General features: G+C 32.6%; 2 protein-coding genes across 2 annotated transcripts; both read left to right on the forward strand.

Moving 5' to 3' along the window:
• Nucleotides 1-2,774: 2,774 nt before the first annotated feature.
• On the forward strand, nucleotides 2,775-47,576 carry LOC133196418 (COMM domain-containing protein 5-like). Its single transcript, XM_061332311.1, has 7 exons — nucleotides 2,775-3,056; nucleotides 5,435-5,595; nucleotides 8,900-8,928; nucleotides 12,501-12,551; nucleotides 30,992-31,087; nucleotides 33,061-33,136; nucleotides 47,360-47,576. The coding sequence occupies exons 1-7, from the start codon at nucleotides 2,909-2,911 to the stop codon at nucleotides 47,459-47,461; spliced, it is 663 nt and encodes a 220-aa protein (XP_061188295.1). The 5' UTR covers nucleotides 2,775-2,908; the 3' UTR covers nucleotides 47,462-47,576.
• Nucleotides 47,577-54,143: 6,567 nt separating this feature from the next.
• Nucleotides 54,144-61,522, forward strand: LOC133197380 (LON peptidase N-terminal domain and RING finger protein 1-like). The gene is made up of 11 exons (XM_061333383.1): nucleotides 54,144-54,833; nucleotides 56,762-56,880; nucleotides 57,219-57,341; nucleotides 57,545-57,784; nucleotides 58,241-58,313; nucleotides 58,425-58,598; nucleotides 58,746-58,939; nucleotides 59,050-59,171; nucleotides 59,362-59,532; nucleotides 59,643-59,833; nucleotides 60,013-61,522. The coding sequence occupies exons 1-11, from the start codon at nucleotides 54,248-54,250 to the stop codon at nucleotides 60,297-60,299; spliced, it is 2,280 nt and encodes a 759-aa protein (XP_061189367.1). The 5' UTR covers nucleotides 54,144-54,247; the 3' UTR covers nucleotides 60,300-61,522.
• The last annotated feature ends 10,567 nt before the right edge of the window (nucleotides 61,523-72,089 follow it).

Consider the following 72,089-nt stretch of genomic DNA (forward strand, 5'->3'; position numbering starts at 1 on the left):
TTCAAATGAAAATTATGTATTCTGACAGTAATATAAAAACAAATTACTTTTAAATATATCTTGTGGATAGGTATTAAGAACACAAATGAAAGGGATTGGGGAGGGGGTGGGTGGGCAAACTTACGCCAGAGTTCGTTTATACCAAAAGCGGAGACGCAGAGAACTGTGGGTAGTATGGGTGGGCGGGTGAGGGCTCCTTTGACTGCATCGGTCATTAACAATGGACGATCGATGCGCATATAAATAAAACACAGTAATTTTATTGTAATTTCTATCATATACTTTGTATTTTAAATATTAATATATCCTCCTCTAAAAAAAAAACGTGGAACTCAAGGTAAATTGTATATTATCTTGAGAATATTCATGCTCCAAAAAAGTTTTTTTTTTTTTTTTTAAAAATAATTCTCTTTTGGAATTTTAAAATGAAAAAGTAAAACACAAGCGACAAGAATTTTAATGTCTCCATAAAAATCCGGAAAACTCCATTAGCTAAGTATAGCAAACATTGAAGAGATTTTTTAAGGACATTTTTATCACTACCTCTTTCCTAATTTCATCACAAACGACAAGGCAAATAAGATCGTTCAAACATTCATCAGTCAGTCACTGAATGTAATCACAAATAATCCCCCAGTGCAATAGCTTGATCAAACAACAGTCAATTTATACACCAACACCTAGTTTAGGCAGAGTTAATGCGTAGAAATGCAGAAATGTGTGGAAATTTAAGGTGAAAAATTCGAAATTGAATTTGTTTGCACTTTTGCGTCGAGACGTAAAGGTACGTTCCAGTGCAAGGGAAAAAATCACGGAAATTAAAACATTATTTAGAAAAGCTAACAAAACGCATCATTTGATGATGACAGCTAAGACAGGTTTGGGTACTAGTCATTCAAAAACCACTTCACAAACGCGCTCGTGTATATTAAAGGGTAAAATGTCATTGGTAAACACCCATTTCTTTGTTATGAGAATCACATCTACGACCAAACTGACTAGAAACAAGCATTCTGAGAGTATTGCATTAGCAATACTAGTCCCCTACCGGCAAGTGTAATCTGGTTCCCGTTAAATAATTCCGTCAAAAATCAATGAAGCGGGTCGAAATGCAAACTTGATCTATAACTAATCAAGGTAAAGCCACATACCAAAAATCAGCTCAATATCTGAAAGCGTTTAGAAGAAAATTGCGGAAAACCCCTAGAAATTGAAAAAGGCCGTAATTCCGTCAAAAATCAATGAAGCGGAACGAAATGCAAACTTGATCTGTAACTCATCAAGATACACTTACATACCAAAAATCAGCTCAATATCTGCAAGCGTTTAGAAGAAAAGTGCGGAAAACCAAGTGGGACAGACTGACAGACAGACAGAGGGACAGACGGACAGACAGACAGACAGACGGACGGACAGACTCAGAGGAAACCTATAGTCCCCTCCGGTTTCACCGGTAGGGGACTAATAACTCCATCCAGAGTTGTCGTTCCGCTACGTTCCCAACACGCCCAAGTTTAAATGGTGTATTTAAAGTTCAATTTGTAATAAATCAATCAATAAATATGATATTTTAGAATGATCTAGATGTGAACGGACGTCTGGAAACAAAATAGGTGCATGGGATCAGGTGCTTAAAAGGAGTAAGCATCCCCTATCGAACGGTCACACCCCGCCTGAGCCCTATGAACAGGTGCCACAGCATTTTTTTTCATCAGTTTCCATTTTTTAATGGAAGGAGCAACTATCTATGAAGTCGATTGATTGCATGATTGTATGTTGCTCAACATCCCATTCGAGAATTTTTTCACTCTTATAGCGAAGTCACCTGCTTAAGTTTTTGACCTCTGCATGGCGCTGACGACCGTTGCAGTGAGAGATCTTTGTAGTGCCATCGTGACACACTAAGGTTTTATCCGAATTTTACTTTTAGTGTCGGGCGTTTGGCGAAGGAACAGTCACTACCTATACATGCTTAATCTATACGTTCAAAGAGATGTCTTAAAGATTCGTGAAATAAATTTCTTAATTGTGTAGCTCTCCTCCTTAATTTAACGAAAACATAATCATCTACAAGATTTTATAGATGATTGTTTGGGGATAAAAAGATTTTTATTTAACGCGTTGTTGTTTACACTCTTTTTTATTTTTTTTATTTTTTTTTTTTTTTACATTAGGCCTACATGTATTTTACATTGAACATTATGCAAAAATGAGAAGAATTTTGTTAAAAATAATTCGACTGAGGCCAACTTTAAAATAATGTGTGTTTGCCCTCTCCCGAATCAGGATAAAAAAAATTGGGTCAGTAGGTAGGTAACCAAAAAACAAAAAAAAATCTTCTCAGAAAATTTCAACATCAATGTTCAATTTTCAAAATCTATTTTCCGGAATTTTTTCGCGGAATGCATAAAAAATAATTACTTTCTGGAGGTTAAAAAAAGTTCTGAGTCTGGTCGTTTTTAGTCAGTCGGTCGGGATATTTTTTTTTAAAAAGATGTTTGCAACACAACAACAGCAGCAACAACAACAACAAAATAAGAAGAAATCCTGGATCCTCCCCTGTGATTGTGTATTATTTTTCAAGTTTTTATTTTGTATTTCTCATTTGCATTTTAACTAGGCGATAAACTTTATCTTTCTTTTGAAAAATGATTGATATGACAATGATGGAGACTTTTTCTTACTTTAGTTTTACTTTTAAAAAATGCGGATGGAAATTACATTGTACGATTTAGCCACTATCGTTTCACCCATATTTACTTCCGACAAATAGACAAGCACCTGACCGAATTCAAAGATCTGGTGACAGCTATCTAGTTTAACCATTTTATTATTTTTTTTTAGGAGAAAATAACCAAGCTAAATGTTAAATATGGTAGACTGATTTAGAACAGCTCTCTAACTGAAGATGTCTATAATACAAGTCACTGGTTCAGGGGGGAGTGTCCAATCCGATAGGACCCCGTTTTATGGAGGCCGTGTGCCGCCAGAAATTAGCCTCCTCATCAAACCGCTGGGAAAATGTGAAAAGCAAACAGTTGGGAAAATTCTGCAATGCAAGTATTTGTCTTAAAGAACATTTAACCATATAGATCTGATGATCACTGCTTAGATCAGAGAGACGTTACGCACGATGTTGGTGACGTTTAACGTTACACTTTGGTGGCGCTACGGAAGTATTGACGTAGAGCTTCTAATAGTGCTACTAGCATGACAGATGTCCTGTTGCTATCTCTTTGTACTTGAAATATGAGTAAAAAATCATTAACTACTTGTAATTAAACAAATGAACAAAGAGGGCACTTTCCATATGTGTATGATAATCATCAAGATTGTTTTACTCAAACCACTCTTAAACGCATTACGTTGAAGCAAATAGAATTATGTGTCAAGAACATCTACTTGATAAGTTGATAAATATGTTGAACCTCTAAAATGTTGCGAAATATATTTATTAATTAATTGAGTTAATTCATCAATTTGACATTCATTCTGACCATTTGGATTAGCACATTAAGAACATATAATTAATTTTGTAATCGATAAAAAAAAAATAGAATTAAACCCCTCGAAAAAAAAAAGACTGAATCTTATTTTTGCACGTCATTTTAGACTCTGGATATTTTTGTTGAACTTTTGTAACTCCTTTATTCTCTACAAAGCATGCAGTTTGATATCAACCTTAATTTAAAAAATAATTCAAATCTATAAGAAAAGCACATATTTTCATATAATTTGTTTTTATCTAAAGTTTCCTGTAATTAAGTAAATTTAATTTATATTCATATGCACTTTTTAATTATTTGCGTTATGGATTCCTTTTCTGTAAAAACTATCGCTTTCTTTTTCTTGCCACCATTGAATGCAAAATTGTTAACCACGCACATCACAAACAACATGGATTGTTCTTGTTTAGTGAGAAAAATAAGAACTGTAGATTCATTTTTGAACACTCTATGCAAGTAAAATGTGCGATCCTTGATTGAAAATGTAATGCGTTACACGCTTAAAATATCTTTGATTTGTGCTGTAAAATTTTATATTTTGCATGAAATCTATTTAAATGTTATTTTCTGACTGGAATCTGGTAGTTCTATTCAAAACCTATTGATTCATACCAAAACCACCTATACTGTGAGTATCGTTTTGAAATCGCGGCTAGGATAAGGCTGTCCGAAGAATGTCACAGTGTACCAGCCGCAGTAACTTCTCTGAACTACCTAGATACGACGTCATAATGGCATATGACGTCAAGTCACTGCATTTTTGAGCAGGCATAACGGGGAAAGTGTCATAACTTTTACATTTCTTTCACATCACACGTAGAATTTTTTATGTTGATGTTTAATTCATGTGTCTGGATTGTTGTTTTAAGGCTGTCTTGATGGTGAATATTTGCAGTATAATATCGTTATTCCTTTTTCTTGTCTAACATGTACGTATTCCAACAATTACAAAAAAAATGTGAAACGCTCCCCCTTACACGTCTGTAGACAGAGTGAGAATTTATAAATCGTGGATCGTAGACTGGCACAAGTGAATAATAAGGATTAATAATTGAAGATATTCCGTGCGAATCTACTAGAAAAATATGTCCTCTAACTGAATTTTGCTGGGGGATTGTATTTGATTTATCCCATTTTGTATAAATTGCGATGAAGAGTGGAAAATGACCCCTTGTATGTGGGTAAGTTGAATTTCTCGTGAAATATTTTCTTAAGAAATAAAATTCAGACTTGCCCCCAGCACTTTATATATACTCAAGAATACGTTTAATTGATTTATGTAACAAGCCGTTCACAATTATTTTGTTTTTCACTTGTGCCGATGCGATTTTTGTGCGACATTTAAGAAAATTTATAAGTGTCCATCACGTGATCCAACACAGTCATGTGACATCACAGAAATGCTTTTTTATAATACCTTATTCAACTCTCTTTACAAATAAATGGTGTATGTATACAAAGAGTACAAATTGAAATCAAAACATAGCTCGAAATAAAATAGTATATATCTAATGCATATTAAGCCTTCGGACAGCCTTAACATAGCTGCGATCATTGATTTGAAATCATTAATAGGTCTGGAACTAAAATTGTGAAATGGCACCAACATTGCACATAACGTCATAGTATAAAAAAATCATATGCATTTTCATATTAAAATAAGCACATGTGAAAAGTTGATCCTTTGAAACTGGGAAAGTAATATCCCAGTGATAAAAGTGATTGTCAAAAGCAGATGGAATGGAGAAGCAAAACCAAGGGAGTGAGGCTTTCCCTCTCTTAAGTCATTTCTTGATAGTTGAAATTCTTAGAGTGCAGAATGCAAAAGGTCAGGTCAGGAAAGTTGACTTTTCAGCTTTGTGTAAACCTGAAAATTCGATCATTTTATAAGTAAGCATTCAAGTAATTTTATCCATCTTAATTTTCAGTGATTGTGTCTTCAATGGAAGGCAAACCAGTGAACCATGAACAATTTAAAGAACTCTCAAATGAAACTTTAACTGAAGAAATCCTTAGCATTATATACTCTGGACTGTATTCCTTGCTGAAGCGTGCAATACGCCTACCTCTCACATCACTGAAACCAGAGGTAAGACAATCAAAAAGAATCAGGCATGTATGGCTATCTAACATAACCTTGGAAATGTCAGTAATACACAATGATATAAAAATTTTGTTTTATTAGGTCACCTGAGTCACTCAGGTGACCTATTGCTATCTCTTTTCGTCCGTCGTCGTCCGTCATTCGTCGGTCGTAAACTTTTGAACATTTTCAGCTTCTTCTCTGGAACCAGTGAACCAATTTCAACCAATTTTGGCATATAGCATCTATGGGTGAAGGGGAACAAAAATTGTGAAATTCGTGGCCCCTGCCCCCCTGGGGCCTGAGGGGTGGGGCCAAAAACCATCAAAATTAATGCAATCTTTAAAAATCTTCTTCTTTACTCCTGGACATCAAGCAGTCAAACTGTTGGCATGATTGTAATAAGCATTGAGCCCTCTACCAAAATTGTGAAATTCATGGCCCCAGGGTCAGGGGTTCTGGTGCTAGGGCGGGGCTATATAGATCATATAGTGAAAGTGCATTATTTCTTTGAAAATCTTCTTCTCTACTCCTGGGTATTATTGAAACAAATTGAATACATAGTTATGATAAGCAAGAGTGACTCTACCAAAATTGTGAAATTCATGGCCCCAGGGTCAGGGGTTCTGGTGTTAGGGCGGGGCTATATAGAACATATAGTGAAAGTGCATTATTTCTTTGAAAATCTTCTTCTCTACTCCTGCTTATTATTGAAACAAATTGAATACATAGTTATGATAAGCAAGAGTGACTCTACCAAAATTGTGAAATTCATAGCCCCAGGGTCAGGGGTTCTGGTGTTAGGGCGGGGCTATATAGAACATATAGTGAAAGTGCATTATTTCTTTGAAAATCTTCTTCTCTACTCCTGGGTATTATTGAAACAAATTAAATACATAGTTATGATAAGCAAGAGTGACTCTACCAAAATTGTGAAATTCATGGCCCCAGGGTCAGGGGTTCCGGTGCTAGGACGGGGCTCTATGTTTTATATAGTGAAAATACATTAATTCTTTAAAAATCTTTTTTTCTGCTCCTTTGTATTATTTAAACAAACTAAGTACAATGTATATAGTTATGATAAGCAAGGATGCCTCTTCCAAAATTGTGAAATTCAAGGCCCCAGGGACAGGGATTCTGGTGCTAAGGCGGGGCTATATAGATCCTATAGTAAAGGTGAATTATTTCTTTGAAAATCTATTTCTCTGCCCCTGGGTATTTTTTAAACAAACTATGTACATTGTTATGACATGCAAGGATACCTCTTCCAAAATTGTGAATTTCATGGCCCCAGGGTCAAGGGTTCTGGTGAAAAGAAGGGGGGGGGGCTCTATTGATTATATAGTGAAAAAGCAAATTTCATTTAAAATATTCTTTTCTGCTTCTGGTTAAAAAGCAAAGAAGCTAAATGTATAGTTATGCTGAACAAGAGTGCTTTTCCAGAGTAGTGAATTGCATGACCCCTGGGTTAGATGTGCTGGTTTAAGGGTGGGGCTCTTGACAATATAGTGAAAATGCATTAATTCTATTAAATAATCCTGTCTGCTCCTTAGTGTTAAGCAGATAAACAAAGTGATTACTTATGATGAGCAAACTTCTGGTCCCAGGGTCAGAGGCTCTGGTGTTTCTTGGGGGGGGGGGGGGGGGCTCTATTGATAATATAGTGAATCTGTAGTAAAAATGCATTATTTCTTTAAACATCTTCTCTGCACCTGGGCATATCAGAGGCAAAAAGAGTAAAAGTTTTAATAAGGAAGGGTATTTTTACCAGATTTTTGAACATCTGGACTATTTGGTCAAGTGTTCTGGTCCTTGCCTGGGCTCTATTAATATGTATTCTACTGAGAGGAGTTATTCCCCTTTGCCACTTACTTTTGATGATTAATAACTGTAAATAAAGTAGTTGAAAGGTTAATAGAATAAGTGAATTATGCAAGAATTTTTATTGTATTATACAAAAAGTACTTTCATAGTTCTAATGATCAGGTAGACTTTTAATAAATAGATAAATAAAAATGAGACAAAAATAACTTGTTTTATGAAATGTTCATTAAAGACCAAGAAAGGCCAATGTAAGAGATTACAACAAGGAATTAAAATAGTACAGAAGCACTGATAGTTTGTTAACCTAATTTATGAACTGCTTATGAATACTAGACTAATTATTTTGTTGATCCTGATCACCCTATTTATCTTGCTTTTGGGCAACAAAGCTTCACCTTTCAGTTCATTTTATACTCTAGGGATCCTCTAAATTGTTGTATTATACTCAGGTGACCGTTAAGGCCCTTGGGCCTCTTGTTTTATTATATACCCAACTGTTTGTCACTCAGTTTTACAGTTGAATTTATGCAATCACATGACGGTGTGATCCGACGTTCCGGATCACCACACTGTGGTTTTCTGAATCCATATCACCCCTCTCTGAAACTGAAGACATAGTACACAGATAAATGACGTTTTTATTCTCGTGTATCAAAAAGTTCCTTAACAAAATGGATTGTTTAATGGATAAAAGTTATGTAATTGATCCAAAAAGTTTTCTTTTATTATATTTTGCTAGTTGTAAAGGGGTATATAATAAATATTAATATCATTATAACAGTAACTTGATCCGAGGAGCCGTATCACGTCTCGTTGACAGGCGCGGATCATCAGATGAAACTCGGTGCTTCGCGTCTCGTTTGATCTGATGACCAGCGCCTGTCAACTTGACATGATATGGCTCTTCAGATCAAATTACTGTTATAATAATATATTTATATCAAATTGCAGGTGTTTGAATAAAACTGAAGAATCATTGTTTATGTGTGTTTTTAAGATTATTATGTGTTAATAAAGTTTGTGCAAGTACATGTAAACCTAAGCATACTGATCTATTAAATCCAATTACACTAAAGGGTAGGGGGTAAATTGATGAATAAATGGCAATGACTGGTTGTTAAAAATTGTCAATTAATTATCCTGCATGTAATGTGAAATGAATGTTTCTAATGCAAAACGTGAATGTTTCTAATGCAAAACGAGCAGTTGAGCATGATGCTTTGTCACCCAAGTTTGTATCAAGAATTGTTATCAACAAAAATGGATTCACTTCATAGTGTGAAAGCAATGATAGAGATTCATTCATTTTAAGAATTTGTGTACATGTATCACTATGATAAAATATGTTTATTAGATGAAGTAACTTAATTACTGATAATCACATTCTCTTATATTGAAAAAAAAGAAATAAATTTTTATTGTTTCTCTTTAACAATTATTACTCAACTTATTTTAATTAATATTCAATTTCCCCTTTTTTTGGCAGATGTTCAAGGAGGATATGTGTGAACTTCAGTAAGTCATATACTTCTCATTGGCCAATTGGCAATTAAGGTTCCAAGATAAAATCAAGTAAAATCACATATCACTGGGCCAGAAAAGCTGAAACTAACATGGAAGCATCCTGGGGTAGTGTAGATTCTAAATTGTTCAAATCATGACCCCTGGGGGTAGGGTAGGGCCACAATGGGGAATCAAAGTTTTACATTGAAATATGTAGGAAAAAATCTTTAAAAATCTTCTTCTCAAGAACCACTGGGCCAGAAAAGCTGAAACTTACATGGAAGCATCCTGGGGTAGTGTAGATTCTAAATTGTTCAAATCATGACCCCTGGGGGTAGGGTGGGGCCACAATGGGGAATCAAAGTTTTACATTGAAATACATAGGAAAAATCTTTAAAAATCTTCTTCTCAAGAACCACTGGGTCATAAAAGCTTAAACTTACAAGGAAGTATCCTTGGGTAGTGTAGATTTTAAATTGTTCAAATCATGACCCCCGGGGATAGGGTAGGGCCACAATAAGTATTACAAAGGGAAAATCTGGTGAAGAAAAGCAGGGCCAAAGTTACTCAGGTGAACATTGTGACCCATGGGCCTCTTGTTAGTTCACCTGATCCAAAGGCTCAAGTGAGCTTCTCTTATCAAAATTTGTTGTTGTTGTTGTCATTATCTTTTCACATTTTCATCTTCTGCAGATCCACTGGACCACACCTCTTTCAAGGGGAGATAATTTAGAATTGGTGAAAATTAAATGGCATCTTCTCTCAAAAACTACTGAGCCAGAAAAGTTGAAGCTTCTTTAAAAGCTTCATTACATAGTGTAGATTAGGGGTGCAACGATACACTAACCTCACGATACGATACGTATCACGGTATTCAGTTCACGATACGATACGTATCACGATACATGACAACGGTGTCGGGTGGTTACGTTCCGATTCCGTGTTCGACCCGCGTGGTTACGACCCAAGTGGTTTCGACCTACTCTTATATATATCCCTACATGTCAATACCTGAGTACAGGGGTATACACTGTGCAGTAAACAAATGGATATCCGGTAACTGTATATTGTATGGCTTCAGTGATGTGCGTGTCAAAAGGTACATGTAGTTGTTTCCGTATGTGTAGTCAACATGCAGGTTTCCTAACATTTTTTTCTACTATCGCGGAACATGAATGTTGATAAATTTGAATTATATTTGAACAGTTTTCCATAAAAATTAATCAAATACTTCTTCAAATGTACCGTGATCACATATGCACTGTCTGAACAATGTACGTTTCTCCAAATTTAATTACATACGATAATTAACACAAATATACGTGGTCAATATAAAAAAAAATTGTAGAGAAAAAATAAAATGTAAAACTTTTGAAAGTTTTAATTAATTTCGTTCCGAAGCAATTAATTGTTAATTAATTGCTTTGGAACGAAACCACTCGGGTCGAACATGGATTTGTGTCAAAACCACGCGGGTCGAACAAGTCATCGGAACGTAACCACCTGCATTCATGACAACTGAGGTTAAATCGTCTTTCAAGTTTGTCATCACATTTTTTTAAACTTGACAGGGTTATACAAAATGTTCATATTTTTTAATAATAATTAAAATAACATTTTGTTAACTTGAATTGGATTGTTAGGTAGATCTTTAAGTTGTGACAACATTCTAAACCAATGATGAACATTTACAGGGAACTACGGGGACCTTTCCTAATAATCTTCCTTTTAAATTGGAATGAAAAAGGAAGACATTCATTCTTTTATTCCTTTTATTTACGTAGAAAACCAGTTGTCATATTTCTTGTGTTAATACGTTTTAGTCAACAAGACAGCGAATTTTCATCAAAATACACACATAATGGAATATCGTGTATTACCAAAGAATACGTTTACAGATCTAAAGGGTTTATCATTTGTCTTAACATCTATAACTTATAATCACATTAAGTCCTTCTCCATGTTAAATCTGAGGTCTGTAAGATGCTAGAGATGAGTTTAACTGCCATAAATGTGTTATCGGCGACCTCACGTTTTGCGCGGAAGCCATTTCGAAATAGTAAAGAAGGAAATAAAACGGACAAAACGGATAATTCTGGACTGATTGAACCGAACCGCGATATCAGTTTAGCGTATCGTGAATTGAACCGTAGAAAAATAGGGTGAATTCACCATGCATCGGACACCCTCGCACTTCAACAAGTTCTAGCGATATAGCTACAGACCGAATATTATCAAAATGGAACTTAACATGTAGTACGTGGTTAAAATATAATTTTTTGACATAATCGTGCCCTATTTATTGAAAAAATATCATTAAAAACCAATTTTTTCAAAATAAGTCAGAATTCACCATGGATCGGACAATATTCACCATGCATCGGACATACGATATTTAAACCAGAAAAATATCATACCTTGATCTCGGTGCTTTAAATTTAGTGATATCGAAACATTTCCATCTTTTATTTAAAAATTAATCTTCTAATTAAAATTGAATGACTATTTCGATCCACAAATGTGAAGAGATTTTAGTTGCATCACATCGCCTTAGAAAGGCTTTACAATGCTAGTTATATGGCAACTCGCGCCTTTGTCGTGTGGGTTATCATCATCTAATTAAAGAAATAAATTGAGGTCACTTCTAGTCGTCATATATCGATAATTTGTATTTTCACTTAAAATTAAGAGTTTCTATCTTCCATTTCTGTAAAAAACAGCTGTCATTTGGGTTTTATATGAAAATGGAAGTGATTACCCATGCATCGGAAAGTGTCCGATGCATGGTTAATTTGTGTCCGATGTACGGTGAAATAAACATGCTAGTTAAAAACAACTCTAAAAAATATTATACAAACATTGAAGTAAAATTTTTGAAAAATTTCTTTAAAATTATCAATCTTTGATAAATTTTACCTAGGTCCGACCCGTTCCGTTGACGTCTATTTAAAAGAACGACAACTCTAAAAAATGCAAAATTGTAAAATTCTGGTTACTCCCCTTTGATGATGCAAAATATGACGTAATTTCAAGGCCATTCTTGTGGTATTTTTATCACAACATGAAAATAAAAATTGGCATCATTAAAAAGTTTAAATCTTCACCTTTAAGACCAAAACAAGTAAAAACACGGGGAGACTCGGGTTCAATGAAAGTTAATTTGCTTAAAGTTGTCCGAAGCAAGGTATGTGTCCGATGCATGGTTAACTCACCCTATACAGCGATATACCGTCAAACGGTTTATCGTTGCACCCTTAGTGTAGATTCAGATTCAAGTTTATTTAAACCAGGACCCCCGTTGGTAGGATGGGGCCACAGTAGGGGATCAATGTTATAGGAACATAAAGGAAATATGTTTAAAAATATTCTCAAGAACAACAAGGCCATGATTAGTCATATTAATATGGAAACAAGTTTGTTCATATCATCCATTAAGTTAGGGTGGGACCAATTAATATATATTTAAACTTTTTAATATCGAACTGGTTATTGCTTATCTCTAACCAAACTGCTTAGTTAAGCAACATGTTTCATGGGCCTTTTGTTTTTTACTGGAATGATAATGTAAATAATCTTTGTTTCAGAATCCCTTCTGAATTCCAAGAAGATATATCCAGTGTTGTTTTTGGATCAAGGTAAGAAAATCAGCTTGTTTAAGGAGTTTGCAATGCCTACTCCTAGACTGTAGACATTTAAACTAGGATTTGCAAAGCCTACTCCTTTTCTTAATGTATGTAGTTTGAAGTAAGCCATGGAAGAGAGAGGCAAGGCATATTGGAGCAATTTGGTATTGATTTCTTGTTTTACAACCCAAATTTGTATTATGTAATACTGATTTATTTAAATAATATAGGCCTGAAAGATGTTTCAATCCTGTTAATTGTTTTAAAACTGATGGTAGTTTTGTAAGTTTATAGTGGAGACTCTGTTTTAGCACATAGATGTGTGAATATTGTACAGTCAAACCTTGTTATCTCGAACTATGTGGGACCAAAAATAACTTTTAGAGATATCCGAGAGTTCGAGATATTGATGGAAAATACTTAAGATATACATGGCTAGGACTTCTCAATCATTTCGACATATCCATGGTATTCAAGATATCCATGTTCGAGATACCAAAGTTCAACTGTATTTAATTTGTCCCTCTTCTGTGTTTCTACACATCTTCAAGTTTATTCTCCAGCTTTAAGCTTGCTCAGATCTTTTAAAATGATCAACATGGAGATTTCTTATTTTGTATTGTGGTGCCTTATATTGTCTTAATTGAATAAATGTCATTTGAAAAGGTTCTTGGTACCAGAATTAAAAATGTGGATTCCACAACTTTGTAAGAAGCTCATACTTACCACAGCAATAGCAAGGTATTGTTCGGTATCAGTCTATGGCTTTTTGTCTGTCTACGACTCAACCTTGCCCATAACTTTACAGGTGAACAGCATAGGGATTTCATTTTTGATCAATTTTAGCTTTTAACACGAGGGTGTGTTTTGACCTTTAAACAACATCTTTTGAATAAGGTAAATATTGCAGGAATTGGAAATTTTCTGGTCTGGTTTTGCAATGAATGAACATTAGATGACTTAGCACAAAGGTAGTTCATTTAATACCAGAAACCAGAGGGTGTGTCTTGACCCAAATCCAAGGTCATTTCATTTTGGCTATTGGATTTCAATTGGTCATTACTAGGGATGTCAAAATATTTATTTTCCTTAGTCGATCATTCGATTGCATTATTCGAACGATAGTCGAATATTCGGAACATTTTCTGAAAATAAAATTTTATTTCAAACTTCACTGGTACATACTCAAAACCCTTTTTACTTTAATCTATTTAAAATGTAACATCAAAATTAATGCAACGTAAGCGTGGATAGCATGATTTTATTAAATAAATTTAGAAACCTAATTCTCCAAAATTTATTATTTCCCTCAATAGAATTCATAAATCGGCCTGTACATGCAGTCATTTTTTATTTAGTAAGCATTGAAAAATTGCCAGCCGATATTTTTTAAAGCTTATTATGAAATCAAGTGGAGGGGGGAGGGGCTATCAAAATGTCCTCAAACAGTTTAAAATGTAAGCGCATTGTTTTAATAATTATCAAAGTATCAAAACAGGTTTATATCTGCATTTGAGCAAACTAAAATAACAAAAGATACATGGTATAAGATCAAGTCCAATTAATAATTTTACAAACAAAGCCCATTATATTGGTTGGTAATTTATTACAAAAACAACACAGGCAAATCTCGCAGTATTGAAGCACTTATAATTGTTGTACTTTCTATACGTACATGGAAAATGTACCTTTTTTTGTTGTTGTTGTTGTTGTGGAAAATTATCGGCTGTCTATGAGGAAAGACTGTTTCTCAATTTTTTTAATGAGAATTCCATTTCACCTATCACTCATTTATTGCATTTATTTAGTTAAAACAATATTCGAATATCGTTTCATTATTCGATCGTCGGTCCATTCGACTGATAGTCGAATAGTCGACTATTCGTTGACATCCCTAGTCATTACTATTTTAGAGGGAGGCATTTTGTGTGAGAAACATTAAAAAATCATGTTTGGGTTAAAAAAAAAAATTGATTAGTGATAGTATATATGATATGACCCTGCACTTAGATAATTTTAACAAATTCAGGATTTGAAATCTTATAATTAAATTTGAATATGAAAACCTTGTTAAAAGTATTTGGTATGAAGATGACAAGTTTAGTAATATTTTTCCACTTTGCAACTGGGACACCAATCTATTTGAAATTAGATGTTTCGTCTGCATGGTCTCAGTTTTTGTCAGGACACATATAAAAAACATAAAATTATAGATTTTATAGATTTTATTTTTTATTAACTCAGAGATCCCCAGGGCATATGTGTTTCACATTGTCAAGAATATTTCAAAAAAGTACCTGGTAATCCAGAAATGTATTTTTACATTACATTCTGAAGTTTTTGACCTTCAAACAAGAGAAAACTTGCATAAATCCAAAGAATCAATTAAGTTTTCATTCATTTTCCTCAGACTTATATATTTTAAAAATGATTTGATAATCTCATTTCAAGTCTAAGCACTGATTATCTCATTCAAATGTACAACACTTCTGTATTCTTACATTGTGATGTCACATGTCTACTGAAGCAGTCTGAACTGCCACAAGGATTACAAAACAAAGGAAAACAATCCACTGAATTTATGGACTTTATTAATCATAAAATACAATTATTTCATTTACTTACTCAAGTCATAAAAAGCTTCAGAGACAGTGTAAATTGACTATATCTTGTATAAAACACTTGTTGAAGCAGATCCTCAAATGTACCAAACCTTCTGGATTTTATTTTGTTAATAGTGCTATTAATGATGCCATCGACATTTTTAACTTTAACTTTTTAACTTCACTAGATAATTTTACATGCTTGATTGTTCTGATGATGACCGTTTCTGGTTGAAAGCAGTCAACAAAATAAATTTACTGCTGCATTCTCACAAAGTGTTGGTGATCTGTTTTATGTCTTTAAGTTATCTCATCAAGTGTTAAAGAGGTATGCTCCTGAAAGTATTGTCATGTCATTTTTTCATGAGGTATATTTCAAATATCTACTATGATAAAGAATTACATGTAAAATAGTAAAGAGAAACAAGGGTGACAAATACCTTGTTTTGTCGTGAAAGTCAGTTAAATATGACCTTTTTGCACTTAGAAATAACTTCAAAGTACTTAAACTGGCAATATGTTGCACAAAAACACTGCATTGACAGGGTTCAAAATTAACTTTTGTAAGCACTAGTCCGTACGAACTAGTGACTTCCAATTTTCACTAGTCCGTAAAGCATTTGACTAGTCCACCTTCTGTCTTATGATAATGATAACATACCGATACTCCTACTTTGTGACTTTAACACACCCCCCCCCCCCCCCATAGCTAAAGAAAAATTAAATTCGCAAGGTATCAAAAATATCTTCTTTTTTTTTTATTAAATCATAATAAAGAAAAAATACTTAAACTTAGCAGTGATATACATTTTAGACCCCCCCCCCCCCTCCGAAATGTTTATATTTAGAGTTACATAAATTGTCAAAAAAACAAAACAAAGAATGCATATTTTTATAATTGTATCATTGAGAGAGAGAGAGAACAAAAAATGGAAAAAAGGTTGATTGACATTTTATTGTGCATTGCTGGTGTTAGTCTCACCCCTAACCTAATTATGTCCGTAACAAAGCTCTGTGATCAGTGTCTTATTAAGTAATTTTTTTTTAATAATGTTTATTGTATTTGTAACATTATAAATCATCTATGCTCATTTACAAGTAGATGTGTTGCAACACTAAATTTGTATTGTCTTAATTAAGATACGATATTCCCATGTTGATTTCTCTGACGATTTTGAGAAAGTCTACTGTTGCAGGCTGTAAAAACAGCTTTAACACAGAGGAAATTTTCAATATATTTACTTTTAAATAAATCAAAAATGATTTTGTGAAAGTCAATAAAATAATGCATGGCGACTAAACAATACTACCCCTCCATGACCAATTGCCCACCCTTTCGTGAAAATCTTGCAGTTTTAATTTTTTGTTGTTGTCATAATTGCCCATTGATCTTTGAAAGGCTTATACTCGCAAAGTTCACTAGTTATTGTTTACACATTGTTTTAATGACTAAAATGCAGACTTTTGTGCTTATAAACAGGTGTTCATTTGAGAGAAAACAATGGAGAAAAAATACTAAGACTGAATTTTCACTAGTCCGTACGGACTAGTGCTACATGGATTTTACTTTTATAGTATGACACAATTTTCACTAGTCTCAAACTTATGGACATGAGCTAATTTCGAACCCTGCATTGATTTATTGTAAAGTTAACGCCTGAATAGGGATTGGAGCTCTGCAACTTTATTTCAAACTCTCCATTGAAAAATCCATATTAATCAGTTTATGGCTTTGAAATGGGACAAGTATTTGTCACTTACATGCTGACACGATAAACACACAAATGATAGTTGTCTCTTTATCCAGCTGTTAGCAACCTAAAAACATTGATTCATTTAATTCAGTATATGATATGAATATTACATTGCACTGCTATTTACAACATATACGGTGTTATATACCTTAAGTATTAAGATTGACAGATTAAAAAATAAATCTCTTGTTGGGGTGATATTCTATTATAAATAGGGATGGCAACGAATATTCGAATATTCATTCGATGAGTTGATATTCGAATATGAATTTAAGATTCGAATATTCGTTTTTTCAGATTTCATAAAAAGAAGTACTGTGATTGATAAATTTTGATTTAGAACAGTGCTTGGATTATCCTTGTTTAATTTACTAGCGATCAATTTCGATCGCCTGATTTCTTTCACTACTTTCTTATCTTATAAATTTACTAAATTACATGTATTTTGTTTTGAATAGGTGTTAAAGAATTGCACAATAATGCTTTATGTTTAATACAAAACGTACTTTGAAATTCATAGTTTTTTTAGTTAGATATGATTGGATCTAGAATCGAGGACAACAAAATGAAATCTTAGAATGTCTTAAAAGGCGTGAAGGGTATAAATTAATTGATCATTGAATGGATGTCCGATAGAATTAGTCTGTAATTAATATTGTAAAGGGCTTAATTTCAGAATAAATGTGTAAATTACTTGATTATCTCGGGTTGTACATAATCCTGAATTTTATATTCATTATCGGGAAATTAGTTAATTATCTAGGAAAATTGTCTATGGAAATATTTGCTTACATTGTATCAAAGATTATAATCATATCTCTTATTAGGCAGATAATTGTAATTCATTGCACGTATTGAAATCTGAACAGTATACCGTTGCCTTTAGTAAACGACTGGTTTCTCAGATACAGTGTAGAGCTACTATAAATACACATGTTTCATTTGTTAAAATTATACTTTTCTACATTTAAATCAATTATTTATTTCAAACATTGACAAATGTCAAATGAAATTTCTTATTGTACACCTACAAAAGTCTTCATACAATTTTACTTCCAATATAAGTATATATACCTACACTTAACCTTTCATGATGCATATTTAAAATAGAACAGATTTTATTTATTTTATCGAATATTCGAATATATTCGAATACTTTCATTGAATATTCGAATATGAATTATTGACTAAATTGACATCCCTAATTATAAATGAGGTGTGGTTAGACAAAGCCTGAATTCTATCAGTACTCCTCCTATATTCAGTCTTAACCAGATACTCAGACTGATCTTTTCGTGCAGTTTGTATTGAATTTATTTTTTCATCTTGTTATGATATGTTTATTGCTCCTTTACAGTGATTTTTATTTGGCTAAGAAAGAGATATGATAATTACAGAACTGTAACCTGATATTTAATGTATATTTTAGTAAACTGTGTAATAATATGCAGGGATCCCCAAACCCTGCCCTAATTCATTAAGAGTTTCTACATATTTATTGCAAAAGCTTCCCATGGCATACCACTTTGAGATTAAGTACATAGAGGATATATAATGTTTTGTAGTTTGATATGGAATTTATTTCATGAGGGGGACAGGATTTTTTTTTAATTTTCAGGAGTGGGAAGCAAGAGTGAAAATATAAAAAAAAAAAAAAACATGTCTCACAGGTGAAATAAATTCCACATCTACCAACAAAATATTGAATTTTCTGTTTACTAGCTCTTCTGAGCCAAAGGCTCAAAGAGCTAATGCTATGGCCATTTGTGCCGTGTGCTTCAACTTCTTGGAATATGGGCCATATCTCAAGAAACCCTTGGTCAATTTTTGTCAAATTTGTCACAGAGTATCCTTGCCTGCTCTTATTTATACTAAAAAAGGGATGTAACCATTAAACAAGGGGTGTTAAGGGTAAATAATAACAAAAGTAGTGGTTGCTAAAAAATCTTCTTCTCAAGAACCACTGGGCAGATTATCACCAAACTTATGCATTAGGATGAGGATATGTTGCAGATTAAAAATTGTTCAAAGCATCACCCTGGGGCTAAAGGCATGGTCTCAAGGTCACCTAAAATTATGTTTTGTTCAAACTTTAATATTTTGCCTGATATAAGGCCTAGGATCATCAAATCTTGTCAGTTGATGCATTTTAGGACCTCATATCATGTTGACTCCAAAGTAGGTCAGTGAATTTTGAATTTTGCAGGTGTTCATTTTCAGTTTGATTTTGATGCATATCTTTGACATTTTGAAGTGTATGATCATCAAAACTTGTCAGTTTATGCATCATTGGTCCTTCAGGTGTGTCAACTTACAAGTAGGTTACCATGACCTACTTTTCCGAATTTTATGGCTAAATTTTTTTCAAAATATTTAAGGTCACTGAGAGATTTAGAATCATTAAACCTTTTAAGCTGATGCATCTTGGGGCATTAAAACATATTTATCAAAAAGTAGGTCACAGTGACTGAGAGGTTTAGAATCGTCAAACTTTGTCAGTTGATGCATCTTAGGTTCTCAGAGTGCATTAACAGAAAAGTAGGTCACATTGACCTACTTTAGGAATTTCAGGGCTTTATCTAAATATATAGTATACTAAGACCTTAGAATAGAAATAATAGGTTGTATAATTTATCAGAAGAATGATTCTAGGCCCTTGGGCTTCTTGTTACATTTTCTTTGATTTTACCTTTGCCTCCGTCTTTTCTTAATATAGTGTCATAGGCTGTGACATTATAGTTTAACGGTTGAGACATCATAGCTTAGCAATTATGAGATTGAAAACGTTATTACCATGAATTTCAACAACATATCTGGATAAACTTTGGCAGATTTAGTCTCAATTATGAAGGTTTATTTACTCTGTCTATTTTATAACAGCTTGGCCAAGGAGTATTTGTTATAACATTTGTTACAACATTCTTCATGAAGGGAAGGAAAAGTTTTGCCTCACTTCTGATATTATGTCACACTGTGACAGAATATAACACTGATATCCTTTCACACTGTGACAGAATATCACTTTTATTCAATAAATAAATAGAGGATATTCAATGTTTTGTAGATGAATATGGAATTTATTTCATGAGTGGGACAAGATTTTTTTTTTATATTTTCACGAGTACGAAGCACGAGTGAAAAAATAAAAAATCCTGTCTCATGAGTGAAATAAATTCCATATCATATTCATCTACAAAACATTGAATTTTCTGTTTATTACATTTTCTCTAATTTTCCCTCTGCCTCTGTCTTTTCTTAACACAGTGTCATAGGCTGTGATGTCATAGTTTAGTGGTTAGAGACATCATAGCTAAGTGATTGAGAGATTAAAAATCGTTGTAAACATTGATTTTTAACAACATATTTGGAGAAACTTTGGCAGTTTTAGTTTCTGTCAGGATGGTTCATCGAGAAGGGAAGGAAAATCGAGAGTTTTGCTGCACTTTTGATATTCTCTCACACTGTGAGAATACCATTTTGATATCCATTCACACTGTGTCAGAATATCACTTTTACTCAATAAATAAATTACAGTATTTCACTGTTGTAAATGTAATAAATTACAATATTTCACTCACAAAAATATATTAAAGATGGGTGAATGGAAACAATTTTATTTTGTAACATGATGATTATAACATTACAAGTACATTATAATGACTCAAAAAAGATAGCATATCATGGGTATCACATAATAAAGATAAAATAAGGTAATTATTGACATTTAGTTAATATTTACTGACCTTGGTATTTATATAAGTATTTTAATATATAATATGTATTTTGATTTGTCATTTAATTAAATTATGAAAAATGTCAGACATCTTTTTATTCCAAGAAAATGGAATTTCCTCATTAAAGGTATTGGGCTTACTTGTAAACCATCACATTTGAATGGAATTTCCTCATTAAAGGTGTTGGGCTTACTTGTAAACCATCACATGCATGTTAGTAACAGCTCTTTGTTAGTTATGTTTTTTTTATGAATGTTGATGCATCTGGTTATTTATTGTGTACTGACTACTGACATTATCCTATGGAAGCCCATTTAAAAGACCTATCAAAAAATTATTTTGAATTTGATATAATGAATTGTCTGATTTGTCTCAACAAATTAAATTTGTTATATCAATTTTTTGAATTTGTTATAATGAATTTAATCTGTTATAATATAATATTATAAATACAACAGTGAAGCAGGAGTGCTACAGGATTCACATGTCTGTCTGTTTGTATCTCTGCATGTCTGTCCATTTGTTGTGGTCTGATAATTCACACAGTTTTCAGTATATCATTTTCAAATTTTATACAAAAATACTTTACAATAAAAAAAAGACTTCTCTAAACTTTGAGGTCATAATGCTAATTTATGTGTCTGTAGGTAATACTGTGAAATAACTAATTTTCGTGGGGTGTAATTCTTGCTGTTTTCAAGGTAGGAAGAGACCCTCAAATTCTTGTCCCCCACAAAATGTAAAATGTCATATGCATAAGTACTCAATAATCCTTCATCCATGAAATCAAATTCAGACCCACAAACCAATAGTTTTTTTTTCTCAAACTTCAAAAATTTGACCCCACAAAAATGTGTGATTTTACAGTAACTATTGTGAACTATATGTATATCTCATTCAGTTTTATTAGGGGGGCCGTGTAACAATTTCATATCTTATACAGAAAGAGTTGACCATGAGAGAAAGATGCCAATTAATTATTTTTAGGTCACCTGAGTCACTCAGGTGACCTATTGCTATCCGTTCTCGTCCGTCGGCGTGCGTCATGCGTTAACATTTGAACATTTTTAGCTTCTTCTCTGAAACCGCTTAACCAATTTCAACCAAATTTGGCATATAGCATCTATGGGTGAAGGGGAACAAAAGTTATGAATTTCATGGTCCCTGCCCCCCTGGGGCCTGAGGGGTGGGGCTAAAACCACCAAAAATAATGCAATCTTTAAAAATCTTCTTCTTTACTCCTGGACATCAAGCAGTCAAACTGTTGGCATCATTGTAATAAGCATTGAGCCCTCTACCAAAATTGTGAAATTCATGGCCCCAGGGTCAGGGGTTCTGGCCCCAGGGTGGGGCTTATATAGATCATATAGTGAAAGTGCATTATTTCTTTGAAAATCTTCTTCTCTGCTCCTGGGTATTAAATAAGGTAATTAAGTACATAGTTATGAAGAGCAAGAGTGCCTCTTCCAAAATTGTGAAATTCATGGCCCCAGGGTCAGGGGTTCTGGTGTAAGGGCGGGGCTCTATTGATTATATAGTGAAAATGCATTTATTCTTTGAAAATCTTCTTCTCTGCTCCTGGGTATTAAATAAAGTAACTAAGTACATAGTTATGATGAGCAAGAGTGCCTCTTTCAAAATTGTGAAATTCATGGCCCCAGGGTCAGGGGTTCTGGCCCCAGGGTGGGGCTATATAGATCATATAGTGAAAGTGCATTATTTCTTTGAAAATCTTCTTCTCTGCTCCTGGGTATTAAATAAGGTAACTAAGTACATAGTTATGATGAGCAAGAGTGCCTCTTCCAAAATTATGAAATTCATGGCCCCAGGGTCAGGGGTTCTGGTGTAAGGGCGGGACTCTATTGATTATATAGTGAAAATGCATTATTTCTTTGAAAATCTTCTTCTCTGCTCCTGGGTATTAAATAAAGTAACTAAGTACATAGTTATGATGAGCAAGAGTGCCTCTTTCAAAATTGTGAAATTCATGGCCCCAGGGTCAGGGGTTCTGGCCCCAGGGTGGGGCTATATAGATCATATAGTGAAAGTGCATTATTTCTTTGAAAATCTTCTTCTCTGCTCCTGGGTATTAAATAAGGTAACTAAGTACATAGTTATGATGAGCAAGAGTGCCTCTTCCAAAATTGTGAAATTCATGGCCCTGGGGTTAGGGGTTCTGGTGTAAGGGCGGGACTCTATTGATTATATAGTGAAAATGCATTAATCCTTTGAAAATCTTCTTCTCTGCTCCTGGGTATTAAATAAAGTAACTAAGTACATAGTTATGATGAACAAGAGAGCCTCTTCCCACATTGTGAATTTCATCGCCCCAGGGTCAGGGGTTCTGGTGTTAGGGCGGGGCTCTATCGACTATATAGTGAAAATGCATTAATTCTTTGAAAATCTTCTCCTCTGCTCCTGGGCATTAAGGTGATAAACTAAGTACATAGTTATGATGAGGATGTGGGCCCCTTCCAGAATTGTGAAAGCCATGACCCTTGGGTCAGGGGTTCTGGTGTTAGGGCAGGGCTGTATTGATTATATAGTGAAAATGCATTAATTCTTTGAAAATCTTCTTCTCTGCTCCTGGGTATTATTTAAACAAACTAAGTGCATGGTTATGATGCATAAGGATGCCTTTTCAAAAATTGTGAATTTCATGGCCCCAGGGTCAGGGGTTCTGGTGTTAGGGTGGGGCTCTATTGATTATATAGTGAAAATGCATTGATTCTTTGAAAATCTTCTTCTCTGCTACTGGAGATTATTTAAACAAACTAAGTGCATGGTTATGATGAATAAGGATGCCTTTTTAAAAATTGTGAATTTCATGGCCCCAGGGTCAGGGGTTCTGGTGTTAGGGCGGGGCTCTATTGATTATATAGTGAAAATGCATTGATTCTATGAAAATCTTCTTCTTTGCTACTGGAGATTATTTAAACAAACTAAGTGCATGATTATGATAGGCAAGGATGCCTCTTCCAAAATTTTTAAATACATGGCCTCAGTTTTTGGGGTTCTTGAGGAGGGGGGGGGGGGGCTCTATTGATTATATAGTGAAAATGCATTAATTCTATTAATTAATCATTAACTAATCCTGTCTGCTCCTTAGTGTTGAGCTGATAAATAAATTGCTTAGCTATGATGAAGATGGGAGCTTCGAACAGAATTTTTAAATCTTGTGGTCCTAGGGTCAGGGGTTCTGGCATAACGAGGAGGGGGGGGGGGGGCTTTTGATAATATAGTGGAAAAGTGTTAATTCTTTGAAGTCCATAGTTATGATGATGAGGGTAACTCTTCCAAATTTGTAAATTTCTTGACCTTTGGTCTTGGGTTCTGGTGTTAGTGTAAGGCTTTGTTGAATCTGTAGTGAAAATGCATTGTACCTGTGAAATTCTTCTCTGCTTCTGGGCATATCGAAAGCAAACTGAGTAAAAGTTTAAATGATATAAGTAAGTGTATTTCTACCAGATTTTTGAACATCTGGACAATTTGTCTAAGCATTCTGGTCCTGGACAGGGCTCTATTAATTTGTATTCTACTGAGAGAAGTTATTCCCCTTTTCCATTCACCTTTGATAATTAATCACTGTAAATAATGTATTTGAAAGATTAATAGAATAAGATAATTATGCAAGAATGTTTATCGTAAAATTCAAAAAGTACTTTCTTAGTTTTAATAATCAGGCATACCTGTAAGTAATAGATAAATAAAAATGAGACAAAAATAACTTATTTTATTAAAAGTTCTTCAAAGACCATAAGAGAGGTCAATGCTAGAGGTCTTAATATGGGTTTAAAAATAGTACAGAAGCACTAGTCTGCATGGTGATATTATTAAGTGGGGGACAGATTAGAACTTAAGTTATGAGTTGATACTGAATACTAGACTAATTATTTTGTTGATCCTGATCTTCCTACTTCTCTTGCTTTAGGGCAACAAAGCTTCATCTGTCAGTGTATTTAACTTCTAAATTGTTGTATTACACTCAGGTGACCGTTAAGGACCTTGGGCCTCTTGTTTTTTTTTGGTTGTCTGTCCTTCAAAAGTTTTGTTGTGACACAATAGCTTAACGAGTTTTCATCGTAAAGTTATCCAATTTTGTAGAAAGGAGTCTTGGATTTTGGGGTCATATCACTTCCTCTTTTTAACAGTTTTCATCATATAACACCTTACAATTTTTCTATAAAGATAGTTAATTACAAGAGAGAGACACCAAATTGTTTTGTGCTCAAAGCATTTTGTTTCTTATTTGTTTGTATACATGATACTGTATTCAGTGAAACTTGTCTAATGTTATGTATTCCAAAATCTTGCCTAATGTGATGAAACTTTAAGCCACTTTCAGTAAATTCTATTGTTTAAAATGCTGTTTATTAAATATGGAATGTTGTCTAATCAGGCCAATTTCTTTGGGACCCGTGGTGTCTGAATTAGGCAAGTTTTTATTGAATATATTATATGTCTGTATGTATATACATTTTTAAATATATTAAGTAATTCTTACACTTATATAAGTAATTTTTTTTACATAATAAACTTATGTGCTATATTGTATTCTAGTAAACATTACTGTATCAAGTACAGCTATCACTTTCCTATGACAGCCCTCCATGGGACCCCCTCTGTGTCAGTTTTCTATAGTCTTATTCACTCATTCATTTATTTTAGTCTAAGAAATGAATAATTCCTTTTCAAAGATGAAAACTTCTGAGTTCTTGATATGTGAAATAAACCAAAGAAGTTTTCATTACATTTTCCCAAGGTTTTTCTTTGCACAACATTACGAAATTTCTCATCTAAATGAACAATGATAGCTCTGTAGCAACAGAGGGTTTATGTAGATTTAAATTATTAGCCAGATCAGGAGTATATTATACAGAAAGTCTTCCACTGGGGACGATTTTCTATACTGGGGAAAAAGTCTTCCACTGGGGATGATTTTCTATACTGAGGAAAAAAGTCTTCCACTGTGGGAATGATTTTCTATACACTGTACTGGGGAAAAAGTTTTCTACTGGAAATGATTTTCTGTGTTGGGGAAAAAGTCTTCCACTGGGAATGATTTTTAAAACTAGGGAAAAAGTCTTCCACTTGGGAACAATTTTCTCTGCTTGGAAAAAAGTATTCCACTTGGAATGATTTTATATGCTGGAGGAGTATTTTTTATACGAGATCCATACCCGGCGAATTATTTTTTTTTATTTTGTAAAATTAATACTTCATTGATTTTGATTTACGTTATGGATATAATTTTGCTTGTGAAAAGTAATTCTCGTGGTTTTATAATAATTATCAACCAAGCAGACACTGAATTACAAATAACCTGTACTAAACCAAAAACATCTGAGTAGTAACGGACAGTCTTCTGAACTTGTGATGTTTCTAAAATATGGTGGGGAGATATGTGTCTTTCTCTTCATCCTGCTTCATGTCCGACCCATAATTTTCTAGTGATGATACATGTACAACAGAATATAATACTTGGCAGAAAGTTTGCTTATGACCAGAGGGTTTGCCTTGACTTGAACCAAAGCTATTTGGAAAAAACAAGGTCATTTGCAAACTTTTCCATTCTGTGAAATTTCTGACAAAAGGCATAACTTTAATTATTCAAGGATTTAGAAATGTTTTATTTAAATGTCATATGTATTTACAGAGTTAATGTGTTTGTGAAACACTGATGCCCTCAAATGGCAGCACATGACAAAGGTTAAAGATTCTCAAATGCAAGTCAAACTTCAAGGTCAAGGTCAAGAGATAAAAAATGTTGGTACCCAAAGAAAGGTCTCATCACAAGGAATACACATGAAAACACTAGCACCAACCATTCAAATGTTGAAGTTTTACAAAAGTAGGTTGAACTCCAAGGTCAAAGGGTCAATATTGTTAGTATCCATGGGAAGGTCTTGTCACAAGAAAAACACTTATTAAATATGAAAACCATAGAACAAACCATTCAAAAGTTATGCTCAAGGTTTTAGTTTTTCAAAAGTAGGTCAAACTCCAAGATCAAGGTCAAAGGATCATAATTGTTGGAACGCAAGGGAAGGCCTTGTCACAAGGAATACAGCTGTGAAATATAAAAGCCCTAGCTCCAATTGTTCAAAAGTGGCCAAAGATAAAGTTTTTCAAAAGTGGGTCAAGCTGCAATGTCAAGGCTGAAAGGTAAAAAATTGTTGGTACCCAAGGAAGGTCCTATCACAAAGAATACATGTGTGTAATATATGAAAGTGCTAGCTCCAACCATTCAAATATTATGGCCAAGGTTAAAGTTTTTTTTTTTAAAGTGAGCCAAATGTCAAGGTTTAAAGGTCTAAAATATTTGTACCAAAGGAAAGGTCTTACCACAAAGAATACACATGTAAAGTATGAAAGCCCAATCACCAACTGTTCAAAAGTTATAGCCAAGGTTAAAGTTTGGTAAATTTTGCAAAAGCGGGTCAAACTCCAAGGTCAAAAAGTCAAATATGTTAGTACCCAAAAAAGGAAGAAAGGTCTTGTTACAAGGAAAAGACATGAAATATGTAAGCAATAGCTCCAACCAATCAAAAGTTATGGGCAAGGTTAAAGGTTTTTGCAGACAAACCAACAGACAGACAGATGGACTGGCACACTGATGTACTGAGCAAAAACTAAATGTCCCCAAATCTTTGATTATGGGGACACAAAAATTAAAAGACACTGTTAATATAAAGAGTAAAATCTGCTATGGGTGGGGGTACACCTAGAATTGACATATATTCTGATTTTTATCTGTTAATTACCATCCAGAACAGGGAATTATTTAATCTTAGACTAATTATAAATCCTGGATTTGCAGAAAATTTTGAAATCAGGTGTAGTGCCTGAGGACTAACTTAGGTAATTGCTTGAAATAACAGTTTTCACTGTAGTAGATACTGTCTAAATGGGTAAGTGTGTATATAAGAAGCTAATATAATTGAATTATTGTTTATTTTTATTCATTCATGTTTTTATTGTGCTCTAATTTCATATTTTTATTGTTTTTATTGATCATAATTATCATTTCTAGGTTAAATGCCTTTAATGCAGTGTATCTGGTGTTCTACTGTTGTATCTGTAGAAAATAATGACGCATGCGCAAATAGGGGTTAGTCGATGCCTGGCATCAAAAATCGACTAACCCCCATCTGCGCATGCGTCATTATTTTCCACAGATACAACAGTAGAACACCAGATACACTACATTAAAGGCATTTACCCTAGAAATGATAATTATGACTCAAAATAAAACAATAAAAATATGAAATTGGAACACAATAAAAACATGAATGAATAAAAATAAACAATAATTCAATTATATTAGCTTTTTATATACACACCTGTTTAGACCGCAGTATCTACTACAGTGAAAACTGATATTTCAAGCAAAACTAAGTTAGTCTTCAGGCACTACACTGATTTCAAAATTTTCTGAAAATCCAGGATTTATAATTAGTCTAAGATTAAATAATTCCCTGTTGCAAGTAAGAAATGAAAATATATACATGTATATATATATAAAGTAGCCAACATAACTTTCTGTTATTACAACAGAGTATTTAGCTAGGTCTCTACCATTAAATACAATATGTCATGATAAATCATCATATTCTTAAAAATTAGACTTTAATTGGTACACTAGACCTTGTAAAATATGCCTGTCAAAGGGATATTTATCATATGTCAATAGATGAAAAGAGTTATAGGATGAGTTCCCTCATCAAAAATATAACAAACTTTGTGTTCATTCATCATTATAATATGAGATGATCAAATGACTGTAGAAGTACTTTTTTCCATGTTGTATTAATTTGCACTATGTATGTGGTCACAGATTTTCTGTGAAAATATGTCTCAGTGTACTTAAGTACGTTTAGGGCAGATAGAGGCAATCTAAGAAATCTACATAATTTTCTCCCTGTGCATTGAACAGAGATTTTGATTCCACAGAATTATGACCCTGTAGAAAAAAGTACATTTACAGATCAACGAATGTTCTTATCCATCAAAATCAACCTCAGACAGGAGGCTAAGACCTAATAGACTTCCTTAAGCTTTTATTTATCAGTATTTATGTATTTATGTAAATTTCATTGAAGTTTGGAGATTGTATGCATTTTGCAATTTTTTTAAGAACAATTATAATGAATTAACTGTGACATTTTCATTATCAGTTTTAAAAATAATTGAATAGTTAAGTCTTTATCTTGGCTACTTCAGTAGTGATTGTACCGGTAAATATATTTTTACTGTAGTATTATGCGGGAGCATGACTCTTTGTTTGTTGACATGGGACCATTGACCTTGTCTTGTTATGAAACCTTCCACCTTATGAAAGACTTTTCCTTTAAAATTAAAAACAAACAAAAACAGTGATTTAATAAAAAATCTTTATGACAAAAAAACCACCCCAAAAAGAAAACACCCATCTCCCCCCCCCCCCCCCCCCAAAAAAAAAGACGACAACAGAAAAGAGAAGATAGGTGGGTGATAAATCTCCTTTAAAATTAAAAACAAACAAAAACAGTGATTTAATAAAAAAAACACCCCAAAAAGAACCCCCCCCAAAAGACGACAACAGAAAAGAGAAGATAGGTGGGTGATAAATCTCTGCTAAGTTTTGTGATGAAAAAGCTACCCCCCCCCCCCCCCCCCAAGATGAACAAAGAAATCTACATGGTTATTATATTCAGAACATAACAATATACCAAGCCTCTCCCTATTGTGTTCTGAACATTTTAAAACTATTTCATTCTGCTAGTATCAGCCATAGGTAGTTAATGATTTACTTACAAAGATCATTTTAATTTTAAAGTGACAGGACTTGAATATTTTGTATTGTACACTAGATGCCTTCAAGGCTTAATAAATATTACTGATGAAAAATGTTGTTGTTGTTTTTTGTTGTTTTCTTTTTGGTGGGGGCATTAAAAAAAATTTTTTTTTAATTATAAATATGTAAATTTTGAGTTTTTTTCATTTTCAACACAGGGTACCAGCCACTCTAGAACTCTTATTGTAAAATTTATAGAGGGTCCTTTTAATAGATGTTCACTCAGTGATCTATTGCTATTTATACTTCTGTCCAATGTCATGCTTCAACTTGCCCTGTTTCATTGTCTGTTAGCTTTTGAACATTTTCAGCTTATTCTCTGAAATGACTGAAAACAATTTCAAACCAATTTTCTTATATTGAAAATACATCTCTGAAAATCTTCTTATTTAGTTATGCTTGAGCATTTAGCAAGCAAACTGTTTCAATGATTAAAAAAAACATACTAAGCCCTTTCATTTAAATTTTAATTCATGGCCTCAAGGCCCCTGGCTCAGGCCTTTGGGTGGAACTTCATTTATCTTATATTGAAAATGCATTATATTTTTGAAAATGCTCTCTTTTACTCATGATACAGACATATCTTTTGCCTTGTTATATTGAGCACATAGCTCTCTACAAAAAAATTGTAAAATTCATGTCCCCTGAATCCAGGGATCACAGCCTTGGGATCTGGCTACATTGGTAATATATTTTGAATTATTATGTTTTCTGTCAGTTTGTCTCTATATAATCAATACCCAACTATTTTCACATAGTGTTCCAAGGATTTATATAGAGTAAACATACTATGCCGAAATAGTGCACGGCTTCTTTTTCTGAAGAAAATCCGACAGCGGCCAAGCCGGGGATCGAACTCACGACCAACGAGATTGTCAGTCCAACGCGGTACTGATTTAGCCACAGACACACCGTATTATTATATATATAAACTTAGTTTCAAATATTTTAGACTTAAAGAACAAAAAAACCCACAATTTTTCTAAAATAGTTTCTTGCAATTTTTTCCCTTTCACTCATCTAAATTCTCTGAAACTATCTGTACATTATACCTAATGCATGGAACTTTCAGAAAAAAAGATTATGACATACATGTAACACAATGTGATGTCATAATAGGGGTGTACTAGCATGAATGTAAGAGGTGATGAAACATTGGAAATGGAGAAAATATTGTCGTTTTTATACAACAGTCAGCATAATAATAACAATAGTGTTGTACTTATCATGCACTATGCCTAAATAGTTAGTCAGGGTTTGACACATAGTGCACTCTCCTCCGGCTCGTGCACCATGTGTCAAACCCTGACTACTATTTAGGCATAGTTTATGCAAAGTACAACACTATTATATAATTAATTATACAGTGTATTTTTTTCTTTACTCCCAGGAGACAAGCTGTATGAATATGAAATGATAATTGGGTTCAAAGCTCATGGTACTCAGGTGACTGTCAAGACCCCTGGTCCTCTGGTCTTAATCCAAGGTCACTATTTACCACTGTGTCTTTCTGTCTTTTTTTCAGGAGACCACGGATAGAAAACAAGATTTTAGACAGCAGGCCAAGATTGCCAAAGATTGAGCAACTCAAATGGAGAGTAGATGTTGCCATATCAACAAGGTAAGGGGATTTGGGTTCAAATTGATCTGACAATATGCAGTAGGGATGTTTTATTAATAGCAGATAGCATGTGATGCTAAGCACCTGACTGAAGATGGCCTACAGTAAAATTATTATTAGTACATTAGATTATTTGGAGTATACCTGACGCATGTGGTCCTCCATTAGAAGTAATGATAGTATTCTAATTAAATTCTGGTTAAAATGGAACTTATTTTACATATGCTAAAGGATTCACAGTAATTATGTTACACAATAACTAAAAATTGAAGTTACACAACCTAAAAAATGCGCATTCAATTCACAGTGCGTACTTATTCATATATTAAATATTTTATGCACTTCTAAAAGTAGTGCTGTGTTGAATTGCAATTAGGTGTTATATAACTATATCTTTCAGTAAGAGGACTAGAGACAAGACATCTAGATTATATTAGTGTATGTGATGTGATGTGATTTATGAAGTGGTTTAGGTACTCATTAACCAGAATTCTAAGTTCACATGCACTAGCTCCTTTATAACAAAAAAATTAAACAGCAGGAGTGCAGCGCAGTTTTGTCAGTATACATTAATTACCACTAGGCTATGACTATATATAGATGTTGTAAAATGTTAGTGTTGATATCGAGGAGGTTTAATGTTTATTGGTCCAGATTTCCAGAAAATCACGGCAAAAAGATTACCTCTTACATCACATTCTTTTAGTTTATCACTTACGAATAAAAACAAACAAAAAAGTAGATGCCCAGTCTTATTATGCCCAACCATGAATATGGCCAGAGCACATAGTGTTTGTCATGTCTGTCTTCTGTTCTTCAGTCCTTCTGTCTGTCCTTCCATCACACTTTACAATTAGTTCAGTTTCAAAGAAACTATTCAAGATATTTTTTATCAAATTTCTTTTTTTAGATACACATTGATGAGAGCTATTCAACTTCATCAATAAATTTTGACCTTGACCTTTCCATTGATCTTTTCAAAAAATTGTGTTTCAAAGTAACTATTTAAGATATTTTTATCAAACCTTTAAATGCTGATAGTCATGTTGATGAGAGCTATTCAACTTTCTCATAGACATTTTTTGAACTTGACCTTTCCTTTGATCTTGACCTCACTTTTCTAAAATTTGTGTTCATCTTAGTTTCAAAGAACCTATTTAAATTTAAATATTTTATCAAACATTATCTGCTGATACATACTAGTAAGACTATTCAACTTCATTAACATTTTTTTTACCTTTACTTCACTTTTCTTGAATTTGTGCTTAGTTAAGTTTGAAAATAACTATTCAAGATAGCTTGATCAAACCTTATATGCTGGTACATATTGATAAAATCTATTCAATTGCATCAACACTTTGCCCTGATCTTTCTTTTGACCTTGACTTCACTTTTCTCAAAATTGTGTTTAGCTACATATACATATTGGGAGACCTATTCAATTTCATCAATATTTTTCACCTTTACATTTCCTTTGACCTTGACCTCATTTTTCTTAAATATGTGTTTAGCTAAGTTTCAAAGAAATTTTTTAAGATATTTCTATCATACTTCATATGCTGGTACATACTGATAAAAGCTAATCAATTGCATCAACATTTTGCCATGATCTTTCCTTTGACCTTAACTTCAATTTTCTCAAAATTGTGTTTAGCTCATTTTTAAGAAAAAAATCAAGACATTTAGTGAGTGCTGTTTAACTGCATTAAAATTTATGACCTTGACCTTACTTTTCTTATAAGTTGCATTTGGTTCAGTTTCAAAGATATTTTATGTAAGCTTATGCACTGATGCATAATTTGGTGAGAATTCATCAACTGTGTCCATTTTATTTTACCTTGACCTTACATAACTTACACCTAACTAATGATCCTAGGGTGGGGCATTCATGTCCTATGGACATATTTCTACATGTAGTTCTGTAATTATTAAGAACATATTTCTTTAATGATACTTTGTTATTCAAATTTCAGTGTTCTCAATAGAGTATTGGAGCCAACAATTTTGATGGAGATGAAACTTAGCAATGGAAGGATACATTTATTTGAGGTAAAAACATCCTTCAATATTGTTATCACGGTATTTCAAATGAAAGACTACCTAGATGCAATGTTTTGGGAAACATGATACTCTTTAGTAGGTCATTATTGAGACATCAGAATATATGAGTGTTCCTGTCCTCCATGTTGTTCATTGGTCTTCTTACCCCCTTTGAAAGATTATACATGTACCAATTGTAGTCAACGTTGTTATATAACATTTGTTACACTGAAGCAAAAATGTTCATTTTAACAATCTTCAAATGTAAATACTAATATTTTGATCATATGCTACATAATTAGGAGTCACAAGGGGCCATAACCCTAAATCTTAGATGCTTTTTGAACATTTTGAAAAGCAATACAGCCCTATTAAGGATTGATGTGGCTGTCCTCTTAATATTTCTTTCATACATATCTCTGAAACAAAAAGGAATTCACAAATTATTAGACTAAGAGTTGAAGAACAGAAAGTGTTCAAGATCATAAGAGCTAGCTTTGAGTTGATATCAATTAAGAGAAAGGGGCTGGCCCCTCAAATCAAGGGCCCAGAGGGGCCAAAAGTCTTCAATGTAGAACTCCTTCGGATGAGACCCTATAAACCATGTCCCAGTAGGTGCTGGCACAAAAAAGATCCCTCACTGCTGAAATGCCAAAAGTGTCGAGCATTAGTCTAAATTTTCAAGTTTGTTTGAATTATAGACACCCAGGCTGAAGTGCAGCCAAAATAGGGGATTGAATTTTATTTAATGCATGTATACAGACAAAAATCTTTAAAAAATTAAAGCAATGCCATGTTAGTCAAATTGATATTCAGAATCCCCATGTAGTTTGTATTCAAGTTTGGTTTGACTTTTTCATGGGAATATAAAAGAAAAAAAAATTGTTAAAATGAAAAAAAAATCTGAAGAATAGCAAGACAATCTTGCTGACTTAGGGAAGAATTTTGGCCGATGGGTCTCTTGTTTATGACTAAATGTCAATTTTATGTTCAGATGCAGTGCAAAATTCTATGAGTCATTGAAAATATATTTACATAATCCATAAATAAATTTTAATTACCATTACATGTAATAAAATGTTATGAGAAAAACCATTTTTCTTATGAAATATACATGTAGGCTAAGTGTTTTGTATAAAATCATATTTTTTTTATGAAATATACATGTAGGCTTATTGTTTTGTATAAAATCATATTTTCATGTGAAAGATGAAATAAGATACAAAAACAGTTGTTATTAAGTTATCAGCATATAATTCTGTGGTAAACAAGCCTTGTTGAACAAACCTCCCTGGAAGTCAAATTGAAGAAACTGAATATTAATCCTAAAAAATATTTCAACAAATTGAAAAATTATACACTCCTACTGTTTTGTAAGAAAATATCAGACGAAAAAGATTCTGATTATTTATTAAAAAAATTGAGGGGAAATAAAACAATGAAAAAAGGGAGTTTCAGTAAACAGTTTTCAGTGTACTTTAATATGCTGCTTATGAAGAACTTGCTGAGTATTATGGCAGACAGGTGTTAAATTAACTAATGAATGAGTCACTGTACTAAGTTCATATTTCACAATCAGCTTTCAAAATCACATGAGGAAAATCTCTTGTGTTTTTATGTCTAGGTCATATGTGGATGAAAAAATTATTACTAAACAATACCTGGACCGTTATTTGATCTGTTGTGATTTCTTTACTTATGAAGTGCATAGAATGAAGATGATCCCTACTGAGTTTCAAGCCTATAAGACAAAGGTCAAGGTCACTTTTGCAAATAAGAAATAAAGTACAAAAGATAAAATTGCATGCAAATGGATAAGTAATTTGCACATAGTATGGTATGTAATCACAAATCATTAGTTACAAAATGTATATCAATTGTCAAAAGTTTAAGGCTTTAAAAAAAAGTTGGATTTTTGATAGATAGTTGTTTGGCATATTTTAAACTGCTACGAGACAATACTCACACAAATTCATTTTTGTCAAGGATACAGTGTAACCTTTAAGATTTTTTAAACAAGTTCAAGGTGATAGCTGCAAAAAATAGGAACTTTGCTAACATGATAATTTGGGCATTACAAAGGAAGAAAAGAGTTATAAATATAAGAGAGCAAAAAATCTTAATTGACATTAAGAAATGTACTCTGTGTCTATGCTTTATGCTATTGGACCATTTTTTTTTAATTTCATCTTATCTCTGCTGGAAGTAGACAAATATTGACTTAAATGCATATTAAAAATATTTCTGAAAACAAAATGATTGATCATCCAAGAATGTAAACAGTTTATAAATTATGAAAATATGTATCATAGATTGAAACAAGCATAGTTTTAGACTTATGGCACTTAAAGCCGAGATCAGGGTGAAAATGGCGACGAGTTGCAGGCCATGTTATGGTTTTTTTATGGTAAAGATATATTTTTTTTACTAATTAAGCTGGGGGGGGGGGGGGGGGTGGAGTTTTGTATTCAAGACATATCATTAACATCAAAGAACTACAGACTGAGATACTTTATCTTAAATTCCTTCAGGGTTAATAATGGAGCTTAATTGCTGCTGCAATTTTCAGAAAAATAAATTGTATCTAATATGATTTATCAAATAAAATGTCAATTTCTAATGATGTCTGGTAGGATTACCTTTTATTATTGCTCTAATTTTGCAGATTTCTTAGTGATTGGATTGTATGCAAATTAAATAATTTAACATGTACCATCACATGTTTAAGCCAAAAAATCAGCATACATCACTTGGAGTTTTTAACAGATATCAAATGATGAAAATCCTTGTGTTTTTTTAAAGAATTTTTTTTAAAATATAGTTTTAACTGATATTTCCTCAAAATTTGATTCAGAGGAGATGTACAGCATTACCAAACATAATGAAATCTCACAAAGGTCCTTTAATTATTGAAACTCTTAAATTATACAGGCTAGGGAATAAGAATAAGTTCAAAACTATGTTATGAATGTCCTTAAAAGGGCTTGGACACAGATTTGAAGTTAATATTTTCTTAAATTTTCGGTAAACTATCATGACTTACATGTTGCTATAGCATTTCTGACCAATATAGCATAAAAGCATGCTAGAAACTTCTTGTATCTGAAAATTACTAAAACTACCAATTTGAGGACTAGGGTATAGGGCTCTTATGGTTCCCGAAATAATCAAAACCGCGGTCCAAGTTGTTCGGTTCGGTTTGGATTCCTATTTTTCCATGCATGCTGCACAAAGAGTAATTTTGTGCAGTGAGATGTTTTTCCTGGTCCCAAATTAGAATCCAAACTTAACAGAACTGCTCCCAAAAAGAAATATATAATGGATAATTTTCTTCTAGAAAAAAAATCTTCCACAACAAAATGCAGTTTCTCACTTTATGCTCATTGTATAGAATTTGAGGGGTTTTAATTTAATATAGTTAAATTGGTATTGTAGAATCCAAATTTATTGTAAAAAAAAAATGTACATATGGAGCACATTTTAGAAATAGAGATCAGGAAAAAAATCTGTCCAAAAGCTCAGGATTAAACCTCCTTACAGATTTCTGTGAAGTCGACATATCTATGTAATGAGTATGGATCAATTACCTCAAAGGGCTATATTGTATCAAATAACAACTATTTGCATTATTCTACATGTCTCAATATAAGATTACCAGTGGATATTTATGTAATATTTTGACAATAACATTTATCACAATATATTGTATAACTCTTGCTATTAAATTCTCTGTTATCACATTGTTATAAAAGTCCACACCTTCTCTGAGTTCAATTGTAATTTAATACAGACATTGCTTTTAAACTTGATTGTCACTACACTGAAATGCATAAAAAGCTCTTATATTAAAAAAATATTGAAAAACTTAGTTGCATATCTGTAGCTCGCTGGTCTGAAAAAATTGGCATGGATGACCAGAGAGCTACGGTGCCACTCACTGAAAAAGGTCTATATTTATTGCTCACAAAAAAGTGCTATTTCTTGCTTTATTTCCCTGTATAATTTATAAGACACCATCTTAAAATATAACTGTGTGTTCCTAACTTATTCATTTACTCCCTCCACATCGCAGCAGTGTTAAGGCTGCATAAAGGGGGTGGGGCCTAATTAGGGCCCTTCTCTGTGGGCGCCGTACAGTGATCAGTCTGTCCGTTCGTCCATCCATCTGTCTGTCTGAGATCTCTTGTCTGGAGCATATCTTCTCTCTCCTTGGCCCAATCTGGCTATACTTCACCCACAGAATGTCTTTGGGTAAAGGGTGCACAGTGGCTTTGAACCATGTTTCTAGGTCTAAGGTTAAGGTCATAGCAGAATTATATGAAAAATCCTTGTTCAGAGCATATCTTCTCTCCTCTTGGTCCAATGTGGCTCATTCTTCACTCACAGAGTGCCACTGGTCAATGGATGTGCAGTGATCTTGAACGAAGTTTCAGGGTCAAGGGTCATGGTCAAAAATAGCCTCTCTGTTTAAATTCTTGTCCGGAGCATATTTTCTCTCTCCTTGACCCAATCTGGCTCATACTTCACCCACAGAGTGTCTTTGGGTAAAGGGTGTGCAGTGACCTTGAACCATATTTCTAGGTCTAAGGTTAAGGTCATAGCAGAATTATATGAAAAATCCTTGCCCGGAGCATATCTTCTCTCCTCTTGGTCCAATGTGGCTCATACTTAACTCACAGAGTGCCACTGGTCAGTGGATGTGCAGTGACCTTGAACAAAGTTTCTTGGTCAAGGGTCATGGTCAAAAATAGCCTCTATGTTTAAATTCTTGTCCGGAGCATATTTTCTCTCTCCTTGGCCCAATCTGGCTCACCCTTCACCCACAGAGTGCCTTTGAGTTAAGGGTGTGTAGTGACCTTGAACCATGTTTCTAGGTCTAAGGTTAAGGTCATAGCAGAATTATATGAAAAATCCTTGTCCAGAGCATATCTTCTCTCCTCTTGGTCCAATGTGGCTTATAATTCACTCAAAGAGTGCCTGACTGGTCAATGGATGTGCAGTGGCCTCGATTGAAGTTTCTAGGTCAAGGGTCAAGGTCAAAAATAGCTTCTCTATTTAAATTCTTGTCCGGAGCATAATTTCTTTTTGTTAAGTCCAGTCAGCCTCAAACTTTACCAATTGACTTAGGTTATGGAACATTTTTGATTTTCCTTCCATATTTTGATAGAGGATATGCAACAATTTTCATAGAGGATATGCAACATTCGTGATTTTTGTGCAGTGTTTTGATAGAGGGTATGGAGCACCTGTGATTTTCATGCCATTTTCTATTATAACAAGGATGACATAGAAGCCCTTTAGACTCAAACAACACATCCCTTAATAGTACACAAATGTTCCTCTTCAAAATAAACCCTTTTCAGCTTCCTCACATTTTCATGTTCATTGCTTAAAGTGGGGCCCTTTGAGATGGCCACCATCTCAGTGATATCTAGTTTATATAGGAAATGTTTACTGTGACATCACATAAAAGTAGCAAATCCTCACAAAATCAGATATTGAAATATTTGTCACTTTTTAAATCCCATACAGCAAGGTATAAACAAGTCACTTATCACAATACACTTGTCGGCATGTTGTCATCCTGGTAACCCATGTTATGTGCGGTGAGAGGTGGATCAAGTAATTTTATCACAGTGAAAATGCATTTTTTTTTATTAAACAGAATATTATTTACAGATGTTAGATAGACTATTAATACCAATGTGAAACCTTTGTTTAGTGCCATTATTCAATCATTATCGAGAGAATGAATTGAATTAATTATACCATGTTTTATGTATAGGGTTGGCATGCGTAATATCGAGGTGCCTCGTCAAATCGCCTTTTCGCAAGGGCATACACTTGATACAATCTGATTAAAATCAGATCCTTTGATCCGCTCCCATAGATCGCTACACAAGGATCTGAGGAAACTCCATTTAGAGTCATCTCCCCTTGGTTAACTTTCTAAAAAAAAATATTAAAATTTTAACCAGTAAGAGAGATCGTACTTAAGCGACATTCCAGATATTGAATGTAAATCTGAAAGTAGCTGTGGAGAAGATCTCATCATTTCATTCAAAACAAAGAGCTAAAAAAAAAACGACACAGCAAAAGCAAATACTAAATTCATTTCTGTACAGAAAAGACTGTGGTTGTTCTTTTGACAGGGTACGGAAACCAGGTTACAATTTTCCGTTTGTGTATCATTGGGGCTTTCACATCTGTAACAGAATGCCGCGATACTTCAAAATTCTTGAAAGCAAATTTTTGATTGGATAATTGAAAGATCACCAGGAGATGACCCTGAATGGGTTTTTTCCAGATCCTTGTGTAGTGATCTATTTGAGGGGATCATATGATCCGATTTTAATCAGATTTACACTTAATAGATCTTGATCATTTTTTTTGAATATATACTTATAGGAAATATTCCTTAGCTTGAAAAGTTCTGCTGCTTTTCTGAAATTGCAATGAGAGCATAACTTGATAAATACATAAAATACTAGGTAAAGATCACACTAGCTGCAATAATGTAGCCCTCTCCGATTTTTTTTTAATCTGATATTTTCCCAAACCAAAAAAAAAAAAAAAAATCGGAGAGGGCTACATTATTGCAGCTAAGATCACACATATTTCAACTTGAGCTCAACTACTTGAAATTTAAAATTTGAATTCTATTTAAAGCAGCAGCACTTTCTGAAATTACAAGATATGTAGAAACAATTTATCACTTAAATTTTTAATTTTAACTAGGATATACCCTTGCAATATTAAAATTTGTTTATGACTTCCATGCAGTACATATTATATGCTTTTATCATGTGACTGTCAAATAAGGTGACCAAACTGAATTCAATACAGAGTGGGGTACTGTAAGTAGATCACTAAATTTTTGGGACACCTTTTTTTCATGTGATAGACAATTAGTTTGTTAGACAAAATTTTCACAAATTGTGGTTATTGTTCAATACACGTGTAATCTTTAGGAATACTAATATACGTGTGAATGAAATTTTCACATGCACGTTGTCTCGCATAAATATGTGAAAATAAAGTTCTCACGAATTAAAAGTGATTTACAGTATACTTTGTTATTTCAACTAATATTAATGTCATGTGATAAAATAATAGCTTTACAAAAATAAATTCAATTTAAAAAGCGATCTATTTGTACCGGTACACGTCTATATTCTGTTGATTTCTTTATAGTATGCCTAAACAGTGCTGTGAGCAAAACATATCTATAAACCATATTGTTAATAGCTTTCCTGGTTCTGATATTGAGACCACAAAAATTTCACCAATTTACACTGCCATTTTGGGTGGCAAGACAATTTGGTCCAACGGGCTTTGCATGTGCATGACTTTTACATACAGATTTATTATAAAAGTACAATGTATTTATAAAAAGATTATGTATGAGGAACATGTCAAGTATAATATTATGAGATATAATGAGAAATAAATTGACAAACAGTGCATCCCATTTTTTTTCAGACCTGCGAGCTACAGATCAGCAGCTAAGAAAAGCTTTTCACTCTAAATCTGAAAATGAAATGTCCCAATGATTAACATCATTTATTGTGAAAATGACACAAATTTACTCAGCTAGCAGTGGCTTAAGTCATTCAAATTTCATTCCAAGGACATTTTACTTTAAAGTTTTAAGAATGGTTTGATAAAATATTAAGCATTTAATAGAAGTAAATGATTTTGATATCATTGAAAAGAGTTGGAAAATATACATATATTGTGATGTCATTTTGTACTTTTTGTGATTTAGTCACTCTGAAAATGACATCAGAATCCTGTAAGGGGGTGGGGGTAGGACCACAATGAAATTCAAATTTATAGGGAAAAAGCCACAGTTAGTCAAAGAAATATGTAAGCATCCTAAGTTAGTGTTGATTCAAGTTTGTTCAAATCATATCTCCCTCTTCTTTAGGTGTAGGTCGGGACTGTTTATGCATTTATGCACTGCTCATGTGAGCGATGTTGCCCATGGGCCTTTCTCTCTCTCTCTCTCTTTTTGATATTATATGGTGTTTATAGTTTCATGAACTTACATTTGATTGAAGTAAATCATTTTGAAAAATGATTTCAAATTGATGATGGTTTTCCTTATATATTAATTAGACACAGAGTGCAATCACTCTCAAGAGTAAGGATTACATTATGAAAAAATGACTTTAAAAAATTTGATGCTTTTTCACATTTGTTTCATATTAAACCAGCAACCCAAGACTGATAGAGTAAGAGTTTATAAAGTAAAGCAACCACCTAAAAAATGTTACTCCTATTTAATTAAAATTATATAAACAATCTTGCTTTTGACTTTGGGGAGAAATCATACGATACCAATAATCTGCCTTGATTAACTGGAATGTAGAAAGATAGTACATCTGTCTATACTGTCCTGAATAAACCAGGTAGTAATGTAACAATTATTTATTTCATGAGAAAACTGCAAGTCCCCACAGGATGAAAGTTTGAAATATTGGAATTAGAATAATAGCTTATGAAATGACAATATTTAAAGTACCTAGCTAGGAAAGCAATGTTACGTACATCTCCTCATAAAAAAAAAAAATGTGAAAAATTAAGTTTACCAAGAATTGATCATGTATAATACTGTAGATCAACAAATTTTTTGACACCTTATTTTTGCAAGATAGGTATTTAGTATTTATAACAATGCTGTGTATTAATTATCCTATGATAAAAAATATATACATGAGATTGAAATTTTCACAAGCAGACCATTTTGCATAATTATGTGAAAAATAAAGTTCCTGCAAATAAAAAATGATTTTACAGTATTAAAGAACATTGGGAGGATATCCTCATTCTGATCAGGAAATCTGTTCAGTTTTTTTCACTGTATGTTTATGGAATATAGATGTAATAAATCAATATTGTAGACAATTTATGTAATTATATAGTTTAAGAAAAGCGAAAATGTATTTGATTATGAATATATTTAAATCCTACATTTTTTTGTTTTATAACATTTGAACCCATTGCACTTACAGTGACGTGGCATTTTTAAGAACATGGCCTCTTGTACAGGTCAAAGATTGCTGCCAGTCCAAACAACCCCGAACTTTAAAGTAAAAGTGATATATACATGTAATGGTAATAGTTCATGTATAATTCAATCCATATACATGCATTAATTGCTTTTCAAATTTTATCAGTACACACAAATTTTTAAATTATGAAACATATCGTTTTGTTACAAAACCAAGAAAGTGGAATTCTGTCATAAAAGATTTTACCAATAAATTTTGGTTTTGTCTTATAATTAAGACAAGAGTTTAATAATTTGATATTTACATAATTTATTATTATGAAAGATTTCATTTAGTGAAAAAATATTGGTGCCACTACCCTTCTTTGTTTTCATAAGAACAATAAGTATGGGGGAAAATAAGAATTATATATCCACACCGCAGGTATTCCAGATATTGACCTGACATTACTGTATAGAATTATTTGGTACAAAAAAAAAAACCCTTTTCTAGACGTGAAAATAATGAAAGTACTTTATAAATTAATTTATTGGTTTTACAATCAACTTGTCTATGAATAATGCATTTATATTGATTATCTTTTATAACCTGTTTTTTTTATTCTCATTATATTCCAGGAAGTTTGATCTATCACTCCAAATCTTTTATTTTAACATATATTTAAAAAAAAAAAAGGTACAGTCTATTTCTATGTTGCAGTATTGTACTAACAAACCTAAAAGCATCACGTTGCATGCAATAAAAGGAATTATGTAACAATTATAATTGTTATTGATCCCTGTTTTATGATAATATGCCATAATAGCAGGTAGCTTTATCATGCATCTCCATCTAATTAACGATTATTAATGCATAGTGGCTCTCTGCAGTGATAGGATGGCAAAAAGAAGATATTTTATATAACTGTTGTATAAGCATTTTATATAAGCCTTTCGCTCTTATAAAACAACCAATGTTGATACTCTCCACAATAATATGTATATTTACGTCTATTTCTTGTGTGTATAAAGTCATATAGCTACTTTGTACACATCAATTCAGAGAAATTGACAAAAGATATTCTAAAGTTTAGTATAGATTTATGTTCATGCACAATTTTTTTTTTATTAAAAGATGGGGGATTAATTACTCTTATCGATAATATTAAAGGAATCACTTTCTTGTTTGTTGGGTATGTTAGCTAGGGCATGCATCAACGATAGTTGGAAACGTGGGATTATTTGTGTAACAGGCAAAGTCCATTATGCATAAATTATCCTACATTTCCAACTGTCGATGACATCCCTGGCATACCCAACAAAGTAGACAGTGATTTTTTTATATTTACATGTATAGTGAAATAAAGGTGTAAATAAAAATTACAATTCTGTTGAATAGATTTAAAATGCACGAGGCATTCCATGTTAATTTCCATAATCCCTGCCTACTAGCATCAGACACAAAGACAGCTGCAAGAGATTGATGTGCATTTAAGACAATCAGAACATCACTCTGGTGAGCCTTTTTCGTTAAGTTGAGTTTTTTTTTTTCCTTGACTTGTCGGAAAAGGCCAAGCGATGTTCCGATTGGCATATTAGGCAGTTGACCTTTCACTTGGTGAAATTTACAATTAGTCGTAAATATCGAGAAATCAAAAACTTAACTCTCAAAGAGTTATATCACAGAGAAAACAGTTGGAAATGTAAATATTGTTGCATAAAAGCTAAAGGGCATGTACAGTCTAGCTGAGTTCTTTATGAAATAATTTGTTTTTTGAAAAAATGTAATAAAAACTTGGAGAATACTTTGAGAATAATTCATGGAAAACAAGTAGAAAAATATTTTAGACAAGACATTTTTAGAAAAAACATACTTAATGAACTTGAAGATTGCAATCTCACCCCACCAGACAAATAGCAGAACTGAAATTTAATATATTCTTCCCTCACTTTGCTTTTATGCAGTTCATTGAACTATTCATAGAAAAAAGTTTTGGTCAATGTGACCTACTATGTTAATTAGTATACAAAATAATTTAATATTATTTACATGTTAGCATTTTCAAGTTGCCATCATCTTTTACGTTCAGCACTGATCAGGAATGTTTTAAATTGCTATCAATATATGTGTATCCCATGAATAGCATCATCGATATTGCAACATATGTCTGTCTGTTTGTCTGAATAGAAACTAATTCTGTCTAAAAGAATAAGGTGAAGGCAACATTCCATACATTTTAGTAAACTATACTCAACCATTCATAAAATTTTAGCTGACATAAACTAATATCTGTATGTGTTCCATTGATAATATGAAATCGGAGTAAACTGATGTAATAATTTGATGCCTGTCCTTAAATCACTTCAAATATCACTAGTGTTATGTTCTGCTTGGTAATTTATCATTTTGTGAAAAGCAACTGGATAGCCCATTATGCAAGGCATATAAGTGTTGGTAAAATAGGAACCATGTAACACTTTTTTTTTCCTGAGAGGTGATATTTTACTTATATTGGTTTGACTTAATTAATACTTGATGTTCTAAATAATTGGTAATGAATTTGCCCTAAGGTTGGTCTTGTCAACAAAAATTGAATACACAGTTTAACAGGAAATACATGTACAGTTATATATCATTATCAGCAGTGGCTGATCTATTTGTGGTTGTGTTAGAATGTGCACATGGGGAATTGAGGTGTTATTTTTTGTTTACATGGAATAATTCCTTACTGAGAGCATACAACAAAGTAAATGTGAATAAATAATTTTATAAATAGACTTATATTATGTCTTTATTATTTTTATTAATGCATTTCAAATTTTTTTCAATGTTATTCAGATATAAATTTATGATTTTATCAAAAAAATCTAACAAGAAGTCCTTCCAAACATGGTAGTGTGTAATGTATAAAAGCAACTCAAATTTTCAGAAAACGTTACTTGAAAATTTAGAGAAATATTGCTACTAAATTTTATTTTGAATTTCCTACAGGTGCAAATGACAAAACACTTTTTCGATACTCGCATTTATTGTGACGTCCATCATTGCGCCTGCACATTTCGTGACATATATCCAGGGTATTGTGTTCAGAAAATTAATGTCTGTGGTGTGATTTGATGCTGTACATCAATTTGTTATCTTGTACTTCCTATTGCTCTGTCAAGTTATTATGCATGCAAGGTAATGGAATATATGAGGATTGGTGTTTGTTGCGTCTTCCATTGCTCCATCCTTTCAGGTTCCATGTTATTTCATTTTTGTTTTTAAAAAGTTATTGAATGGTGGGAGAAATTCAAATCTGATATTCTAGTTTGCTTGACCTTTCACTAAAGCCAGATATATTATGGTATTGGTGTTAGCAGTTGAAATGTGTCAAAATGCTACAGGCCTTGACTTTCCTTTCACCTTTAACCTTACATTTTATTGAAGTTACATTAAGCTTAATTTAAAAGATATTTCTTCCAAATAGCTGCATAAATTAAGTCATTTGCTTGAATACTGTAAGATATTCCTTCAGACATTTTCGTATAAAAAGCATTCTAATCATAAAGGACTAAAGGAATGACCTGAAATTTCCTGAACTTTTGGGTAATCAGAATACACAAACATGTTCAGGGTATATAAAATTGTATCAAAATTTAGTGACCTTGGCTTCTTTTTATGATTTGACCTCAAGTTTTTTGGTTTCTTCATCAAGTTACATTTTTGACTACTGTGAAGAATTCATACCCAGTTACCAGGTACAATCTTAAATGTCTCATTTACATTTCATTTGTTTGAAACTTAATTAATTAAAAACTTTGTCTCCATACTTAATAATGGTATTAGGTGGCACACATATAAACATGAGACTAAACCAAGTATCATGATTCTATTTATTGCTGTTGCCATAGATTCAAGTCAAATTAATACTGCAAATAGAGCTACAGTCTGATCAGAGACTTCTGATTTTACCTGATGTGTAGGGGTTGCTGAAGAAATGCATCTACCCATACCGAAATAAGTTATAACTAAGTTATAACTTTTCTGTAACTTTTTTGTACCTCAAGAAAAAGTTACATTTTAGTTATAACTTTTCTGTACCTAAAATGGACTTAGCCATTTATAGATGTAACTAAAATATAACTTTTCTGGACTTTGTCATTTTACTGTATAACTTTTTTGTACCTTTTTGAACTTAGCCATTTTCTGGTATAACTAAAAGATAACTTTTCTGGACTTTGTCATTTTACTGTATAACTTTTTTGTACCTTTTTGGACTTAGCCATTTTCAGATGTAACTAAAACATAACTTTTCAGGACTTCGTCATTTTTCTGTGTAACTTTTTTGTACCTAATTTGGACTTAGTCATTTTGCAGAGTGGCTACTTAGTTAAACTGAATATTTTGGTGTTTTTTTTGTTTTTTTTTTTACCATACACCTAAATTAAATTTTTTTATATAACTGTTGAAATTTAATCATATAAAATAATAAATAAGCATAATTATATTAGTATAGTAATACAGTTTTACATACCTGTAATATCTACAGAGGATATGAATAAAAAGGTGGGGATGATTAAAGGCTACATAAAGGTACCACTGTTTATATGCAGAATTTTCTTTATCTAAAAATTATTCATATAATGAATTGCATTATATACTGCTATTACTTACACAGACATTTATTTTTCTGTTTTGTTGTGAGTTGAGATTTTTTTTTTTTAAAAAGAAAAAGGGGGGTATACATGTGAATTTAGAGTTGACAAATGATTTAAAGTGGGCGGGCCAAATAAATATTTAACAAATATCACATATGTGATAATCAAAAGTCATCAACCATCAAAGAAAAAACATCACACCATTGGACAATATAGAATATTTTGTCACTCACGAGAACAAAATAGCCACAAGTAGTTAAGCTGACATTGAGCCTTAATATAATCTCAATGAAATTGTTGAAATCATTGACTAACTAATGGTGGAAAATGAGGGATAATTTTTTTTCTATCCCCCCCCTCCAACACACACACACAGAGATAGTCAAACCTTGTTATCTGTTACTTGATTGGACCAAGACAAAATCTGATATCCAAGTGTTTTAGATGTCAAGATTAAAATATATAAAGAAAAGTGTTTGAGACTTCCAAATCACTTCAACATATCCATGTCATTCAAAATACTAGTGTTTTGAGATACAGAAGATCAACTGTAGCTTTCCCAGCTTTAACATTTACATTCTTACAATGTTTTCCAGGTCCCCGTTTCACAGTTTCATCAACTGCGATATAATGTGGCATATGTTCTGAAGGAGATGGAAGATTTGGAGAAGAAAAGCATACTCAAGATTCAAGATTAACACATAGTTAATGGGACAAATATCAAGGACCTAAAAGAAATCAATTTTTTCTTGTTTTAAAGTTTATTACAGCAACTTTTGATTTATGTATCAAAATAAATCAAACAAAACAGTCCTTGTGGAAACATTCTTATCGAATGGGTGGTGAATGAAATAACTTGTGAGCTAAAAGTTTTGATTTGTATTTTTTAGATAAATCTATTATAGTATGGCACTTTCCCTCTGTCTGTCAATCTGTTCTTCCATCAATGGCCCTAAAAAGTTGAAGCTTTCATTGAAAAAGCTTATTTTATATACAGTTAAACACAGTTACAGCAAACATGCTTATAATGAATTCACAGCTTACAACAAAGTGATTTTCATTTCCTTGAGTTTTAAAACTTATGAACTTAACATATTCATGTATGTGTATAAAGAATTACGTTTATAACAAATCAAAATTCCTAGCACTTTGTTGTAAGTGTGTTTTACTGTATATATGTGTTATACATAATAAGAATAATATAGGAGTATATATGTGTGTGAATACAACTATGAGTTGCTGAATACTTATGAATGTGAACTAGTCTCCACGTTTGTTTTATAAAAGCTGCTAAAATTAGAATAGTCAATACTCAAATTGATATGGTTATCAGTAACATAAAAAATCTCCCAAGGCTAGTACCAATTACCCCCCATCCCTGTTTGATATTGTATGCATGAATGTGTGTGTGAGATAAATAGATTACCCCCCCCCCCCCCCACCTCACACTGCAATATATTTGTAGATGTATTTAGCAGGTGAAGGACATTACCATGGCTGCATTCAAGGTCATAGAGGGTACATAGCTCTATAGAATTGCTATAGTCTTGCCTTAGCAAGCATTAGTTCAAACGATGCATTCAACAGACTTTAAGCTTGGATGTCAAACCTTGCAGCTGGGCTAGTTGTTATAATCTTGAAAGCAGTCCATATTTCATAGTGTTTCTAGATTTTTAACAAATCTTAATTTCTTTAATATTTTTAAGTCAAATCAATGGCTCTTTTTGTATGTTTCTCTCTCTTTTTTTGGAAGGGAAGGAGGTGGGGATTAAGGAGAAATAGGGAACAAATTAAACAATAGTGTATATGTATCGATATAGAAAAAGTTGTATTGTCCAAGCCCTAGTATACATAGGAAAAAATCTTTAAAAATCTTCTCAAGACAGAAAAGCCATGACTAGTCATATGGAATTATCCTCAGGTAGTGTAGATTCAAGTTTGTTCAAATCATGACCCCAAGGAGAGAAGGGAGGATCATAGTGATTCAGGTGAATGTTTTGGCCCATGGGCCTATTTTTTATGCCCCCGCCATGAATATGGCCGTGGCATACAGTGTTTGTCATGTCCGTCTTCTGTCCTTCTGTCACGCTTTGGGTTTAGCTCAGTTCAAAGCTCAGTTTCAAAGAAACTATCCAAGATATTTTCATCAAACTTCATATGCTGATAGATATTGATGAGAGCTATGCAACTGCATCAATATTTTTTACCTTTCCTTTGACCTTGACCTCACTTTTGTTAACTTAGTGTTTAGCTCAGTTTTAAAGATACCATTCAAGATAGTGTAATCAAACTTAATATGTTGATATATACTGATGAGAGCTATGCAACTGCATCAACATTTTTGACCTTGACCTTTCCTTTGACTTTGACCTCACTTTTCTTAACTTAGTGTTTAGCTCAGTTTTAAAGAAACCATTCAAGATATTTTTTATCAAACTTCATATGCTGATACATACTGATGAGAGCTATTCAACTGCATCAACACTCTTTGACCTTGACCTCACTTTTCTTAAATTAGTGTTTAGCTCAGTTTTAAAGAAACTATTCAAGATATTTTTATCATACTTCATATGCTGATACATGCTGATGAAAGCTATTCAACTGCATCAACATTTTTTTTACCTTGACCTTTCCTTTGACCTTGACCTCACTTTTCTTAAATTAGTGTCAAACTTCATATGCTGATACATACTGATGTAAGCAATTCAACTCCATCAACATTTTTGACCTTGACCTTTCATTTGACCTTGACCTCACTTTTATCAATTTGTGTTTAACTCAGTTTTAAAGAAACCTTCATAATATTTTTATCAAACTTTATATGCTAATACATACTGATGTAAGCTTTTCAACTGCATCAACATTTTTTTGACCTTGACCTTTCCTTTCACCTTAACTTCATTGATGTTAAATTAGTGTTTAGCTCAGTTTTAAATAAACCATTCAAAATATGTCTATCAAACTTAATATGCTGATACATATTTGTGAGAACTATTCAACTGCATCAAAAATGTTTGACCTTGAACTTTCCTGTGACCTTGACCTCACTTTTCTTAAATTTGCATTTTGGTTAGTTTTAAAGAAACCATTAAGATGTATTTATGTAAGCTTATGCATTTATACATTATTTGGTGAGAATTTATCATCTATACCCAACTTTTTTTAGATTTCAATTTTAAAGAAACTATTCAAGATATTATCATCAAATTTCATACACTAATACAAATTTTCATGTTGTATTACTAATATACCCTCGGCGGGGCATTCATGTCCTATGGACATATTTCTAGTTTTTATCTGACCAATGGTTATACATAGGTGAGCATTGTGGCCCATGGGCCTATTATTTATTTCCATTGGTTGTCTTACTTTGCCTGTCCCTCTTCTTCCCCTCCCCCCTTTTTTACACCTTCCTTTCAACTCCTTGTGCCTAGGGCTGTATCAATATATCGATATATCGATACATGTCGATATTTAAGAATGTATCGCATTGAAAAAATAACTTCCAATATGTATCTGACAGGCAAATTTTCTCATAATTCTATGAAAAATTTGGGAATTTCAGTCAGCAAAGGTTATATTTTCACTGGTTTGAATTAAAATTGATCAATAATGATATAATCATTAAGGAGACAGCACACCTTAGATAAACATTACAGAATACATAGACAAATTTATTTTAACATGTTGTTTTAAAGTCATTAAAAGTTTGAATTTGAAGTGTAATTTGTAAAGACAGTGAGACAAGTCCTTCAAAATGGGTTATAAAACAATTAGTTTTTTATAAAATTCATGCATTAAATGATTTTTAAGACTTTTTTTGATAGACTTGTTAAAGAATCCAATATATGGGATATTGCATTATAAAGTATTGTATCGTATCGAATTTTTTTGCTCAATACACAGCCCTACCCGTACCCCCTTCTGCTTTTTCTATATAATATGAACCCTTGGTACGCTACGGTCTAGTTAATAATGAACACTGGATATTTTTACCGTCGAATACATATATATGTTTAAACTTTCGCTATTATCTTACCTCATTGTTTGTTTTTAAAGCCGTATTAATATATTTAAAGGTAGATATACATACATGTATATGTTTATGAGACAGTTTATGTAGGCCGTAGGTGCGCTATACTATACGTACACGAGACTGAAAAATAAAAATAACACGTGGGGGAAAGACACGCGTGATTAAAAAGAACGGCAGTTTTCGGTCCCGTCTGGTCAAAGACCTTTTCTTTGTCATGTAGGAAGAACATCATTGTTATCGTTGTTATATATTATATCGGGCAGTTGAGAAAAAGAGAGAGAAAGGCAGAAGGAGAAGATAAAGAAAAAAAGAAAGAAAAGTTTTACAAAAAATATGTAGCGTACATTATTACAAGAAATGTAAAAAGTGAGTATAACGAACAGAGATCAAGCTCATAAATCCAGAAAATAATAAAAATCGTGAACAAGGTATACCGAAAAAAAACCCCATCAACAAAGACCACTGGAAACATTAGTCGAGAAGTATGATCAGTTGTTGAAATCCGTGAAACATCAATTTTTTTTATCAGAAGCTTGGCTAGGTTTAAAATATGTGTTTATCAGTAAATCGTTCAAATATGAAACAGATGAAGCAAACTCATTGGTGTCTTCTATTTCGAGTGCACTAGCTGGTATATATCGAGTTGAGATCCCCCCTCCGAAATAGGTTTTAATATAACATTAGATATTAAAAATGCAATTTACGTGTATGAGAAAGGGGGAGGGGGTAAGTATTACTACTTTGGATATCATTAGTCCATGTGAGGATCTAGAGGGGGTGGGGGGCGGACCCCCCCCCCCCTGAAATTTGCAGAGTTAGCCTATTAAAAGTATATTCTGAGGCAAATAAAATAATGACTTTGGACCCCCCTAGTAAACGTTGACCCCACCATCATCACCACGAAATAGGTGGTTTTTCACGATTGGAAAATGGATTTTACGGTTTTTTTTTGGGGGGGGGGCTGGTTAAGAAATTTTCTTGATAGGGAAGGGAATTCAGTTTTATTATATTTTACCGGTAGTTTTTTTTTTAAATTAATTAATTATATATTATTATTATTTGGCTTGTCAAGAAATTTTTGTGTTGGAAATTTATTTTTTTGACTGCATGGGATGGACCCCCCTTGGAAAAAAAAATTCCTGTATCCGCGCCTGTAGTGTGTGATCTGTGATGAACGATTCTTTTTTAAATAATGTCAGTAAATATATTCCACATATTAAAAGTGATAACGGGAATTATTAATATATTCGATCAGTGCATATTATCTATTCAAGATATATTACTAAAGTCAGGTACTCTTCACACAATCGCTCCGAAGAAAATAGTTCCATTCATGATCAGTAGATACAACATTACAACAAATGTTAAGAATAATGATGTATATTTAATTCGTTAAAGAAAACAAAATTAACGTTAAAAGATTTTAAGAAAATCACTTTTCCCCCAGAAAAGGAAATAAAAAATTTTCATATTCCTACGCTCGCTGCCTCCTCAGTCTTTTTCACGAAAATATGTAGGTCATCCTTCGATTGATAGTGATAAATCTTTTCACCAATTATATACCTGTCATGATTATTGTTCGTTAATTGCCGTATATTTTCTTTTGAGTGAGAATGTTAATCATTAACTATGTGTGTTTTTTTTCTCTTTTTTTTAAAATAACGGAATGGATATTATGGTTAAACACCTGCAATCGTAACTTCTCGGCAAAGCAACGAGCTCGTCGGAAAGGATCTTCGCACGTGTGCAAACCTAGTCTATTTGGTCTTGCAAGCATAGGTATGTGCACCGTTCGCTAGCGAAGCTTAGATCATGTAGAATGGGTATCAGTATTTGCTACGGACATGAGGAAGAACTATACACCAGTTTCATAACAAGTGCAGGTTTTTTACTCAAGCCCTATAGACTGGACTAGAGGAGCTGAGTTATCTAAAACGATGCTAGGTCATTGCACTACTCAGTTTATAAACACGAAAATATACTATTTTTGTAAATAAAAACATTTCTAGAAAAAAAAATGAAGTTTATCTTCAAAACGTCTCTATATTCAAAGTCTATATAAAGTTTTAAATGTCGGATTTTATTCTATGACGAAGGAATGTTCAGTGACGCTCCACAGCCGCAACCGATCTCGCGCTTTACTTTGCGTTTAACAACGGCCGTCAATGCATCTCTAGACGAGTTCATTGATTACTCTTGTTGACCCATCTTTAACATATGCCTATACTTTGAGTGATAGTACTTTAATAGCACAAAATTAAAAAATAAATTAAAATCTATCCTTGATAGATCTATAGTTTTGCTATTTAAAAAATTGGGCTATCTTTGATCTTTGCTTGGACTTGTTTCGAATTTTTACAGAAGATTCTATCATTGGAAAGTTAGATGGTACACATGTAGCACAGGCCCATAGTACGCGGGATTTTTTCGGAGCCCTCCCCCCCCCCCCTTTCACTTTGAAAACGTTGCTACAGGCCTGTAACATGCTATTTGGATTAAAATATTTCTGAAAATGAGTGAGCTGTTAAATACATCTTTAAAATTATACGGTTGATTATATTTAGTCTATGTTCTATGGGAAATTAAAACTATTTTTTAGGCATCTGCAACGTTGTGATAATAAGTCACTATACACGCATGTAACGTTATATATGTACATGCAGTTTTCTTAGTACATGCATATATTTTAATCAACAAAAGATGTTGAAACTCAGTAGCCTAAATATTATGTCATTTTAGGATATTTATGGCCATTGTATAGTTGACTTTCTACAGCTTGAGTATCTCTGACGTTTTATCAGTAAATAGTTTTTTTTTAATTAGAAATTATCTGAGCATAATGAAAATTCGAATAAATTAAAAGTCGAATATCTTGGATATGGGGTAACCCATATCTGTTCTTGTATATTTGAGTTTATTGATATAATTATAAAACCGCAAAACTGAGTTTTCTGTAGCTATAATTGATCGAATTGATCTGTCAGTAAGAAACTAAGTAACTGTAGTACATCTCTCGCTTTAACAATATATATTTAGCGTTTCACAAAAAATATTGCATTATATCAGGTACCCTGGTAAAGATCCAATGTTCATTTGATTTCAAATATCACTAAAAATCTTCATTAAAAAGGGTGCAAAATATAGATTGGATCGCTGAGTTGATAGATTTTTCATATCTGAACAAAAACTTTTTTCTCCTTGCAGTAAAAAATGCTAATTAAACTTAATGCATTTCATGTTAACTAATATTTAAAATAAGTTTAAAAACAAGTTTAAAGAACTGCTTTCATAACAAACCTGGCTGCGACCTTACAACATTTTACTTGTGACCAATCAGCGCACAGTATGGTAACACGTGATGTTACATAAGTTAGGACTGTAATGCAGTGTAGTACATTGATGGTTTCGATGAGTATGAATTGCATTAACTAACAGTATCAATGTGAAGATGGTTGACCTGGCGAAAGAGGCATTTAATACTCAAAATTTCCAACTGGCAGCGGAAATTTATGAACGAACAATTAAAGAAAACGGACCTTCTCTGGATCTGTGCATGGGACTAGCTGATAGTTTTGCTTGTGGTGGTCACTTTGAGAAAGCTTTTGATGCATATGCTAGTGCATTCAGACTTGGAAATCTTACACCATCTTCTTTAAATCGTCTAGTGTCAGCTTTAGTAAACGCTGTAAAACAGGACAATATTGCAACCAGTGCAAACATGAGCAAAAGTTGCATGTTTACATGCACTATATGTAGAGGATTATTCAATGAACCATTGACAATACCATGTGGTCATACTTATTGTAGGAAATGTTTCGAAAGAGATCAATCAAAAACTTGTAGAACGTGTGGTACTATTCATCATTTTGTGAGGACTTCTAGTTTTCAGTCAAATGTGCTTCTTTCAAGATTAATCGAAAGTTGGTTTCCGAATGAAAGTAAAGCTACTTGCTTAAAAGCTGAAGGAAACAAATTTTTTGAAAGAAGACAGTTTGATAAATCAATAGAACTATACAGTTTGGCCATTGAGTTGTGTAAGTATTGAATATTTTATTTGTTATGAAACATATTTTGTTGAGACCGGAAGATGATCGTTTTGTAATAAGTGAACTTCCGGTGTAAGTGGGACACATGTGCCTACTTTCGGTTTGATTTTAGCTGGTTGCGTAAGCTTTCTTTTAAGGCAAATTTAGGCTATGACACTTCCACAAACATTTTTATGTTATTTTTATCATATTGGGTTCTGTCTCTTCTTAAATCAGTTTGATAATAATGACTAGAGGTATTACCGTATAGTTAGCTATGATTCAGCAGGTCCGGCACAATCTCTTTATTCAAAATAGCTTGACTTAGCTATTTTATCATACTTGTTTCATATATGTGCATTTTTTTAGTATGATAAAAAAGTGATTGTTTTCAACTTAGCCTAGTACAGTTCTGAAAACACTGCATGAAAAAATTTTGCTTTAAAGCTATAATGTTTAAATTATCTATGATGAGGATTTTTTGTTACCAATCCATAGTACAAACATGAGTTGTTATACACTTGCAACTTTTTTCTATTTCTTTAAATATGAATATGTTAAAAAATGTAAATAAAGAGCTCTGTCAATGTATTTAAAATAGCTAAATAAAGCTATATTGATTAATTCGACCTATTAAGATCAATCAAGAGATTCTGGCAGATCTGTCAAATGCTTCACAATATTCAGATTACATTGCTGGTGAAGCTTTTATCTGGTTGGTACTTGATAGTGTATTACTGTTTTGATTTTTTAAAAAAAAAAATGATCTTTAGATTTATAACCGTAATTCATTTGACATCTACTTTTTTGCAAGGATTTTGTTTTTCTGCTACATGTAATGGCCCACAAGTTATTGCTTTTGGAATTAAACAAAATATAGAAATCTAGTTATAATTTATGGCCTTCATTTTACTAAATTTTGCTCTTGATTTATCTTGTTGTGCTAATTGTGTAAATAACTTTCATCTGTAGTTAACCTGTAGTTAAATATGCTAATAAGGGCACATAGATTATCCTTCAATCAAAACTACATAAGCAAACATAATAATATAAATTGAATTAGTGTTTAAAGGAAAATAATTTAATTTTGCTTGTAACACTTCATTTGATTGGATTAAAAAATTAGTTATCTAATTATATCCTGTATTGCCTAGGTCACAATAATTTATATATTATACATAAACATATTAATATGCTTGATGTTACAATTAAAATATGTACAATTTGAAGGCATTTTTTTAAAAAAAAGTTGTCTTATTTTCTTCACTAAATGATGGAACATTAAAATATAAGTAATGAATTTAATAGCTACTGAATATTTTCATATAATTGAAGATCCTAACTATCAGTGTACCTGATACTGAAGTTCACATGTAATTTCATTATGAAAATAAAAATTCTTAACTTATGAAATACCTGTTGATTTTTGTTTACTGAAAGCAAAATTATGTGCAAATATTAGGAATATCAACATGATCAATATGCTGGTATATTGCGATTCGTTAACAAAAAATATAGTATTGCAATACATTTTTCCAGTACCGGTATATCTTTAAAATGCCGGGGCTTGGGATTTCTAAAGTAAAATATGAAATTGCATGAAGATGCCAAAAACGCTTTCAATCATGCCGAACTATAAGGTTGCTGTTGTATGGTTGTATAATTTTGTTGCAAAACTGAAGTGAATTCAACAAGAACTTTTTTTTGCTGCAACGTATTTATAACACACATGAAGTTTTATTCACTTTGATTATAAATGAAGTTTAATAAAATAAGGAAAAAAATTTGTAACTGTAATTAAAAATATTATATTGCAATACATTTCGCAATGCAGTTTAAAATATCTCAATATATTGCAATACAAAATTCCCAGCCCTAGTAAATATGCATTTTACACACTGGATATATTTTTTAAAATGTTATCTTTTTTTTTTTAGCTCCACGTGATCATTTGTTACTCAGCAATCGTTCCCATGCCTATGCCTCCCTGGATCGATTCAGTGAGGCTATGGAGGATGCAGAGAAAGTTGTTGAACTCCGTCCTGACTGGCCAAAGGTAGGTTTTAATAGAACACGATGTGTGTATTTGAAAAGCAAAAATCACGTGAAATTTTGTTTGTATAGGGTGTTTTTAGTCAATATTAAAAAAAATTTCATTGTGCATTTCACATTTAGATTAGCAAAAGAAGACTATATAATTGTACATTGGTTTGATTATTCAACATTTGAATACAACAACAAAAGCAAACAAATAAAATTTTAATGTACCCCTCTAATTTATTTATTGTTATTTTTGTATTTATTTATTTTTATGTAGAAAAACTGTTTAAAATAGTAATATAAAATTTCTTATTTCAGTTCATTATTTTTATTAAGAGTAAATTATTTTTACAGGGATACTTCCGTAAAGGATGTGCTCAGTTTGGCATGAATCTGTTTGAAGACGCTGTTGTATCATTGCTTCAGTGTTTAGCTCTGGACTCGGAAGTTGAATCAGCAAAAGATTACCTCTCTAAGGTAAGAAAAAGAAAGCAAAAAAAAAAATTACACATAGAATTAATTTAATGGATTTTTTGGTTAATTTTTTTTTGGGGGGAGGGGGGATTGTGTATGTGTTTGAAAACAAAGGAAAAAAGAACTTATGAAATGTACATTGTATAAAGATGATAAAAAATGCATTTTAATTTTTTTTAATTTATAATATAAACATATTTTCATAGTCTCTGCACAAGATTTTGTCACCTTTTCCAAATGATGATGTGAAAGCTTTGGCCTTGAAAAATCAGTTCAACCCTTCACTGCTGACCCAGTTGATCCGTGCCAACTTCAGCTCCGCTCTTCTTCTACCTCATATCACCATGGACAAGTTAGATCAACTCAAAGGCATCATTGATGAAACCCTCTTCAGTGCAACAAATTTTGTGCTGGGACAAACAGAAAAGAAACCAAGCTTTGATAAGGTAAAATTTGAACATATTGAATAGTTTAGAAGATTCTTATAAAGGTTACAGGGCTGTTATAAAAAAAGATAGCACACTGATCTTTTGTTAGTAACCTTAAAAGTTTGACCATTGCTTTATGTTGGTCTGATGCTCCAGTACTGTTTTTTGTAAAGTGAAATTAATTTTAAAAGCTGGACATTGCATGAAACGACAAAGTATTGGAGAGGCAGCATTGACTCTGATAGCTCAACTAACCCGAAAAAATAATTACGAAAAGATAAGAAAAAAATAATAAAAAGAAATAATAAGAAAAAATACTTCTAGTCTTTGGTAAAAATGCAAGATAAAAACAAGAATTGATAGATAAAAATTTGACTGGTATTATTCAATATTTTTATTCTTTAGTGAAAAAATGTTTTCAGTGTATAAGAGAAAGATAACAAGTAAAATACAGTTGTTTTATAACTTTTATAGGATGGACAAAGTTCATCTGGGCAAATGCCAAGAGAAAAGAATGGAAATGCAGAGACTACATTTTCACATAAATGTATGTACCAGTTTAAGGTTTTTCACAATTTCATTTAATGATTTTAAAAAAATGATATCAAAATGCAGAATTCAAGATGGTATCAGTGAAGTCATTTTTTGAAATTTTCAGGTGCATCTGAACCAAGCAGCAGAAGAGAATCACCAGTTAGTTTCCTTAAAGGAGCTAGATCAAGGTCCCAGTCTCCCTACGGCAGAAACAGTGATGGCAGCAGAAAACGTACCAGGGAACCTAGTATCACTCAACCTCCATTATCCCCACAAGAGACACCACAGAAGCAGCAGAGTATGTATTTAAATTCAATCAATAAATTTATGAATAATAAATATATAAATTCATTAAATCTATAAAAGAAATAGAGATTATATTTCTTGGATGTTATTTGTTGGGTAAATTAAAAAAAATCTTAACATCTGAATGTTTATTTTTTAGAGTCTCGAGACTTTGTTCCAATGGATGTCAGCAAAGCCTTGGTAAATGTTGATGACTTTGAGTGCAGTCTTTGCTATCGTCTGATGCATGAACCAGTCACCACACCATGTGGCCATTCCTTCTGTCGCCAGTGTCTTGACAGATGTTTAGATCACCAAAGCAATTGTCCTCTTTGTAAAGGCTCATTAGTTGAGGTACAAAACTTAAAGATAAAGTGATTTTGTATTTCCTTTTACCTGGTAGTCTTATGAAAGAAGACACACAATAGAATTAAATAATGATATTTTTTTTTTTTTATATGTAGTATTTAGCTGAGAGACGCCAAACCAGAGATGAATCCTTAGAAAATATTCTGAAAACCTATTTTCCTGAAGAACACGAAGCAAGAAAAAAGATTCATGAAGATGAATTGGTTGAACTTGCAAAGTAAGTAAGCACAGGTGTCAAAATTTTAGTGTTGTATCGAGTTTTAAATTTAAAATTTAAAGAGAGGCTTGAGTGTTTAACGTTGAACTGCTGGTACAATGATTAAGGAGAGCTGTAGAAGTTTAAACAACTCGTTTGAAGAGGATTCTGTTGGTAGATATACATGAATAAAAATTTTTAATGTTTTCAGAATGGGAGAAGATGAAAAACATCATATACCCATTTTTGTATGCACACTAGCCTTCCCTGGAGTAACTTGTCCACTTCACATCTTTGAGCCCCGGTATCGTCTAATGGTCAGACAATGTATGGAAGCTGGTACACGACAGTTTGGCATGTGCATCTCAATGGGAGATGACCAGTAAGTTGTTTTAAATCAGGATTTCTACATCTTATTTGTCCATTAACAACAAAGTTATATAAATTTATAGGGTAATCTATACTCAGCTAACATTTTATGTCATTTAACAGAGATGATTTCTCGGAGTACGGCTGTATGTTGGAGATACGAGATGTGCAGTTCTTCCCTGATGGAAGATCACTGGTCGATTGTATAGGAGGGCGAAGATTCAAAGTTTTATCCAGAGGGCACAGAGATGGCTACAACACAGCCAATGTAGAATTTTTGAGAGATGTTGCCATACCTGAAAATGATGTACAAGGTATGAGCAAGATTTTTGAATTTAAATCTCTTCTCTGTAAATTTTGTTATTCATCAAAGTCAGTAATATCACCAACCAGATCTGCATAATAACTGTTTTCTACCACTTAATTTGTTTAAGCATGTTTACTGTTGAAGAAGCCGAGTATGAAAATTAACAAGTATTTTTTTTTTTAACAGCTGTTAACAAACTTCAAGAAAAAACCTACAGAGAAGTAAAATCCTGGTTTGACAATCTGCCAGGTATGCAAAGAAATCAAATTTCTCGACATTTTGGGGGATTTCCAGCTTGTGACAGTGACTACCAGGGTAACCCAAATAGCACAGCTTGGTTGTGGAAAGTTCTACCAATATTACCTCTAGATCCACGTATACAGCTGACTATGTTAGCAATGACTTCCTACAAAGAAAGGCTGGAGGGGATACTGAGAGTACTAGAGTATATCAAACGGAGGCGAAGCTTTTGACTAGACCAAATACCTCAAACGATTACTAACCTCATTCATAACTACAGGTTTCCAATAGGGCTTATTTTAGTAATTGCTTTATTAATTGAGCTGGCAATCTGAACAATTTTTCCTCAGTTATATATTGTCAAGACTATCCATTTCTTGAATGTTTTTATCCAGACTTCGTATTTTTTTCTGTTGTCTTTTGTTCCTTGTAAATATAGGGAGGATAATCTGAATGATCTTCCATTTGAAATGAGGAAGAGTGGTAGATATGGAAGATTGTTACCAAATTTTATGGAGATTATTTTCATATGATATTTGAAATTGATTTTACTATTTTCATTGGTAACATTATGTACATTTTTTATTTCATGTAAACCAGAAACCATTGTTTTAATTCAGTTAATTAAACTGTAAAATTATGCAAGTTTCAGTTTTTGCATATTTGCTTTACAGTTTTTAATCATATGCACATAGTATAGAAAGTTAATATTGACCCTCTCTTATTTTTTTTTAACTTCTGTATATTATTGTGGGTTAATTTAATTTTGACTGATTGTATGGAATATTCCTTTTTAGCTCATTTTACTTGCAAGATAAAAGCAATCTGCAATTAGTACCCTAATCTGTGATAATATACTATCGATAGTCAGGTTATTTATACTTATTTTTATAACTTGTTCTCATCATTGTCATGGTTGTTTAATTTTCTAGGTCATCTAAAAGCTGTACATTGCTTTGAAGCTGAAATCAAGCTACAATATTTAATTTCATACAACCATTTATAATTTATGTGAATGTTAATTTATTCCATTTATCTTTGTCTTAAAGCCAATTTTAGTTTTAACTGAAACTTACAAAAAAGTTGGTGTTGATTCTTGTGTTTTCCAAGGTTTCTTTCTATTTTTTTTAAGTTCAAAATCTTACAATTGAAAAAAAATAGTTAGTTAATTTTTAAGGGATTTTCTTTGCAAGAGAAATCTTGCAGATGAATATTTAGAAATGAAGAAAAATGACAATCGGTGCAACCTGTATTGCAAATCTAAAATATTTTTTTGTTTCCACTAAACTTTCATCTTTGTGAGTTGATATTGGTTAAAATGTCTTTATTTTCATGAACAGTAGATCCAGAAACATTTGAATTGGAGAGAATCATTTATGTTGTTATAATATTTTTCATTAATGATATATTTACTTCACATCAACTTAATAAAAGAAAAATAACTTTATTGAGAGTGGATGGTGTTGTGTGATAAACTTTTAATGGTGGAACATATTTCTCAATAATTTACAGGTATTGAGTCTATGTGATGGAGTTGTCTTCGCTGATTCAGAAGGTGTGTCCAAGAAATGATATTTTAAGACACATGATGCATAAAAAAGAGAACATTCTTCTATACTTTTTGTGTAGTGGATGAAATGAAAGAATGTACCATTTTAAATGAGGTTATCTTTAAAAGAAAGGCTTGATTGGGGTGGGGGGTCTCTTCCTCTTACCCATACCCCGGGGGAGGAATCTGACACCACAAAGTATTGCTTGTGTCACTACCATTTAGCTTCATTTATGAAGCAGATTCACAGGGAAATCGTTTTTATTGCAATTTACTATAAGACATGACAATGAAAGGATAATTGCACAGGAATTCTACAAGTTTTTTTTTTTTTTTTTTTTTTTTTTTTTTTAAATTTAGACCTCGTATGGAGCGTGCTGCTTTCTTGGAAGTTATAATCGACAACATAAACAAGCGGTTTCCAATCACGCCATTCAAATTAAGCATTGAATTCTGATATAATTTGACAAAGGAGTGCTGATGTCTTTTCCCATTTAAGGCAAGAGTACCCAAAAGTTATTTGATCATGAATATTGATAAGAAACAATGACTTTGATTAATAAATGCGCACCTAATGCAGCAGCAGGTTCGTAACATAAATTATGACTATGTAGGGGGGTGCATTCTTTGCGATGGGCTGGCACCCCGTTTGATTGCAAAATAGGAATACCTCCATTCACAATGTCTTAACGTTGATTTTTTTTAGTTGTATTTGGGAAAAAAATGACTGGAGAAGAACCGGAGCCCAACTAAATGGTACCCATTGGTTAAGAGTAAAAATTAGCTTAATGGAGAGGGTAACTCTAACCTCTCAGCACTTGTTTCTGTTAAAAAAATTTTAACCCATAGTATAATTATTTACGAAAGCCGGATAGGCTCATTTTTGACAAGAGAAAAAAATATTTAACTCGTTATAACGAGATAATTATCTCGTAATAACGAGTTAGTATCTCGTTATAACGAGTTAGTTATCTCGTTATAACGAGTTAGTTATCTCGTTATAACGAGTTAGTTATCTCGTTATAATGAGAAAATTATCTCGTTATAACGAGTTAGTATCTCGTTATAACGAGTTAGTTATCTCGTTATAACGAGTTAGTATTTCGTTATAACGAGTTAGTATCTCGTTAAAACGAGTTAGTTATCTCGTTATAACAAGATAATTATCTCGTTATAACGAGTTAGTTATCTCGTTATAACGAGTTAGTTATCTCGTTATAACGAGTTAGTATCTCGTTATAACGAGTAAGTTATCTCGTTATAACGAGTTAGTTATCTCGTTATAACGAGTTAGTATCTCGTTATAACGAGTTAGTATCTCGTTATAACGAGTTAGTTATCTCGTTATAACGAGTTAGTTATCTCGTTATAATGAGTTAGTATTTCGTTATAACGAGTTAGTATCTCGTTATAACGAGTTAGTTATCTCGTTATAACGAGATAATTATCTCGTTATAACGAGTTAGTTATCTCGTTATAACGAGTTAGTTATCTCGTTATAACGAGTTAGTTATCTCGTTATAACGAGTTAGTTATCTCGTTATAACGAGTTAGTTATCTCGTTATAACGAGTTAGTTATCTCGTTATAATGAGTTAGTATTTCGTTATAACGAGTTAGTATCTCGTTATAACGAGTTAGTTATCTCGTTATAACGAGATAATTATCTCGTTATAACGAATTAGTTATCTCGTTATAACGAGATAATTATCTCGTTATAACGAGATAATTATCTCGTTATAACGAGATAAAAATTGATCTAGAATTGATATATTTAAGTAAAGAATAGACCATTATTTATAGGAAATATACAGAAGCAAGTCGATCAAATTTGTTTGAAGTGTGCGTGATAAAGATTCTATGGAACAGCATACTAGTTTTTTTGTGTTATACCTTTGATTAGTATTGTTTATTGGAAAGACCGAAGACAAATATACGGAAACTTGTGACCGCCTCATGTTGTTGTGTTATACCTTAAAATTGCAAAATAAAATTAGTGTCATCTTCAAATGGAATGTATATAAGATCAAAATTTTGTCAACTTGTACAAGGAGATCAGAAAAAAATGATATACTCTGGCTGATTTAACTGCCCTGTTCAAGCTTTCTTGAATTTGTTAAAATTATAATAATGTTTGCGTAATATTTGTCGCAATAAAAAATGCATAGAAATAATCCCATTATTTTGAATATTCCGAATAAATCATGTGGATATGAAACCATTTGTTAGCCTTTAACGATCATATTTTGATAATTCCTTGCCTGTTAACAAGGAATACCAGTTCAATTTTATCGTCTTAAAGGGGCAAGATCAAAATTCAATGTCTGACAAAAAAATAAATTCACGTTGTTTTTATCATCAATCCCTCCTTCCCCTCAATAATGAATATTATACACCTATTTACTGGCTATGAGGACAATAGCAAGTTTATCGTTCCCCAAGACAGCAACTATTTCCCGAGGCGCAGCCGAGGGAAATAGTTGCTGTCGAGGGGAACGATAAACTTGCTATTGTCCGAATAGTCAGTAAATAAGTGTTTTATTATACCGAAGCAGTCTTTACTTGTGTTACGTCACAATCTGTATAAAACCAGAAGAGTTCCGAGATGAAAAGCGAGGGAAACAGAATGCTGCCGGTGAATAGTTTAATGACTATTTCACCATGGGCAAATAGCACAAAAACTATTCCACGGTAGGGGCTGTTTGGAAAAAATAGCATGTTTATTCGTAATATTTTTATATAGAAAAAATTGACAGAGGTATAATAAAAAGAACTAATACTGTACTTATCACTTAATAATTTATATATTTCTTCTGTTTATTAAAAGAAAGAAACATTTTAATTTACCAATTTGGCATGGAATTTTAAATTACAATATGTAATTTTTGCGTTATTATCAATGTGGTAGAATTAAAAAAAACTTTTGGAGCTCTTTATTCTACGGAAGCCACAATAAAAGGTGAAAGTCAGCATTAGTAAAAACAGTTGACATGTGATCCTTTTTGGGTATAGAATGAAAGTTTAATATCTAAAGTTTACAATATGATAAGCATTACTTAAGGCGTATTTCAAGCATAAATTTTGCCAAGAAATGTGATTTTTGATATTTTCACTCGTGCTTCGCACTCATGAAAATAAAAAAAAAATCCCTGTCCCACTCGTGAAATAAATTCCATATCAACTACAAAACATTGAATATCCTCTATTTATTACCCCCCCCCCCCCCCCGAAAAAAGAAATCATCAATCTCTTTTTGAAATAAAAATTATATGCGTGTAAAGTATACATAATAAATATTGTGATGAGGAAAATAATTAACGACATTGCTTCAATGTTGTATTAATAATATAAATGTACATATGTAGCATTAGGCCTATTCGTTGATCAATCCTAAGTAAAAAGATTATAAAAGTGAACTGGCTTTGTAAACTCTGTAAACTTTTTTTTGTTTTGTAAACTCTGGTTTGACGTTCTGACACTATGTGGTAAACATATAGGATCCGCCAAATAGACGTGAATCTCAAATAGGTCTCCGTGAATCTCCACAACTTGGACCCCCCCTCCCCTCCCCCCCCCCCCCCCCGCAAAAAATATAAACAGTGAATCATGACAGAATATTAGATAAAATGCCAATATCAGCAGATCAGATTTAACGTCTTATTACTTAAAAGGATGTAATATCATTTTTGCTTCACCATTCCTCATTTTGGCGGACAATATGCATAAGTCACGAAGTTCAAAGGGGGGGGGGGTAAACCAAGTAAAATATTTGACAAGTAAAAAGAAAAAAAATAGATTTGATATTCCAACTACGAGTATTCGCCATTATTTTCGGGAGATATTTACTCAGGTAAAAAAATATGGAGGAAGGGGCACGAAGATACTCTTGACCGCCCCCTTTTCAAAAGTGGTGGTGTGGACATTAGCCTCTCTATTACTACGCCTATGATCTAACTGCTGATGTCTCACCATCCCCCGTCTTCAAAACATTTCTGAATCTCAGAAGTAACATATGTATAACACTGTAATCTATATATTATATGTTGCATAAACGATATGTTGCACTTATATTGTCTCTGATATTTAATTTTAGCGGTATAGAAATTGATATATGAAAGTGTATACCAGTAAGTCGTCCAAAACATATCGAAATAGTGTCATTCATCAGAAATAGTTGTCATAAATAAATTGCCAAAGTTTGAAGCAAGTATGTTTGGCAATATTATTTTAAGAAAAAAATCGCGTCCTAATGCAACAATTTGAGGAAGAGTTCACGAAAATGTGTAAATGTGTTCGCCTTAGAGTTGCTATGATTATTGACAGCGAGATAGTTCAAGATTTAATCATAAGTAAACCCCAGAGCAAATTAAAATTTCAACCATTTATCAATTGTTCAAGTTAAATTTGACTGATAATTACTTGCTAAAAATTCAACGGCATTTAAAACTGCAGCCATTTTTATTCCTATATTGCTATTAAGTCTCGAAATAACAAGAAAACTGTCTCGTTATAACGACATAAATAACTCGTTATAACGAGATAATTATCTCGTTATAACGAGTTAGTATCTCGTTATAACGAGATAATTATCTCGTTATAACGAGATAACTAACTCGTTATAACGAGATAACTAACTCGTTATAACGAGATACTAACTCGTTATAACGAGATAATTATCTCGTTATAACGAGATACTAACTCGTTATAACGAGTTAGTTATCTCGTTATAACGAGATAACTAACTCGTTATAACGAGATACTAACTCGTTATAACGAGATAACTAACTCGTTATAACGAGATAACTAACTCGTTATAACGAGATACTAACTCGTTATAACGAGATAACTATCTCGTTATAACGAGTTAATTATTTTTTTATCTTGTCAAAAATGAGCCTATCCGGCTTTCGTAATTATTAATACTATGGGTTAAAAAAATTATTACAGAAACAAGTGTCTGTGCCTCTCAGACCTTTCCTCGCGCACACCCTTGTCAGAAACCTGGAAATATTACAGTCAAGCTCCCGAGAGTTGCATAACCGCGCACATTACTCGGGTCTAAAATTACAGTAGTCGATCAAATTGAACCTTGGACAGACACGTGTTTGGTTTTGTAATAATTAACATGATTATATAAGGATTTTTTTTGTTATGTCTTCATGCATGAGTAATTACTGTGGTTATAATGCAGACAACCTAATTCCTCTGTCAGCATATATGGGACAAACTACCTAGCTATCGTGCAAGGTCCCAGATTCTTTTTGGTGAACTTTTATGAGCTAGTAGGCCAGACATGCTATTTATGAGTCAAGGACATAATATGTATGAAAAAGTTTCATTGCTGGATCTAGTATTTCCCAACTGGAAGACTGTCGGACAGAGCTGAACGTATGGGTAAAAAGAATAAGAAAGTGATTGGGGTGGGTGAGGAATCCTCTTCCTCCCCGCCCCCACTCCCATTCGCGATTCAATGTATCGATTCGTTTCTAATGAAGAAGAAATTCTGACTGTCCGGATCGCTATTCACTACTTCAAAGTTTCACGACCTTCCGTCCCAGGATTCAAGAGAGCAGCCAGTCAAAGTAGTTTGATTACAACAATTTTTTACTAATCAAAGGCCCTCGTCGGTTATGCATGTATACAATTATTTCCAAGTACGTTATGATCTGTATATAAAAAAAATAACATTTCCACAATGGCCTGAAATTGGATAAAGAATATTAAAGATGTTCAATATTACAGGAGATGCAATATTTAAAAAAAATGAAAAAAAAATTGAAGTTACAATGGGTAAATGTTGGCTGAATATAATGGATACCAAGGAACAATGACTGTGTGCAGTCAATCAGACTAACAATATTATTCTGTAAGTAGTCAAGACAACTCATTTAAACATAGATCTAAATTGATGAAAATTTAAAGTAAAAGTGACAGAAAAATGTACATTACAAGAAATTAAAGGGGCCTGGACAGTTTCATTGTTTACATTCTAATTTTCTATGTTTATTAAAAAAAAATAAAACCAGTTAAATGATTTGAACTTACATGAATATTCTTAGAATTCTTTGACAACGACATATTCTTCTTTACAATACGTCAAACATCTGTGTTTATGAACAAGGCAGGGGCTCTGTAATTGTTAATGTTTACGTTTCACCGGGTGTGTTCAGTTTGTTAAACCCTGCGCATGCATGCACACATCACTGAACACGGACTCAGTTCGAAAGAAACTCTCTTCGATCTCCACTGGCTACCTATCAAATCTAGGATAACATTCAAAATTCTGACATTTATATATAACTTTTCAGTGGACCAAGCACCAGAATATTTAACTGAACTTTTGTCAAAACAAACTTCAAACCAAAAAAACCCGAAAGCTGTTACACAGTCCCATTTAATAAAAGAAAAAACTTTCAGTGACAGGAGTTTTAGTACCCTCGGACCAACTTATGGAACGAACTACCTTTGCATATTAAACAATCAAAATCTATTGATGATTTCAAAAACAACTTTTAAAAAAACTTACTTCTTTAGGGACTTTGATGCTTTATTTTAATTAAGACTCTACATATATTGTATATTTTATATGTAAATATTTTACAGTTTTATTGTACAATGCCATTGCATACGTTTACATGTATGTAAGCATATATGGGACAAACTACCTAGCTATCGTGCAAGGTCCCAGATTCTTTTTGGTGAACTTTTATGAGCTAGTAGGCCAGACATGCTATTTATGAGTCAAGGACATAATATGTATGAAAAAGTTTCATTGCTGGATCTAGTATTTCCCAACTGGAAGACTGTCGGACAGAGCTGAACGTATGGGTAAAAAGAATAAGAAAGTGATTGGGGTGGGTGAGGAATCCTCTTCCTCCCCGCCCCCACTCCCATTCGCGATTCAATGTATCGATTCGTTTCTAATGAAGAAGAAATTCTGACTGTCCGGATCGCTATTCACTACTTCAAAGTTTCACGACCTTCCGTCCCAGGATTCAAGAGAGCAGCCAGTCAAAGTAGTTTGATTACAACAATTTTTTACTAATCAAAGGCCCTCGTCGGTTATGCATGTATACAATTATTTCCAAGTACGTTATGATCTGTATATAAAAAAAATAACATTTCCACAATGGCCTGAAATTGGATAAAGAATATTAAAGATGTTCAATATTACAGGAGATGCAATATTTAAAAAAAATGAAAAAAAAATTGAAGTTACAATGGGTAAATGTTGGCTGAATATAATGGATACCAAGGAACAATGACTGTGTGCAGTCAATCAGACTAACAATATTATTCTGTAAGTAGTCAAGACAACTCATTTAAACATAGATCTAAATTGATGAAAATTTAAAGTAAAAGTGACAGAAAAATGTACATTACAAGAAATTAAAGGGGCCTGGACAGTTTCATTGTTTACATTCTAATTTTCTATGTTTATTAAAAAAAAATAAAACCAGTTAAATGATTTGAACTTACATGAATATTCTTAGAATTCTTTGACAACGACATATTCTTCTTTACAATACGTCAAACATCTGTGTTTATGAACAAGGCAGGGGCTCTGTAATTGTTAATGTTTACGTTTCACCGGGTGTGTTCAGTTTGTTAAACCCTGCGCATGCATGCACACATCACTGAACACGGACTCAGTTCGAAAGAAACTCTCTTCGATCTCCACTGGCTACCTATCAAATCTAGGATAACATTCAAAATTCTGACATTTATATATAACTTTTCAGTGGACCAAGCACCAGAATATTTAACTGAACTTTTGTCAAAACAAACTTCAAACCAAAAAAACCCGAAAGCTGTTACACAGTCCCATTTAATAAAAGAAAAAACTTTCAGTGACAGGAGTTTTAGTACCCTCGGACCAACTTATGGAACGAACTACCTTTGCATATTAAACAATCAAAATCTATTGATGATTTCAAAAACAACTTTTAAAAAAACTTACTTCTTTAGGGACTTTGATGCTTTATTTTAATTAAGACTCTACATATATTGTATATTTTATATGTAAATATTTTACAGTTTTATTGTACAATGCCATTGCATACGTTTACATGTATGTAAACAAGAACAGATATGGGTTACCCCATATCCAAGATATTCGACTTTTAATTTATTCGAATTTTCATTATGCTCAGATAATTTCTAATTAAAAAAAAACTATTTACTGATAAAACGTCAGAGATACTCAAGCTGTAGAAAGTCAACTATACAATGGCCATAAATATCCTAAAATGACATAATATTTAGGCTACTGAGTTTCAACATCTTTTGTTGATTAAAATATATGCATGTACTAAGAAAACTGCATGTACATATATAACGTTACATGCGTGTATAGTGACTTATTATCACAACGTTGCAGATGCCTAAAAAATAGTTTTAATTTCCCATAGAACATAGACTAAATATAATCAACCGTATAATTTTAAAGATGTATTTAACAGCTCACTCATTTTCAGAAATATTTTAATCCAAATAGCATGTTACAGGCCTGTAGCAACGTTTTCAAAGTGAAAGGGGGGGGGGAGGGCTCCGAAAAAATCCCGCGTACTATGGGCCTGTGCTACATGTGTACCATCTAACTTTCCAATGATAGAATCTTCTGTAAAAATTCGAAACAAGTCCAAGCAAAGATCAAAGATAGCCCAATTTTTTAAATAGCAAAACTATAGATCTATCAAGGATAGATTTTAATTTATTTTTTAATTTTGTGCTATTAAAGTACTATCACTCAAAGTATAGGCATATGTTAAAGATGGGTCAACAAGAGTAATCAATGAACTCGTCTAGAGATGCATTGACGGCCGTTGTTAAACGCAAAGTAAAGCGCGAGATCGGTTGCGGCTGTGGAGCGTCACTGAACATTCCTTCGTCATAGAATAAAATCCGACATTTAAAACTTTATATAGACTTTGAATATAGAGACGTTTTGAAGATAAACTTCATTTTTTTTTCTAGAAATGTTTTTATTTACAAAAATAGTATATTTTCGTGTTTATAAACTGAGTAGTGCAATGACCTAGCATCGTTTTAGATAACTCAGCTCCTCTAGTCCAGTCTATAGGGCTTGAGTAAAAAACCTGCACTTGTTATGAAACTGGTGTATAGTTCTTCCTCATGTCCGTAGCAAATACTGATACCCATTCTACATGATCTAAGCTTCGCTAGCGAACGGTGCACATACCTATGCTTGCAAGACCAAATAGACTAGGTTTGCACACGTGCGAAGATCCTTTCCGACGAGCTCGTTGCTTTGCCGAGAAGTTACGATTGCAGGTGTTTAACCATAATATCCATTCCGTTATTTTAAAAAAAAGAGAAAAAAAACACACATAGTTAATGATTAACATTCTCACTCAAAAGAAAATATACGGCAATTAACGAACAATAATCATGACAGGTATATAATTGGTGAAAAGATTTATCACTATCAATCGAAGGATGACCTACATATTTTCGTGAAAAAGACTGAGGAGGCAGCGAGCGTAGGAATATGAAAATTTTTTATTTCCTTTTCTGGGGGAAAAGTGATTTTCTTAAAATCTTTTAACGTTAATTTTGTTTTCTTTAACGAATTAAATATACATCATTATTCTTAACATTTGTTGTAATGTTGTATCTACTGATCATGAATGGAACTATTTTCTTCGGAGCGATTGTGTGAAGAGTACCTGACTTTAGTAATATATCTTGAATAGATAATATGCACTGATCGAATATATTAAAAAAGGCGTTTACTCAAATAAATCAGTTTCAGTTTCACGGACTGACAATACTGGTGAGTTGGTTTTCTGGATTATAGTTTTAATATTTTTCATTAACACACAAAAACACAAAAAATTCTGCTTTTCTCAAGTATTAAGGATAAATTTTACTTTGTGAAAGTGCAAGGATGTGATAAACAAACGAGTCCCGCAATTCGTTGTCCCAATAATTTCCAGATAAAAGAAGTTTCTCAACACGCTTTTATCATATTTCCGTGTGAAATGCTATAGCAAATATGTAAGTCATGATATTATACAGAAAAAATGAGAAAATGTTAACTTCAAATCCGTGTCCAGGTCCCTTTAAAACAAATTACAGAAAGAAGTCCTTTTTGAGGATAGCCTTTAATCACAGTTTTCAAAATCATTTTTACTGATTACTAGTATTTGTCATAAGGGGCATTAACTCCTGTCTACGTTATGAGGATTATATATGTGCTGATCAAGAATGGGAAAATAATACTGGCTTGATACTCAAGAAACCGCATGTACTCAAGGGCCTCTCTTATGAAATTTTGTAAAAATTGTGTAACCTAACTATCGATATTTATAAACATTAAAGAGAACTTTTGGCACCGTGGCAATCTTTCATTTTTATGCCTTTTCCATAGATCTGTACCCATTTTCCCCGTTCTGATTTACTCCTTCATAGAGTTAAACGTGTTAAATTGGTTACTTATAAAGTCCATCTGG

This window comes from Saccostrea echinata, unplaced genomic scaffold (genome assembly GCF_033153115.1).
Source record: "Saccostrea echinata isolate AGI-Se365-2 ecotype Australia unplaced genomic scaffold, CSIRO_AGI_Sech_v1 ptg000030l, whole genome shotgun sequence".
In the NCBI taxonomy this organism is placed as follows: Eukaryota; Metazoa; Mollusca; class Bivalvia; order Ostreida; family Ostreidae; genus Saccostrea; species Saccostrea echinata.

Coding starts and splice junctions, on each gene's coding strand:
- LOC133197380 (XM_061333383.1), top strand. CDS start 54,248: ATGGTTGACCTGGCGAAAGAGGCATTTAATACTCAAAATTTCCAACTG. Junction 59,172..59,361: donor GAATTGGTTGAACTTGCAAA/GTAAGTAAGCAC, acceptor TAATGTTTTCAG/AATGGGAGAAGATGAAAAAC. Junction 59,834..60,012: donor ACCTGAAAATGATGTACAAG/GTATGAGCAAGA, acceptor TTTTTTTAACAG/CTGTTAACAAACTTCAAGAA.
- LOC133196418 (XM_061332311.1), top strand. CDS start 2,909: ATGTCTATAATACAAGTCACTGGTTCAGGGGGGAGTGTCCAATCCGAT. Junction 3,057..5,434: donor AGTTGGGAAAATTCTGCAAT/GCAAGTATTTGT, acceptor CTTAATTTTCAG/TGATTGTGTCTTCAATGGAA. Junction 12,552..30,991: donor AGTGTTGTTTTTGGATCAAG/GTAAGAAAATCA, acceptor TCTTTTTTTCAG/GAGACCACGGATAGAAAACA.